The 58,780-nt window shown below is 58.6% G+C and overlaps 1 protein-coding gene and 1 long non-coding RNA gene across 4 annotated transcripts; both read right to left on the reverse strand.

Moving 5' to 3' along the window:
* Nucleotides 1-11,352: 11,352 nt before the first annotated feature.
* HS3ST2 (heparan sulfate-glucosamine 3-sulfotransferase 2) lies at nt 11,353-26,146 on the reverse strand. 3 transcript variants are annotated; one of them, XM_080556917.1, is made up of 2 exons: nt 25,622-26,146; nt 11,353-14,258 (listed from the first exon to the last, which is right to left on the reverse strand). In XM_080556917.1, exons 1-2 carry the CDS (start codon nt 26,092-26,094, stop codon nt 13,640-13,642), a joined length of 1,092 nt encoding a protein of 363 aa, XP_080413043.1. In that variant the 5' UTR covers nt 26,095-26,146; the 3' UTR covers nt 11,353-13,639. The 3 variants fall into 3 exon arrangements, with proteins under 3 accessions (XP_080413043.1, XP_080413044.1, XP_080413045.1); XM_080556918.1 differs by lacking the exon at nt 25,622-26,146 and adding an exon at nt 25,006-25,467 and having other exon boundaries at nt 11,355-24,536; XM_080556919.1 differs by lacking the exon at nt 25,622-26,146 and adding an exon at nt 24,350-24,992 and having other exon boundaries at nt 11,355-24,041.
* Nucleotides 26,147-26,613: 467 nt separating this feature from the next.
* LOC308178377 lies at nt 26,614-38,366 on the reverse strand. Its single transcript, XR_013939713.1, has 3 exons — nt 34,264-38,366; nt 32,464-33,860; nt 26,614-30,493 (listed from the first exon to the last, which is right to left on the reverse strand). It is a non-coding gene; the product is annotated as an uncharacterized lncRNA (long non-coding RNA).
* Between the last annotated feature and the right edge of the window lie 20,414 nt (nt 38,367-58,780).

The raw sequence follows: 58,780 nt of genomic DNA on the forward strand, positions 1-58,780 counted from the left end.
CTTGCACTGTCCTGGGCTCCTACATCTGGAGACAATGGATCCCCTGGTGATTGCTCCTGGTGCTTTTGGGAGGCTGCAGCAGAGCAGAGCAGACGGTGTGCGTGCTGCTGCAGGATGCTGTCTGCTGGCACAGGGCCACAAGGTGCAGAGTGGTGGGGGGCCGGTGCGTGCCATGGGGCTGTAGTCAGGTCCTGTGCAGTGGCCTGGGGCAGCGATGGGCTGGGGCTGGGGCAGCGGTGCCCACAGGCCTCCCGTGGCAGCACAGGATGGTGCAGGGAGCCCGGAGCGGTGCTCAGGCATGCAGTGAATAATGGCCCGATTGCTCTTTCCCTAGGATGGCTTAAATAAAGTGCAATGAAGCAGCACAGAGTGTGCCTTTTACTAACTCCATCTAGGCAGTATTAAGATGTGAAGATAAAGAACATGTAATTCAGTGTACCAATGTTATCTATGTAGAGGAGGTGGTTAAGTGAGGCGTGAAGTCTTCCTGGCCCAGCCCTGACCGAAGCAGGGGCTGGCCGGGCCCGCACTGCCTGGGGCTGCCTGGGGCACCCGGCCCCGTCCGTGCTGGGGAGCTGCTGCTGGGCAGGGCAGGGTGCCGGGGGGGCAGCGCGGACAGGGGATGTTTTTCCCTTTGTCATCACTTGGCCTGGTAATGAGGTCACTTTTTCCCTTCCTGTTGTTTCTGTGCCCTCCACTAAGGACAGGCTATTTTCCTAAAGGCACTGCATTAGGATTGCAGTGAATTCACTCGCAGCACGCAGGCGGGCTGCACAGCGCAGCGCGGTGCCTGCTGCACAGGATCCAGCTCCGCTCCCTCCGCCCGCGTCCTGCGGCTGCAGCCCCGTGGCCCTGGGGTCCCCCCGTGACGCTGGGGTCCTGCCCTCCCCGCCCGGCAGCCTGGCCAGGAGGACCCTCGAGGCGCCTGGCTGCCCATCGGCATGCGTGGGCACAGCCGTACAGAAACGTGCTTCCCGTGCTGCCAGCGGCTTGGCAGGGCTCGGGGAGCCGCGAGCCCCCCTGCCGTGCGCTGCCTGTGCCGGCCGGGGCTGCCCGACCTCGGCAGCCATGGGACGGGAGGTGGCGGGCACCGGGCTGGGGGCTGCCTGCCCAGAAGGAGCCTCCTGGCTCCAGCACCGCCACCAACGCTTCCAATTTCCCCCTGGAAACTGTTTCTGTCAATATTTTAATTTCATTTGGGCTGCGCAGGCGGAGGCGGAGGCAGTGCATCCCAAGCAGATCGTTTGTCACCCGCCCCGGATCTCGGTGGAGGCCCGGCGCAGAGGTGATGTCCGTGGCAGGGGCGCGGGGCAGCGCGGTGGGGCACCCCACAAAGCCCCGGGCAGTGAGATATCTCCCCTGGCTCCGTGCAGCAGCCTCACTGCACCTGCCGAGGATCAGCCGGGTGAGGTGCGGGGCCGGGAAAGGCCCTGGCTGTCTCTCCCACTTTTTCACGTTTCCTGCAGATGCCATTTCTGTCAATGAGGTACGTTTAACTGGGGGAAAGAAATGAAGTCTTAACCAGATGGCAGGGCTAATAAATTGCTCAGGAAAAGCAAGCTAGTACTTGCAGCATGCACCTCCTCTGCGTATCTATTGCAAAGTGCCAAAAGAAATCTGTCTCAGGAATTATTTCAGAGAGGGTAATTTCTGTTTCCCAGTTGCTTTCATACATTAGAAATATCTGAAATGCCTCCAGTTGGTTACCAGCGGTGAGGAGCAGCCAGGGGCTGCCATGTCTGAGAAGCACTAAAAGAAAATAAATTAGCCTATTGCACTCAGCCCTTCCTTAGCTGCTGAACCACAAGTGACGAGCGGCTGTTGCTTAAGTAACGACCAGAATAATGAGGAGCAGAAGATCCGCAAGGGAATATTAACGCGGAGAAGCAGCGCTTTCTCCTCCTTTTGAAGTCTGCTCCTGGCAGCCCCAGCCCTGCTGCGGCCGGGCCCCTTGTCCCTCGCTGCCCCTCAGCGCCGGGTGCCGATGGGTCCCTTCCCTTCCCTTCTTCTGCCCGATCCCATTGGGTCCTGCTCCTCCTGGCTCACCCCGGTGTAAATCCCTGTGTGTCCCCTGTCCTGCCAGCACAGCCACCCGCAGCCCGACCCAGCTGTGTTGTAAACGGCCTGATTTCATGGACAAACTACTGGGAGCCCCGGCTGGAGCCGCCTGGAGCTCGGTACCGGCTGTGTCCGGGACCCTGCTTCCTGGCGGAGAGGAGAGGGGAGCCCTCCCTGCTAACAAGCGGTGAGAGCAGGAGCTGCAGCCTCACAGACCGGCCTGCTGCTGGCTGCGGTGGCTTTCCAGGAACCGTAAATAAGTTAACAAACCAACCGGCTGCTTGTGGGCACCTTGAAGGAAAAAAAGAAATGAGAAAAGGATTTGTCAGGAACAAATCGCATCACTTCAATCTAATTTCTGTGTATGACAGGGCGAGAGGCCGTGTAGGTAGGGGACAATACTGGCTCGAATCAGGCTGCCGAGGCTGTCTCCCACGCCGTGCTCACAAGCGAGCATCTGGGTACGGACCAGCCCCAGCCTGCCCAGAGGCAGCCACCGGCTGGCTCCAGGTGGAGCAGAACCAAGCCAGACCAAGCCGCCGGCAGCGCTGCAGGGGTGGGCCCGGCGTCCAGGCAGGGCGCCCTCCCCGCTCCATTTCCCATACACTGGGGAGCCCTTGCTCCCCGGTGGGCTGGGGGCTGCCCCGCAGCGTGTGTTGGGCCTGCGCCGGCACCGAGAGCCGCAGCAGTGCCAGCACCGAGAGCCGCAGCAGTGCCAGCACCGAGAGCCGCAGCAGTGCCAGCACCGGCACCAACAGGCACAGCAGCACCGGCATCGGCAGCGCCTCCGCGCCCCGGCCGCAGGGCGCCGTGCACGCACCCGTGTGGTGCGGAGCCGTGAAATGCCTTAATCACAGGCTCAGTAGCGCACGATCCGAGCACTGGCAAGCTGTCCCCTCTTATTTCTCCGTGTGCAGCTCATGTTGCTCTAACTGCCGGTTTGACTAATTCCGCTGAATGAGCGGCTGCGAGGCGCCCGTCGTGGCTCGGAGCCGAGCGATTGCAGACAGCAGCGGGGCTGGGGCGGCGCTAAGCAGCAGGCGGCAGAGCAGGGATGTTCCCACTGTTTCCATCCTGTTTTATTCACAAGAAAGAGCGCTCAGGTGCTGCGGGGCCCTTACAAAGAGCCGTATTGTTCTGCCCAGCACCTCAGGCCCCTGGGGAGCCCTACCTGCGCAGTCCTGTCCCACACTGCTTGCCCAGACCATCCGGTGACACCTGCCCCGGCCTTCTCGGGGCTCCACTCGGGCTTTCTAAGCTCTGCCTCTGCAGAGTGCTCTCTGAAATGAGGTCCCTTGGAAAGTGCTCAAAGCCGAGAACTCGTAGCTGCTAATGGCTCTTGAAACACGGGCATGCTGTGCCAGCTGGCTGGGGAATAACCTGACTCTGCTCACTTGTTGTCATCGCCTCATTATAAATAACAATAATTATCATGTGAGACATTCTGCTCTCAGTTTCACTAAGCGTCTGAACTGTGATGGCTGGAAATGCTCTCGAGCGCCTGGGCCCAGAGCGAGCCAGCCGCAAGGAGCCTCCCGATGGGCTCTGATTTCCCCGGGCGCTGCAGCCGCTACCTGCAGCCCGCGGGGCTCTGCCGGTGGTGCAGGACGCAGCGTCCTGCGGGATGCTCCGCCAGCATCGCCCCACGCGGCTCGTCTCCGTGTCTGTTTTAAGCTGCGGAAGGGGACTGGAGGCCTGCAGGGAGCAAGGAAGGCTCTGGCCAGCTGCAGCTGGCGCGGCCGCGGGGCTGCATCGTGTGCGTGGCTTTCCCAAGCGGCGCGGACATTTCCCTCCCTGTGGCTGCACCGTGCCACTGCCTCCTGGCACCGGGCTCCTGCAGCAGGAGGCGAGGGGCTGCCCCGGGCGCTGCACCGAGCGTTGGAGGCACCTGGCCAGGGGCAGCCGGTGCTGTGTATTGCACAGCGCCAGGCGGGTGCTCTTGTCAGTTCATGAAATGAACGAGCTGGTTGTGAGCCCTGCGCGTGTTCTAATGAGCATCTTAAGGAAGTTTGTCCCTATGACAATGTAAAACAGAAGCACTCACGATGTTCAATTCCTTTATTTCCTCTCTGATTCCTTTATCTCTTCTGGCTGTCTGAGTCATCTGGGGAACATTACCCTGACTTACTGCTGGTTGTTTGGATCCACTAACAATTATATGGGGGGGCAATTTTGAGAACTACCTCATTTCACAGTGCCTGATTAATGATAGAAGTGTTCTTTCCCATTTAGCAGTTTGTTAGGTACCTGTTGCAGCTGCAGCTATCCTCAGGAGGATGTGTGTTCACTTAATGTGTCATCTCAGGGAAAACAAGGCATTCTTCTGCTAAAAAAGGCAACCAAGAAAACCTAAATGGGGCCATAACTTTTCTTAGCGTTATTTCTCTCCAGCACCCTTTTCTATCCATTCCAATGTGTGAGCAATGGGCAAGAAGTCATTTCACTGTGTGCTCTCCCCAAGGAAATACCAGGCTATCTTCCTCTTAAACATTCCCGTGCCGGTAATTAACCCTTTTGGCACTCGGTGTTGTCTGGGCTGCTGCCTGCCCCGCAGTGCTGTGAACGCCGCAGCTCGTATGGCAGCACTAGCCTTGGCTTTCGGGTACAGTAGGTGTCTCTTTGCAGCAGTTGTTTTTAGCACCTACAAAACTCAAAAGGCACAGTGATACCCAACAAGCCTAGCCCCGACCCTGTGATGTCTGCACCCTGTGCAGCGAGCCAGGCCCGTGCCCTGCCGGGACGACAGGCTGCAGCCGCTCGCCGCTCAGTGCCGGCCTTGTCCTGAGCTCGGCTTGAACCCAGGGCTGAAACCGCCAGGGTCAGCTCCCTGGAGCTGGAGGAGGGAGGGCCTGCTCGCAGCCCCTTCGCAGCTGCGGCTCGGCTCTGAGCCGTGCCCGTGGAAGGGGAGAGGAGCGGCTGCTGCCCAGGCAGAGGAGCGAGGCCATCACGCTGCCGGAGAGCTGGGCTCTTGGCCTCCGTGATGGCCATCGCGGGGGCTCTTGGCCCTGGGCTTTTCGGGGCTTGGCAGGAGGGATGCAAGCCACTGAGAGCTGCACGGACGTGCCCCCCGGCTGTTGCCCGCCAAGCTGCAGCAAGGTGTGTGGCACATGCATAATGCGAACGTGCTGGGGAGCTGTGGGCAGCGTGGGCACCGGCTGCACGGCGGGCACCGGCTGCTCCTGGGGCACGACACGGGCTGCAGCACCGGAGTGAGAGCTTGGAAGCGCCTGTGCTGCTCTGGCAGAGGCAGCTCTGGGACAGCAAGGCAGTATTTTGCTGGGGAAAAGGAAAATGACAATAGTCTCTATCAAAATTATTGTAACACTGTTCCTTAGAGTCAACAGCCCAGAGCTATAAGGGAGGTTTTCTTCCTTTTTTATTATTTTTTTTTATTATTTTTTCTAACAAGGAGTTTTAATGCCACTTAGCGCAGCTCTGGCCACAAGGCACCTAAGCGCCGAGCTATCTAGCATGCAGGCAGTTCGTGCTAATTGCACCACAGTACATGTCAGTTCCAAAATTACATTAGCAGACTGGGGGATGGGGGATGGCACTGGCATTAAGAACCCTCTGTGCTCTGATTATTTCTACAGAGATACACATTTGAACGAGCTTGTCAAGTGAAATTTTCTGTCTGGTTAGAAATGGATTTTTGAGCTTCTTGCTCACATGTAAACATTTTTAGTGGTCCCCAGATAAAGCAGGAACAGCGAAAGCAAACATCAGACTGAGCAAACCCGATCCCTTTAGGGAAATCATCGGCCACAGAAGGAAACAAAATGCATGATGGCTTCAAAAGACATCCATTAAACTGTGTGCTGAAGTGATTCATAGTGCTGGTAGTTAGAGTTTAATTAGATCTTAATCACGTAATTTTATCTTTGTTTTAGAAATTAGAGCTTAATGACCATATTGCTCTCACAACAGTGCCGTAACTAAACACAGGGATATCACATGGCAGCGCTGCAGTGCGCGGAGATGGGACAGAGTTTATCTGCTGGTCTCAGATCATTATTCCTTAAATAAAGAACTATATTTACAATATTCAAATCCAGCAGGACCTGCCGGTCAGGGAAGGTGGGAGAAGCTGAGAGCTGCCTAAAGACGAGGGGCAGGTGCCAACGGCCCCGTCCCAAGCTGCAGCGATGCCCAGTGCCCCTGGCTCTGGGGACGTGGCTCTCACCACCGGGCTGGCCACAGCAAGGCCTTACACCGCTCACCTGCCCGGCTGCCGAGAGCACGGTGTGCCAGCGAGGGGAAAATGAGATGTGTGATAAGGAGAGATGGATCGCGGGTGCTCACTTCAGCTGGCAGGTCAGATCCTTCACAGGATTAGCATCAGAGTGATTAATCTCCGTCACTCCTGGGCACTTTTTCTGTTGTGTTGCCACTTAGGGCATCACCATGCTTGTAGACTTTCCCACCCTGCGGCCCCGTGGTGTGCGTGGCTGGACAGGCTCTAAATGGCAATAGCAGCGCGGACTGTGCACCTTGCAAGCACACACAGACCCCGGACACCTCTCCCAGAGGGGAGTTTTCTCCCTTGCTATGCTTTGGGATGAGTCAATACCTGCAGCAGCAGGATAATGAGCTCAGCCTCACGGCCTGCTGTTTAATTATTTTATTTTGCCTGAGTCAGATGAAGTCAATTCAAGTTTGTGGAGCGAGTCTGTATGGTGGGCAGGACTGGGCTGCCGCACCTCCGCCCGGCTTCACAGAGGCACGGAGCGCTGCCAGAGCCTGGGTGCCCTGCGGGAGCTGCGGTGCTCCGTCCTGCAGCGCGTCCCATGCACAACACCAGTGCCGGAAAGCACTGCTTTCACCCACATCTCAGCTTCTTTTTTCCTTTCTGAGCTCAGCCAGTCCTCCCTGCATCACGCCCAACGCTCACCTTCGATGCGCTGTTGGCGAGGCAGAGCAGGAGCCCTGTGTCCCACCGCCGCGGTGCTGCAGCAGCGGTCTCAGGCTGGTGACTCTGCTGTCCTTGAGCCCTGCCCTGCCCCTGCTGCGGATGGCAGCGGTACCCTTCCCACCTTCCCTTTCCTGTTTATTATGCCACTTGAGCCACTTGAACTCATTACTGTGGCAGATTATAGGTCCCCAGGTAATAACGCATATTCAGATAATTACTAACAGATCCTCTAATAGGAATGAACTCAGCTGAATCCATTCAATCTCTAGGTAAATATTTATACCGAAGCCATCCTTATTGCCAGCCAGCGGAGCGTGCACGAGCCGTTGCTGTCCTCACTGCCGTGATTGCCTCAAGAGCAGGCTGCAGCAAGGGAGCTGTCGGCACCCGACGTGCCGCTGCCTGGACCTGCCCCACCGCCATGGCTCAGGACCGGCCGGGGACCCAGCACCGCCCAGTGCCGGCCCCACACTGGTGTCCCTGTGCCCCCAGGGCCAGCGCCGTGGGCCGGGGACTGACCAGCGGCCAAGCGCTGCGGGCTGGGCCCTGGTGAAGGTCCCTGCCCCGCGCCACCACTGCCTCTGGGGCTGCTGCTGGAGCTGGTTTTCTCGCAGGGGTGTGAGCAGCAGCATCCCTCAGTCAGTGCTGAAATGCTCTTGGGAGGAGCACTTGCAGCCACCCCCGCGCACGGTGCCCGCTTCCGTCTGTTGGCAGCAGCTTCGTGTCGCAGCTGACATCCTCGCCGGGCCCCGCGAGCCCCCGGCGGCCCCCTGCCTGTGGGAAGCACCAGGCCCCCGCTCCCTCCATGCCCTGAGCGCTGGCTGCAGAGGAGTCACCCTAATTGGACCAGCTGGTTAATTAGCTGTCAGGTAATGAATTATGCAGTGATGCCTGGACTTCAGTGCAGTATCGATACCATCAGATATCCTTTTCACACGTTCTTGTTCTCTGGAGCGCTGAACAGAGCTTGTGGAAGAACTTGGAAAACTTTCAAAGCAAATTGAACATATTAATCAGTTGTGTAGGATGCGAGTTGTTGGGAAAGCAGGCGGGCAGGCTGACACCGAGCCAAGCTGACGCCCTCGTGGACAGCCCTCAGTTTCTCCTCATCATTGCCCATTCCCCCCAGGCAGTGGGGCCAGAGCAGGGCCAGCCTCGGGGCACTCAGCACCCACCCTGCACGGGGGGCTGCGGAGCAGAATGGGACCCCCGAGGGGGCCTGAGGCTGGGCAGGAGAGCACCCCGAGTGCGCCAACTGATTGCCCATGGCCATCGCAGGGGGCAGCAGCCAAAGGCCTCAGAGAAGGGGCTGTGGGGCTGGGTGGGCTTGGTTTCCTAAGTGAATGAAGCCCTACAGAAGATCTGAGCTTCAGAGGAGTTTGATTAATTTATACACTGTGCCTTAGCGGCTCACATAAAAGAGAAATTAGATTTACTTTTGCAAAAGGAGCCTGGGTTCTGGGGAGGGGGCTTGGGGCCTGCCAGCTGCAGTGGGGCTCCCGGGGGGGTGGGAGGCAGGGAGCTGGGGGTCTGTCCGGGGGTCTGTCCCCCAGTCCAGGAGCAGCAGCCTGTGGGCACAGCGCACTGAGGTGCCAGGACGGGGCTGGGGCTCCCCCAACACAGAGCCGTCCACAGCCCCCGGCTCCAAGGGCCGCGCTTGGTTCCTGGTCCCCGCTGTGGGCAATAAGCGTGGAGCCAGCAGCAAAAGTGAATTATATTAATTAAGAAGAAGTTAATCAAATTTTCTCAGCGCTTACGGCACTGTGATCCCACCTCAGTTCGAGAGATGAATGATGCTTCTCGTGCAACTGAAAATACTTGGCCTTAATTTAACGTGCAGTCCAGAGCCACAGCCGGAGCCGTGGAGCCAGGGGCTTGCCGTGGGAAGGCAAATGGCAGACAGAGATGCTCAGGGGAAGTTAGCACCTGGCGGGGTTCCTGGGCACCCACCGAGGGACGTTGGGGCTGTCTGGGGATGGGAGGTGGCAGCCGGGCAGGAGCAGCGCCGCGGCTCCCAGGGACGCGCTGGCAGCTCCGCTCTGTGCGGGCAGGGCAGAGCACTTGCCAGCGACGTAGATTCGGGCCCAGAAAGGTTTCCTTTGACCCAGCATGTCTCAAGAGCTCTTCAGCGTAAACAGGATCAGGGACCACTTAAGTCGCATTCATTATGTTTAAGTATTTATGAGCTGATAAATATTAAACAGCTGCTCTCGGGGGTTCAAGCCTGAGCGAGCCGATCACAACACGCCGCACGCGACGGCTGTGGAGCGGCCGCACCAGGGAGCTCCGCACGCAGCGCCCCGTGCCCCTGCAGCTGGGCAGGCCCATGGCCAGCATCCCCACAGCTCTGGCCCTCGGGGGGCCCCTCTGCGTTCTTGGCGTGGATCCTGCTGCAGCCTGGGTGTCGAGCAGGTTCTCTTATCGCCCTGCACCCTGAGGCTGCAGCTCCCCCGCATCCCTCACCTCTGCAAATGGAGCAAGGAGCACGCCAGGGGCTTGCAAGGAGCGTGCCAGGGCCTCCCGTGGGGTGCGTGTGCCGCAGGCAGGGTCTGGGCTGGTTCTGCAGCACCTCTTCCTGGCCAGAGCCGTGTGCAGGATTGCTGAAGGTTCACATAATTCACGGCCAGCTCCGTCCCGCCATCTCACGGCGTCCCGGGGCTGGGGAGCCTGGCTGGCCGGAGCTGCAGCCGCAGGGGCAGCGCTATTTCACCACGGGCTGAACTTTAGTGCTGACATCTAGGGCTGCAATCGAATCCCTCCTCGACGGGCAAGCTGGATTCAGCACTTTGAACTTGGCACGCACATTAATCAAGTCAACAAAAGGTCTGCCTTGTCGGCCTGTCTTTGGACATTTTCATCAAGTCTTCGGAGGACTCTGGTGAGGCTCTCTGTCACCCTTAGCTGAGAAATAGTGCCTTAAATTGCACACCTTCCAGCCCAGTAAAAATTATACAGTGGTTGTTACAATTTACATGCTTGCTTATAAAGTTCACTCTTAAAGCGTTTTCCTCCCAACTATTACAGCCGTTTAATGGCACGGAGGCTGCTCAGGACCGCACCTACACGGCACAGCAAATACTTTTTACAAAGCCAATTGCCTTTGGTTGCCCAGCAGGTCTCCCTCCCGCACAGGGGGGCTCCGAGGGCTCTGTGAGCGGATGCCATTGGCACCAGCCGCACGCCAGGAGTGCCCACGGTGCACCCCTGCAGTCCCCACTTTTCCTGTGGGGGTATGTGGGCGCAGCCTGCACCGGGCCCCCTCTGCTCCCCGCAGGAGAGGGCGGCAATTCCGGCACACAGCGCAGCCGAAGCGGCTGGGGTCCTGCTCGGGGTGTCCCCCACCAGCGTGCCAGAGCTGTGGTGGATGTGGTGACTGTCCCCCGACACTCACCCCTGGCAGCCCCCGGCACTGCCAGGCGCTGTGGCAAGGCGCTGCCCAGGCAGAGCCTCGCTCCCCAGCTGCCTGGAGACCGTCCCTGGGTCAGCCATTGCCAAGCACATCACGGCTGGACCGGGAGCCAGCACCAGCCGTAACTTCAGCGCTTCTCCTTCCTGACTGTGACCCTGCATGCGTTTGCAGGAGCTCACAGAGCTTGCTAAGCCAGAGCTTTGAGCTGATTTAGGCACTGGGAGGGGATTAGTCCCTCTAATCCGGTCTGCTCGAAATCTCACTGCTGCGCCCGGATGGCTCTGCGCCGTGCCGGCAGGACCCGCCGACGTGCTGGGCTCCTGGGGGAAGGACGGCCGGGGACTCACGGTGCCGGCACAGCCAGAGCTCCGCGCTGGCTCGTGTGTCCCGAGCGGAGGCTCTGGCACCCATGTCCCTGGACGGGCACGTTCAGAGGGCAGTGGGGAGGACATCAGCCCGACCGAGGGGGCAGCTGCCCTTTGGCAGCCCCTCTGCTCAGTGCCGGCATCTCCAAACCAGCGTTGCTCGACGTTAGTGAACCCTCCCATCCTGCTGCTGCTGAATGCAGATTGCCTCCTTGAGAGCTTTTTAAGCCACGTTTTAAGAGCTCCTAATGTGATCAGCATTTTCAGTACAGCCCTTCCTGAGCCCTCATTTGCTTACCCTTTGTAAATCTAATACTTGATTTAAGCCCTTTTCTGCTCCCTCCATTTGTAAGGACAAATGTAAAGTAATTGTTTGATATTGCAGCGGTTTCTTCAGCCTCCAGCTCTAATTTCCCACTAATACAGTATTGTCAGGGGGATCAATCTAGCCCAGCACCTTCTGCCTCCTTGGACTGGATTGGAAATGGCTTTTATACTGCGAGTCTGGGATTTGTGAATCTTGCTGTGACTATGTTTGTCCTTTAAAGGAAAAATCATATAAGAAAATATCCCATCTTCCTGTAGGCAGCTGTTAATCCCCTGCTTGGCCGCCGCCTGCCTGCAGCTGTCTCTGGGACCCTCGCTGCTGGCCTCTCAGTGCTCCTGCAGCTCCTGCAGCTGCTGCTGGTTGATAGAGGAAGGGGAGGCAGGGTGGGTTCTGTGAGATGTCTGTTAATTACCTCCAAGTTTTTCCTATTAGAGCTCTCGGACAGGCCCCACTTCAGGAAGGTCCCTTGGACTGAGCGTGGTTGTGCTGCTCCCTGCCTGTCCGCCTCTGTGCTGTGCACAGCTCCACACTGCAGCAGGCACACTGGGCCTGGGAAGATTTTTTTTTAATTTTTGTCCCTGCCCTGCTGCACACCGGGGGCTAATGGCCGGCACCCCGAGCAGCAGCCCTGCTGCAGCACCCGCGCTGCTCTGCCCAGCGGGGGGGCGATGCTCGGCGTGCCCCAGGGAGAGCCGTCTGCAGCGTGGCACGCAGGGCTGCTCGCGCAGGCAGCCAGGAGAGGCTGAAGGCTCAGGCTCTCGCTGAGATTTAGATGCTAGTGGTAAATTGCAACCTTTGACAGAAATGCCTGAGATTTACTACAAAAATCAATAGATGATTCAAACAGTCCAGCACTCGGAAAGGCAAATAACACCACTCCGACACGAGCAGTTATTGATATTCATGAGCGGAGGTGCTCATTACAGCGCCTGCTAACAGGATGGTGAAATGGATTGCTGCAGGATGGGACGGGGCCGTGCGTGTGCGACCCCGGCGTGGGCTCTGCCGTGGCAGGATGGGACCCCACACTGCCCAGCCGTGCTGGCACGGTGCTCAGTGCAGCCTGAACCAGGGTGCTGGTGGCTGATCCCCCCGGCTGAGCCCTGTGGGAGCAGTTTGGACCCCCAGCTCCCCCAGGGTGCTGAGCTGGGCGTGCTGCAGAGTGCCCGTCTCCACCACCCGAGGATGCGGCCCATCACGCTGCTCTGGGCAGGACCCAAGGGGCCCGGCTGCGCTCAGGACAGCTGGGCTGGGTGCTGCTCTGTGGCCGCAGGCGCAGGGCTGGGCGCCGCGGGGAGGCTCCGCTCGCACACACTCAGCACCACGGCTCCGCGCCTGGGTGAAACGCGTGGTGATGCGCCCGAGTCCCTGGCCGTGGGGGCTGCTGCTGCCGGGGGGCTGCCCGGGGGGCTGCCGGGGCTGCGTGTGGCCGGTGGCAGAGCCTGGCCACGGGGCTGCACCTCCCGCTGGCCGGCTGCAGCTGGCGGGGAGACAGAGGGGGACGGCAGCCAGGGAAAGTGGAGGTGAGCTCAGCCCGGGGGCCATCTCGCAAGGCTGCACTTGACATTTAGGTGTAACTGTGGGCTCCTACAGAACAGCCCAGTAAGTTCCACCGTAAATTACTGCCTCTTGCATGTAACACAGCCCTCTCCCAAAGCCTGCCAGGAGGAGGTACTGATGCTGGGGTGTCTCTGGTGCTCCTGAGCGATGTGGTCGGGCCCCCTCCTCGCCGTGCAGGGCTGAGCCTCCCTCCCTCCCTCTGGTCCTGTCCACGGGGTCACCGCCCCGCGCCGCTGCCCACTTCTCCACCAGCCCCAGCGGCACAGCAAGGGGAGCGGGGCAGCATGGGGCTGCCCCAGCCCACGGATGGGCTTGCCCTAAGAAAAGCCCATGCATAAGGACCGGTGGTAGCCGCTTTTATTTACACAAGAGCTCACATGCTGAACAAGGATGCTAGTGCCACTAAAGTACCCGTAACAGCAGGATTCTGTGCTTTATTCACAGGACAAAATATCGGTACAACATTTTTCAAAGACAGTTTTTCTTCAAGCAGATACATCTCCCCACCCTCGTGGCTGCAGGCCGTGCTGCAGTGACGGCAGGCGAAGCAGAGCGGCCGGAGCCCTGCCTGCCCTGACCCCACAGACAGCGACGCCGCCTCCACTCCCCCGGCCTGGGACTACCCGGGGGCCCTGGTTCACTTTGGGGTGCCAAGGAGGGGTGTGCCCTGGGGGAGCCTGTGCACGGGCTGCAAGGTGGGGCCATTGCCGTGGCCCAGGACCACAGGGCTGTACAAGTGAGCAGGACCCCACAGCACAAGCCACCACACCGCCGACCTGCTGGGATGGGCAACGCCTGCTGGCACCCATCCTGCAGTGGCCGCAGCAGGACTCTGCGTCTCCCCCAGCCCCGCTCACCCTGCAGCATCCCGGCATGCTGCCCCACCTGTGCCTGGGGTTTCCAGGAGGGACAGGCTGGCTGCAGGGCCTGGCTCCGGCCCCGGCCCCCACAGGCCACCCCCGTGGAAGACTGCAGCGTCACGTCACCACAGCGCTGCTCCCGGGTGCTTATTCCCACCTGAAGTCCTGCCCGACTGTTTCATAGAACTTGATATTGTAAGGTCTGTAAAAGTCCCGGAGCTGCTCTATCACCTCGGGGTCTATCTGCACGTGAGTCCTCCCTTTGGACTTGCCCAGGCAGCGTGGCGAGCTGCTGCTCTCAGTTTTTTTCAGGCAAGGAAAGCCTTTCGTCTTGTTGAAGTAGAAGTGCTTGTCTGTGATAACCCGTTTGATGCCCAGGAAGTCCTGGACTTTGCCCATCTCCCCAGCCGGGTCTGTGATCAGCTTCTCCCCGCTGACGAAGTGGATCTGGGAGAGGGGGAAGTACTGGAGCCAGCTCTCCAGGTGCACGGCGTACATCCCGATGCGGATGGCATTCCAGGAGGTGTCCACCAGCCCCAGGCTGCGGTTGCGGAAGGACAGCCCCTCAAAGGTGGGGATGTCTGGCTTCTTGGAGAGCGTCTGCGTGTAGTCCGAGATGGCGCGGGTGACCGGGTTCCTCACCACCACGATCAGCTTCGTGTCCCGCGACATGTTGAAGATCCGCCGCGGCGCCTCCTTGGTGACAAAGTAGCTGGGGGTCTTCTCCACCGTGATCTGGCTGTCGAGCGTTCGTGGCATCAGGCTCCTGCAAGCAAAGAAGAAGATTACGGTGAGGAAGGAGCTGGGCCGCTCGCAGTGGCTGCCCACGCTGCACTGGGCGGTGTGCGCGGCACGAGGCTGGCAGGGTGTCTGGTCCCGGCAGGGCAGGAGGACACAGCTCCCTCCCGCGGCACTGCAGGGTCTGCCCCGGCCATGCCCCCCCATGTCCCGCCTGAGTGCCCCGGGAGAGGGCAGGGGTGTGCACCAGTGCCTCCACGTGCTCCAGCCAGAGGAGACGTGCAGCTCCTGGGGGGCTGGAGCCAGGCAGGATGGCGCGGAAGGGCACTGCTGAGCTGCCAGGGAGCTGGTGCTGTGCAGCAGCCAGGGCTGCTCCATCTCCACCAGTGGTAGATTCATCATCAGTTTAAGGGAAGTGTGTGAATTCATTCCGCAGCCATGAAGCCAAGCGGTCCTGCCATCCACCCTGATCGCTGCCATGGGCGCATTAACCAGGAGACAGCCTCTGCCAGCCTTCGCTCAGTCTTTTATCACGTATTACTACACTGGTTGCCATTTGCACAAGAAATTACAGTGGCTCCTTCCGGAATTACTGCAATTACCTGGCTTCTCCCCTCCCTGATCGCATTAAAGTGCAGCCAGGCTCCCGCGCTCCCTGAGCCGTGGGCACCACAGGCAAGCACCAGGTGCCAGCCAGAGCTGCGCTGGCTCCAGACCCGTGGGGACACAGCCACCCCTTATCTGTCCCCTCAGCCTGGCAATCAGCACTGTCTGCATGCGGCCCTTGTGCCCCAGAGCTGTGTGCGACAGCGGAGCTGCAGGGCCAGGCAGCGGGCGTGTGCGGGGCGGGCGGCAGCACCGCCGCGAGGAGTGCTGGGGGCAGCCCGCGGGTGCTGCGCCACGAGGGGCTGGGGCCCAGCTTAGTGCTAATTAAATCACTTGCTTCGACAAGTGAACATCCAAATCAAATAAAAACTAATGGGATGGAAAGATTTATAAATTGGCCTTGTATTACTAGAGAAAACTCTCAGATCCATCGCAGCCAGATGTGGGGCACAGCAGGAAGCACAGGGTGCCTGCACCAGGATGGCAACAGCACCCCGGGGCCTTGCTGCCCCGACGCCAGCAGTGGGCATGCGGGGGCCTTGCCATCCCACGCACTGCCTGGGAGTGAGGAGCGGCTTCACCTGGCGTCCAGGTGCTCCGCCTGCCTCAGGGCTCCCCAGCCCTGCAAACCGTGCTGCCAGCCATACCCTGCCCCATGTCTGCTGCCCTGCCCGAACACCCACAGCCTGCTCCTGTGCCAGCTCAGTCTGCCAGCTCAGGAAATGCCGCAGAGCATCTCTAAGGCGTCCTCAGTGGGGCCAGGAGCAGGGGCATCACCGCTCTCCTCCCCGTCTGCAGGGCTTTGGAAGGAGCCAGGGGACAACCGTGCCAAACGCAGGTGGCTGCGGCACTGACCATCACCCTGGGCACATGCAGGGGAGCGTGTGCCATAGGCACCCACAGGGTCTCCTGTACTCGCAGGCACCTTATATTTCAACTGTGTTTATTGCTCAAAAGCATCTGCTACTATTTCCACTTTGCAGTACAAGTTAGTGGCTCAGTGACTGCAATTTAATTGTGCAGCAGAACACAAGCTATAAGGCACAAGCAGGCACTGCCTGGGGAGAGTTTTATGGCGAGCTGAGAAATGTGCCTCCAGGAAGGGTTTATTTGGAACAGTCCCTACGTTCAACACTCTGCATCCGCGTGTGCCCTGCTCGGAGCGTCCCGCCGGCTGCCCGAGGCCCCGAGCGCAGCCCCTGCCCGTGAGCCCTGGGTGCAGCCAGTGACCCCCACTGCAACCGCTGGTGTGCAGGGGGCTTGGGCCCCCCCGGCTCTTCCGAGAGGTCAGGCAGAGCTCATGTGAGCGCAGGGGAACGCCTGCAGCCTGGCAGGTCTGTGTCCCCTCCACGAGGGAACCCGGGGAGCGAGGCAGAGGAAGGGCTGGTACACCAGTCATCTTAACAGACTTGGATCTATTGATGTCTGGGCTGGCCCAGTGCAGCCTCAGGACAGAAGCAGTCATGGAAAGCAAACATCAGCAACCCTGTCTGCAGCAACTCAGCCGGGCGGGAGCGAGGCACTGATTTATTCATGGGATAACCCCGCACAGACTCCAGGCCTTCCCGGCCTGCTGCAGCACAGCTGCAGAACACCGCAGCCGCCTGGTGACCCCAACCAGAGACCGCCAGGGAAGCGTCCTTCGGCCCTCTGGAAATCCACGTGGTCCCTGCAGGGTCCCTAGAACAAGGTCCACAGCCACCGCCTTTGGGCTTGGTCTGCAGAAAGAACCCTGATGGAAAACCGAGCTGGGAGGAGACGCAGCAGTGGCAGCGGGGGGCAGCACCCGCCTGGTCCCAGTCCTGCTGGCCTCGCAGCCCTCGCTTGCTCTTGACCAGTTTTCTCATTTGAAAGGGAGCTAATTAGCTAGCATAAATTAATAGGGATGTTTTACATAGGTACCTGAGCACAGCCGTGGCTTAATTGGCCTTTCCCACTGCTCTGCTCCAAACCCCATAAATCCAGATTATGATTCCCATTGTTTAATGACTGTCAGGAAATGCTAATTTAGTGCCAGGCACCACTGCTGGTATCTCCATATCACAAACAAGTTTCATCATAAATCAGTGCAGGACAGCTTTATAAGCGAATCACTATTACAATATATTGGTGGAGAATCATAAAACTGCTGTTTCATTAATGGCTCATCTTCAGGCTTGTTAGACTTTCATTACGTGAGCTATTAGGTCCATGTATTTAAAAAATGAAATTACAGGTTCTAATCAATTATGAAAAACAAAAAAATCTCTGCAGAGTAAATTACAGAAATGAGACAAGAGTTGTTTTTTGTTTAAATGGACTCCCAGTGTTTGCTGCTCCTGAACAACAGAGACTGCTGAGACAACAAAACACAGCCCAAATAGATAAATAAATCACCAGTGAAACCATGCAAGGGGGAGAAATGTCATCCACACATTCATCTTTATGTTAACGGCGGGATCCCCAGAGCTGCAAGAGCTGGGAAATGCATTGCAAACTTAATTACAGTTGACTTTAAAATGATATTTTTGGACTTCTGCATTCACAAAGTTATTTGCATACAAATAGCATGTCACATAGTTTTAAGCCTCCGGCTCGTGTGTTCAGGTTTGAAGGCTCCCAGCACCTGGCCCGCGGCGCTGCGCACCCCGGCGCAGCAGGAACAGCTCCGCGGTGCTGGGGCCCCTCCGGGCCGCGCCGCCCCGGGCGCCCCGCGCTGCCTGGACGGGCCGTGCCCCGCTGGTTTTGGGGTTGCTGCTGCCTCTCCTGCACGGTGCCAACCAGGGCCGAGGACGGTGCCCCCGGGGAGGGGAGGTGCAGCGCCCGTCACAGCCCCGCCAGGTAACGGTCTCGCATGCAGGCGGACAGACGCAGACCTTCGCCACCGCTGCCTGCGGGCCGCAGCGCCAGCCCGCTGCTGAAACAACAAAACGGGCTCTGCTTGCCCCTGGGCCACAGCAAAGCCCCAGCGCTGTGCTGCCGGGCTGGCAGCCCCGGCCAGAGACGCGCCAGTCCCACCGACACCTTGGGAGCAAGGCGCCCTTGTGTCGGTGCAGAATCTGCCCTGGGACGGACGGGCGGTGGTTTTGGTGCCGCCTTCCCCTGCCTCAGGCCTCCCCGCCAAGGGGCTCAGCTCCCGCTGCTGTGGCACAGCACCGCTCACGCTCCTGTCACACCAGGCCCTCCCTGCGCTCATCCGATCGGCACTGCCCGGCTGGAGAAAACACACGGGAGCTTTCTCCATCTGGCAGCGCGCACAAGCCGTCCGCACTTTGTCCTGGTGAGGGGAATCTGCAACGCAGCAGAAATGGAGGAGGTTAAAAAAGCTGATGCTGAGTGAGCAGCAGGGCAGCTCTGCACGGAAATCATCAGGGAGGTGGTGGAGCGAACTCCGCTCCGGCCTCGCAGAAGCAGCGTGGGCTGCAGGAACGCCTCTCCCCTGGCCTGCACAGGGACCAGCCCAGGGACCAGAGACCCCTCCTGGGGCCCGTGGGGCAGCTGCTGGGGTCCCCTCCGAGGAGCAGGCGTCAGAGGCACTTCCCAGCAGCAGCGCTGGGGTGCAGCTCCCTCGTCACTCCCAGCACACGCTTTTCAGCAGCTACAGGCTTTCCCCTTCATTTGCTTTTCACTGTGCTTGCCAAGAAGGCTAGCCCTCTGGCCACCAGAGGGATTTAATTATCAGGGGCATCGCAGCTCTCCCCGCCTGCCAGTCGTGGGCTGCAGACACATCTGCTCGCGGTGCCCATGCACGCACCTCCCACCCGGCTCCCCCCAGCCCTCCCCAGCGTTCCCTCCCTCCAGCCACGCTCTGCTCGGCCCACGAAGCGGGCAGGCCGACAGCCCCTTCCCCTTCCCCCTCCCTGAGGAGGTCGGCCTGGCTGCTGTTGTGCTGGGGAGAGGGCAGGTGCCTCCGGCCCACCGTGCCCCCATCCCTCTGTGCCCCCAGCCCACCCCACAGAGCGGCTGCCCTGGCCCCGCTGCCATTCTGCGAGCCCAGGATGCGCCCCGGGGACATGCAGCAATCCCTCTGGGCTTCCCAGCACCAGCCAAATCCCCTGCTCAATGCACTAATCTGGTTGGAGATACAGCACTAATTCCTCTTGAATTAGAGATTATTTTTATTGTAGTTACTAAATTCTTAAAGCCCTTTAGTGACATTTTATGTGAGTGCTAATGCTCGCTTCCAACCCGCAGATTCGGGGTTCTGTTTGCCCGCGTTACTGGGGCAAGGGGACGGGCGCGCCCAGGCGGGATGGCAGGAGCCGCAGGAGGATGCTTCCCAGGCGCCAGGCAGCAGCACAGCACCAGGGCAGAAGCCGCTGCCCGTCCCTGCGCCGCCGAGCTGGCGGCCGTCCCCTGCAGCGCCAGAAGCCAGCACATCCCCTGCCACGGACAGCCCGGCCCTGCTTCTGTGGCTGCCCCGGCTGCGCTGCTGCGAAGGCAGCGCCTGCCCTGAAGGAGTTAACTTCTCGCCAGCACCTTTCCCAGGCCTGAATGATTAATTTTCTCATAATCTGCCTTTGGGCACCCTGCGGCCCCTACAACGCTCCCACATTAAAGAAACATACGCTCCCTTGCTGCCTACGTTGCTTTGATGTTGAACATGCGTGAGACACTCTCCCAGGGATAAATTTGTACAAAAATTCATCAGATGATTGAGATATTGCAGATAAGCATGCGTGGGGGAGCGCGCACTCAATAATCCCGTTACGGCACGGGTCTGCATCCAGCCCGTGCAGCGCGCAGCAGAGCTGGCAGCTCCTGGGTAAATATTTGCCTGTTGCCGCTCGCTGTGTGCAGAGGATTTGGCGAGCACATCCAGGGCTCTCCTCAGAGGCCGCCGACTGAAGTGTGTGTAATCCTGGACTTCATCCACTCATCGACATAAAAACAAACTGTTTAATTTGGCAAAAAAAATCCCAAGTGCTGGCTCTTGTGATGAGGGCCGAGCGCTTTCCCTCAGCCACCCGACGTCATGGGCTCAGCGCCTGCGGCTGGGACACGCTGCCTGGGCACGGGGAGAGGTGAGCCTGGGTGGGCAGCGAAATCCTGCAGCACCCGCAGCACCCGCTGGGCTCCCCTCAGACCCGCTCCCGTGCAGCCGGCCCGGCTGGGGCGCACAGGGTGCCTGGGCAGGCACCGGCGACGCGGGGACCCAAAGCGCGGCTGCTGATCTGAGCCGGCCCGTCCCCGGCTGGCCCCGAGCCGTGTGCCTGCTGCAGAGGGGTTGTGCCGTGCCGTGCCGTGCTATGATATGCCGTGCTGTGCCGTGCTGTGCTGTGCCGTGCTGTGCCGTAGGTGCATGTGGGGCCAGTGCTGGGCTCGGCAGGACTTCAGACGCTGTCAGTAGAGGAAAGCTCAAGCAAAGCTCCACAAAGGTTTAAGCAAAACTGGGTCAAGCATGCGAGAAACTGAGGTGTGAGGAAGATAAAATAGCTCTTCTGGTGGAGTGACATTGCAGCAGACTTTTAGGACACGGCAATACAGCAGCCGATACCCAACAGCTGGCGGTCATGCAGTTACAGAGCACCGTGAGGAGTCCACAGGGCACAGAGCACCAGCCCCGGTGCCCGGGTCCCCCAGGCCTCCCCACGGCAGCGTTCCCTGCTGAGGACAGCCACGCTACGAGGGCCGGGGGTGCTGGCCCCGGGAGCAGGGCTCTCAGCCGAGCAGGATGGACTCGGCTGCATCCCCTAAAGCCTGCACAATTCAGGGATCACACCGTCACCCGCACTGGGAAAATGATGACCTGAGGGATGACCCAGGGAAAGCCCGTCCCAGCCCCGTGTCCCTCCTGCCGCACTGTGAGAACACCTGGGCCCTGCGCCAAGGCAGTCCGGAGTTTTAATGATGGATCAGCTCCCTTTAATAAATGTTTATGTTCAAAGATTTTACACCAGCGCTCACAGACAGATAATGAGGGACATTTCAATGCATAAAAGCAGTGTGAACACAGTAATTAACTTTGTTGCTGATTCATTTTTAATCATTCAAATGCTCCAGAGATTTGCTGTGTCCTTTAAGTCAACAAAATCTTTTCCAAAGGGCACACTGCCGATGCCCTTCATGCACGCAAGCCCACGTGTAGCTCCCATCTCTGTAAACAGCCACCCACCACTGACTCCCAGCACCCAGCAGCCACAGGGCCAGGCGGGGAACAACCCGCAGGTGAGCACACCCCAGCCCTGTGCAAACCAGCCTCCAGGGGCGGCCGCAGCGCACGGAGAAGGGCTGGGGTTGCCCCCTTTGCCATTCCCACACCAACTGTTTTCAGAGGTGAAACTTCCAAAATGAACACTCAATAAAAATCACATAATGTGCCACGGCTGCTGCAATGATTCCCTAACTGAAAACTCAAGTCAGAGGCGCATTGCCCACTTGGTGCTTGTGAGCATGCAAAGGAACAGGGCAGCGTGCTGGCACCGAGCACAAACACAGCAGTGGCCCCTTGCACGCCTGCAGCCACCCCTCACACACCGCTGCTACGGCCCCCAGGCCAGCTGGGCTGTGCCACCAGCCGCTGTTTGCCAGGTCCTCGGGTGCTGCCAGCCCCAGGGCCCGCTCTCTCCCGTGGGGCTGGGGTCCCCGCAGCCAGCCCTGCGGCGGACACCCGAGGTTGCCACGGAGCAGCACCCTTCGCTTGTCAGCTCCATGGAGCATCCATGCCCACGGCCACGCCAGGTTCTGAGAGGGATCTCATGCTACTGAAGCGAAGGTTAGAACAAATTGCAGTGTTTACAAACAAGGTCATGGAAGACAGAATGAGAGCACGCATCATTAATATTGAAGAGTTGGTGCCCCACGAGGATTTACCTCCCTGCGTTCTCCCAGGCTCCGGCTGCCCCTGGGCTCTCTGCTGCCCCAGGCCCTCCCCAGGACCACGGCAGTGGCCAGGGCAGGCGCTGCCTGCAGGGCAGCTCCTCAGGCACACCAGCCTCTGCCGGAGCTTCGCACCCATTCCTCTGAGCCAGGGCGCTCTCTGAAGTCAAGGAAACTTCAAAGCATCCTTGAAGCTTGCTGCCTTCCTCTCTTCTTGCTAATTAACTTTAGCAAAATGCACTGTCAGTCAAGCCCACAAAACAGTCAGTGTCGTCGGGCAAACCCTAATGGGCTCCCATTTGTGTGTGAGCCAACCTGGCCATTAGCAGAGAGCAATTAGCGAGGCGGAGTGCGGGAGCCAGGGCTTGCACGCTCCCTCCGCCGGCGTGGGGGATGCAGCATTTTCCTCCTCACCCAGGGTCTGTTCCCTGGGGCAGCCACGAGCCTGGCAGGGGAGGCTGGCAGTGCTCGGTGTGGAGCACCCCGCAGCACCCCGCAGCACCCCGCAGCCGTCCCGGCCCAGCCGCAGGGCTCTCGCAGTGCGGGGGAAAGCCGGGATTCAGCCAGGCGGGGAAGGGGCTGACGTCGGCTCTGGTCTGGTGCTGACCCCGGGACAGGATTCACGCAGCTGCATCCCAGCTGGAGCCGCCCAGCGCTGCCCATGGCGCCAACGCCTTTCAGCTCAGCTCCCTGAGGACAGCGATGCGGCAGGAGCAGCCCCACCTGCTAGGAGAAACCCCTCTCTATGAAAACAACGCTGGAGCATCTCATGGAGTTACTCGGGAATCTTGGAGAGGAAAACTGCACCCATGGTTGCTGCTCAAAGTTAACTGCAAATTAAACGACACTGTCTTCCCTGTGTTCTGGAAAATACTGAAGGTTATTGGCACACTACCTGCAGCAGGAAAAGCTCTGTATTGAACATTTAGTCCAGGATTGGTGATGAATCGATATTCCCCAGTAGCTGGCTGTTTGGTTTCAGTTGTCTTAAAACAGATCTTGCTAAAAATACCTTTCCTGTAGTGTATCTCTAGCTAATGAGGTGGATTAGAGAGGCTGATGGGAATTGGGAACGGCATGGGTGTTTCTGGCCTGCTGTCATTAAGCAGGCAGCTCCTGAGCTGCGTGGTCTCGCGTGGGGGAGAGCAGAGGGGTCCAGCTCAGGGCCCACTTGAGGCGTGCAGTCTCCAAGAGGAAAGAGCCAAGGCTGCCCCAAGAGAAGACAGGAGGTGCTACAGGAGCCACCACGGAAACAGCAGCTGTGAGTAAGCACGACATCTGGAGCCAGCGAGGACAGCGGCACATCTCCCCTGTCACTGGTTCTGCCACCTCCACATCGGCCCAACTCAGGGTCAGGGGAAAACACAGGAAAACAGAAGCTAATGTTTTTGGAACATCACGGGGAGTCAGCCCTCTCGCTGCTCTCACCTGCACCAAAGACCTGCTTGCTCCCTCCATTCGGCTCCCCACTGGAGCACAAGTTGGGAAGGATGGAGCTGCACCGCTGCTTGGCCACCACAGGGGCCAGGGACTCCTGAAGCTGATGTCTCTGCTCACAAGAGGGGAGCCTTTGCCCTTCCACGCAGCCCATGCTCTGCCTGCAGAGACCCCAGCACGGCGCTTCCCCTCTCCCGGGCAGCAGGAACAGCCGGCCCCTTGCAGCCGGGTGCCAGCGGTGTCAGCTCTGCCCTTCCCCGGGACACAGCCGCTGCCAGGACCCTGCTCCTGCCTCCTTGGTCTCTTGGCAGAGCGACATGAGCTCATCGTGCTGTGGGTTAGACCTGCTCCACATTTAATTGCTCCACTTGCAAGAAGTAAAATCAATTCCACACTTTATATGTTAGCAGCCTCTGCGCTTATGTTTTGGCACATTTGTGAGGTTAAAAAAAAAGTAATAAAAGCAGGGAAGTGTCATTTAATTGTTTTATCTGAAGTAATTTGGAAGCTCCGCTGCTTCGCTGCGATCTATTGATCTAGACACAAAGCCAGGCCCCGGCAGCCACGCTCCCATCACTGCCACCACTCCTGGAGCAGTGTCGCGAGGTTCGGTCCCGCACTGCCGGCGAGGCTCCCAGCCCCAGGCTCCCCACACCCCACTGCAGCGACCACACGTGGGGAAGTGCCAGAGCCCAGAGAACCTGCAGGGCCCCGGACTGTGAGCAGGACCTGAACACAGGACGAAGAGGCCATTTCCCAGCCAGGTGCTGAGCACACGCAGCTCCCCTCTGAGCGAGGCACTCGGCAGGACCTGTGTCCTGCTGCATTGCCCATCCTGCTGCTTCGGTGCCCTTCAGACAAACCACTGCTGCTCCTGTCCTCGTCTGCCTGTACTGCAGAATCGCTCCTGATTGCTTTCAGGCAATGCAGGACAGGTGACAGCATCTGACATCTGGATGGGGGGACAAACCTGCTGAGGGGCAACAGCAGGTGAAAGGCAGGAGGAACTGGGCTTGCTGCAGTTGCCTTAGGATGGAAACGGCTTCAGAGCGCTCCACCCGCACATGTGCTGGCTCTTCAGTCACCTGCCAGCGGTACCACAGCAAAAGGAACGGAACATATCCCTCTGCAGGGTCTGCCATGACCCAAGTACAACTCAGCAGTGGATCTGCTGGCAGCCCTCCCCGAGCAGTGCCTGAGCTGCCTCCCCAGCACAGACCCCGGTGCCGGTGCCCATGGCTGGAGCACGACCCCTGCGATACACAGAGCAGTTCTGACCTGCTCACAGTCAGAAACCAGCGTCCTGACGCCACAGGCATGACTCATGTCTGGCCAGCAAGGAGACAAACACAGGGATCCCAGAAGAGCTAGGAGTGAGCATCGCATCACGGTGCCTCGCAACCCATTTGGCAGCCAAGGAGTACTGCTCTGCCCAGGGACAGGGCACATCTCTGCTGGAAAACCACTGCTGAGACAGAGGAGTAAGTGCATGAGAAGGGAGCAGAGATGGGGCTGTGCACCCATGGGCTGCCTCCCACAACCAGCTCCGATTCTCCGCCTGTGCTGGGCATCCTTCCCCTGCTGCAAGCTCACAGGCACGTGGGGGCTAACAAAGCCTCCCCTGCTTCCCGGTGCCCCTGCAAGCACCCAGCCCTGCCTGAGAGCAGCCCAAAGCTCCTGCAGCACTTGTCACGACACACAGCAAACACACACCAGCACGCTGGGCTGGACACGGCAGGCAGAGGCCAGCACACTGCCCACAGCACGGAGTGTGGGCCACAGACGGGGATGAGCCCGCGCATGGCGCTCGCTGCCTCTCTGAGCACTGCTGAACTGCCCTCAAAAGCCTTTACTCAAATTAAAATCTTACCATCTCCTGCTGGAGATGCACTCCCTGTTCTCTGCAAAGTATGAGAGATCGCAGACACACTCACTTGTCTGAGTTGAGACGAGATGGAGGAGGACAAGGGCTCTGAGGTGCCCTGAGCGGGGCTGCAGCACCAGGGACAGTAACTGTGCCATCCCGCAGGCTTGTGACTCTCACGTTTCGGAGGCCCCTTCTCACTGGCGGGTGTTTCTTCCGACGGGTGGGAAGCCTGTTTTACCAGCTCCAGCGCCAGGGGCCCGCAGGGCCGGGGCGTTTGCCCAGGCAGGGCGGATGCGGGTCCGGGGGCTCCAGAAGCCTCGCGGCAGGGAGCCGCGCGGGGCTGGGGCACGGGCTGCCCTGCCGGGGAGCGGCCTCCCCCCCGCCCCGCTCGGCCCTTCAGGAGGGGGACGGGGAGGACGAGGAGGAGGGAACCTCCCAGCGCAAAGCATCGCCCGTGCGCAGCGCCCGCGGGCGCTCCGGGGACGCGCCGGTGCCGAAGGGCTCGCGACCCGCGGCGGGAGCAGCCTCGGGCCCCGTCCCCGCCCGCGGTCACCGGGCACCGGGCACCGCCACCGGGCACCGGGCAGCGCCGCGGCGATGCGGCCCCGCGGGCCGGGCGGGGTGCCCGGGGCCGGGCGCTCGGCGGGGCCGGGGCCGGGGCCGTTCCGCGGCGCCGCCCTCACCTGTACCACTCGAGCCCGCGGTCGTAGTTCCTGTCGAAGAAGTGGGGCTCGGTGCCCAGGGCGCGCACGTCGGGGTGCGCGCGGATGAACTCCAGCACGGCGCGGGTGCCGCCCTTCTTGACGCCCACCACGATGGCCTGCGGCAGCCGCTTGGCGCCCGGGCGGCCCGGCCCCGGGGCGCTGCCGGCCGGCGGCGCGGGGGGCTCCCGGGGGCGGCGGGCGGGCGCGGCGCTGCCCGGGGGCTCGGCGGGGGGCCGCCCGCACGGCCGCGACTTCTGCAGAAGTTTCTTGGCGGCGGCGGCGCTGCGGGCGGGCGCGCAGCGGGCGCGGGGCGCGGCGGGGCCGCCGCAGCAGCAGAGCAGGCTGTAGCACAGGTAGGAGCAGGACAGCGACAGCGTCAGCAGGAAGAGCAGCCTCCGCGCCAGCCGCCGGGACGGAGCCAGGGCCCGCCCGCCCTGCGCCCTACGCGCCATGGCTCCATGGGGCCGGCCCGGCGGGCATGGCGCGGCCCGGCCCGGCGCGGCTCGGCGCGGCGGCGGCGGCGGCGGGGCGCGGCGCTGCCCCCGGGGCCCCGCGGCGCGGCCGCTCCGGCATGTCCCGGGGCTACGCGGCGGCGCGGCCGGGCCGCCCCGGGGGGCTGCGCCCGCCGCCCCGGCCCCCGCGCGCCCGCGGCCCCGGCGGCGCGGCTCCCATCCCCGGCGGGCGCGGCGCTCCGGACGGCGGCGGCGGCGGCTCTCGGCTCCGCGGGAAGTGCCGGGGCAGAGGCGGCGGCGCTGCTATTTAAGGGGCCGCCTGACGTCAGCGCCGCCCGGAGCCCCCGCGATCGCTCGGCGGGGCCGGGGCCGGGGCCGGGGCCGGGGCCGGGGCCGGGGCCGGGGCCGGGGCCGGGGCCGGGGCCGGGGCCGGCCTCGCTCTCCCGCCTCGCTCTCCCGCCGCGCCGGGACCCGGAGCGGCGCCGGGGGCTGCCCGCGGCCGTCCCGCCCCGCCGGCTCTGCCCTGCCCTGCCCTGCCCGGGCGCGGAGCGGCCGCGGTCCCGGTGCGAGCCGCCGGACCCCGGCAGCGGGGGGGCCCTCAGCGCCGCGCCCCCCTTCCAGCCCCGTCCTCCCGCCTGCGGCGAGCCCTGAACTGCCCGCGGGCGGGGGGCACCGGGCACCGCGCCTCGGTGGCTGGAGCCCGGCCCGGGGCACGGCCGGCCGCACGCGGCTGCCGCCCGCCCCGCACAGGCGCCCGGGCCGGGAGCACGGCTCGGCGCTGGGTCGCGGTGGGCCCGGAGCGAGGAGCCGCCGGCTCGGGAGCCGGGAGGGCAGGGCTCGAAGCCGCGGGAGCACAAGGCGCGGGCTGGGTGAAGCGTCGGCGGCGAGGCGAGGCGTCCTTCCAGCTCCCGGGGATCCTCCTTCCCGGGCGCCGGAGCAGCCCCGAGCCCCGGCAGGGGCTGCGAGGGAGGGGACAGGAGCGAGGAGGGGCGGCCCCGCACGGCAGCGGTGATTTCTGGCCTCAGCAAGGGCAGAAGGAGCAGCCGGCAGCTGGAAGAAGACGACGCCAGAGTTACATTTCTCTGCCAGTTTGGGGATGTTTAGTCTACAAACCGTGATGGCCTAAAAGCAGGGTGACCCAGGAGAACCGCGCGGTTGTTGCGGGATATGGCTGCAGCCTGTTGCTTCGTCCCCGGCCCTCTGGCTCCCTCCACTTGACACGCTTCCTTCCCTCTCGCGCCCTGGCAGCCCAGGCTTCTGCTTGGTTGCTCATGCTCAAGCCAAAAGACTGTGTGCAGCACCACTTAAACATTAGGAGTCACTGCCCTTGCTTTCTCGGCGTAGAAAGCTTGTTCAGCTGCAGAAAACTACTTGTCTTGTTACTTGGGAAGAAGGGCGATAACAGAATGAGACAGGCAAAAAGTGGCAGCCCAGCAGAAACAGGGATACTGTGAGCTCCTTGGCAGCAGGGCGGGGATGAGATTCCTCTTGTGCAGCACCCAGGAACTCAGTACAGATGTAAAGAAAGATGGAGAAGGCTGCTGAAAAGCAGTGCTCTCTGCAGCCTCTTTTGCCTGTGCTTGTGTGGGAGCAACAAAATTGGACCTTGCTGGGAGTGTAAAAATAGTTACTTACGGAACAAAGTGTCTGATGGATCAGGAGAGCTCTGGAACGGTAGGAGGGGGTAGGTCCCTTGTGGGACCGACCTCATCATCCTGGCAGGGTGAAGTGACCCACAGGAACTCTGCGTTTGGGGCACTGGGTGCCGCGTTTGGTGCTCTGTGCAACAGCAGCTTCTGCCAGGGAGAAGGGGCCAGAGCAGAGGCTCGGACACCAGCAGCGCCGTGCAGATCTCAGTGGAAAACAGCAGCGTACATCCCATGTCAGCCTGAAGGAGTCAACAGACGTTGGGTTATTCCTGGCTGGTGTAAACCCACCCACGTCTGGTACTTCTCTGGGCTGGGCACCTTCCGCCTGAGCTGATGCTGTGCTGAGCGAGGAGGGAGAGCCGCTGGAGCCCCTGCTCTGGCTTCAGCACCTCGGCCCGGGACGTTGCCTGGCCCGGGCAGGAGCACGGAGCAGGGGAACCGAGGGGCTGGGCGCTGGTGGGCTCCCTTTCCAGGGCCAGAAGGCATCAATCACTCAGCTCCGCTCCATGACAAACTGCCACAGGAAATCTGTGGAAAAGTTGCTTTTTCCATTTTTAGCCGTTTTATTGCCTCCACGTGGTGATCCAGCCTCGGCAGCAAACACACTGCCTAGGCATGAACATTAGAGGCGCCTGGATAAATAAAGCTGGTGTGGATGCCTAGACACCTCCAGGTTTCTCTGCTTTGCAAGGGAGGAATGTTTTGTAAAGCTGACAATTTTGCTTTCAGTCTCTGTATCTTTGCAGGGCATGTTTTTTCCATGACATGCTTGCTGTTTACACCCAGCTCCACATAAACAACAGCTCCCTGGTGTTCTCAGCACACCCTCGCCCTGCCACCTGTGCCAGTGGGAGCCCCGGGGGTCAGCCCTGATCCTGCTCTCCCTGGTGGGGCTGGAGCCCTGACCCTGCGCTGCGGAGCTGCCCTGGTGGGCAGGGAGACGGAGCCCTGACAACTGCAGGAGATTCCCTGCTGCCCGCCCGCTGCCTCGCAGCTTGGCGCTGGAGGGACGAGCACCACGAGCACCAGAGCGGGTCCTGCCTCCCAGCCCTTCTTCCCCACCTTTACGCCTTTCTGAATTGAGCTGGCACTTGCTGTTGGCTGCCAGCCTCGCGCCTTTCACCTTTGTCTTCTTTTCCCCATCTGTTTGCCCCTTTTCATGGCTCGCTCTCTGCCTTACCTCTCCTTTGTTCCTGGCTGTCTTTCCAAGATGATCTCTCTCATCTTTCCTCCTTCACTTCTCCCAGGCTCTCTGATCTCCCTTGTTGTGGTGGGATTTACCAAAGCAGCTCAAGACCGCTCTGCCTTGCCCTGCATTAAGTCTTCTCATACCAAGTCCCGTCCCTCCCAGGTCTCTCCCATGCTGGTTGTCCTTCACTGCATGGTCCTGGGTGTCAGGCTGCCCCAGGAGAGTTCCTTGCGTGCCTCCCCTCCCCTGCTGTCCCCTTGCACAGAGCAGCACCGGCTCATGGCATCGTGGGGGCAGTACTCATGGGGCATTTCAAACCCCACTGGAAGGATGCGGAGCCCAGCCTCAGCCCTCAGCCCCTTTTCCTTGCCATCCTCCCCTAGCAGAAGAGGCCACAAACTGACAGCGGGTAAGGAGGAGCCCTGTTTAAGGGCTCATCCCAAGCACAGGTCGCTGACGGGCAAGCCAAAAGAGAAGGCTGCAGCAATGTAGAGATCGTAGAAGGTTATTACAGAAATACACAAAGAAAGTGTGCTGGGAGCACATAAAACCTATAGGAAGAGGGGGAAGCAATAAAATGCATACTGGAAATAGCAAATAAGATTAAAGGTGATATTCTACCCTTGATGTCTTCAGGTTGTAGGCAGAATAGATCAAGGTTAGAATTTATTTCCAGAGCCAAAAAAAGCCCTCAGGGCCAAAGTGTCATTGTTAATCCAGTTTTCTGTGTCTAATACGTATGTCATTAACAACCTTTTGATTCCAGGCTGACAAACTGCCACCTTTTCTTGTGCTGTGAGTTGATGGCTGAGCAGTACATCTACCTGGACAGGGGTTGTTCGGTGCCACAGGGCAGACAGGGCTGAGCTGCTCCAGCCTCACGGTGCTGGCAGTGTCCTTGAATGCCTGCATCCACCACGTGGTCTGCTGCTCCCAAGCATCTCCCCGTTCTCCCTGTCTGGATGGGAAACTTGGAGCTGGAACGGGATATTGCAGGGTTTTGCAGCCCAGAGGCAGAGGAGAGAGGAACGCCGCTGAGCCAAGCCCATGGGCAGCAGCCCCAGTGGGATTCAGGGCCTCGGCGGCACAGAGGATGGGGATGGCAGCAGGTCCCCCAGGCTAATTCCGTTTTGGCTGTCCTGGCCTCAGCGCGGCTTCCAAAGGCCCGCCCTGGCTCCTGCGGGCTCCCTTCTGGTCCAGCACTACCGACAAACTCACCACATGCAGGCAGCTTTCCAGGCTCTGAAGTGCGGGGTCTCACCAAGGACAGGAGAGTCCAAAAGGCTGTGCCAAGCAGCATGACTGAGTCTGAAACTGCTGTAAGCCTCATTAATCACTTGTAAATGCACTGTACTCCAAATAAGGTCAGAAACAATAAATTTAATTTTGACTCTGACTCGAGCTACTTTGGTCCTAATTCTCAGCCTCTCACCCAGCCAGAGCAGCCAGCCGTGGCCCCGCTGCACAAACTCATTTGATTCTGAATGTATTTTTAAGCAGGCTGGAGGGGTGCTTAAAAGCTAAATGCCTTCCCCAGGCTGTAATCACTGCTGGCGGAGTCCTGGAATGAAAGGGATAAAAACGGGAGGGGGGCGGGGAGAGGTTTTAATCTCGCTGAGTAGATTACAGAGATTACTTCAATTTAATCCTTACGTATCTGTCACTGACGCTGCAAAGAACATAACTGGACGTGGGCAGGGCCGAGCTCTCCCAGCCCCATGCCTGGCAGCGCAGTGGCCGAGGCTCCGTCCCCAGCCCGCACCCACCCAGCAGGGTCAGGGGGCCGGAGGGCGAGGGTGACCCTCACGTCCTGGCACTCGCTGGCAGCTGGCTCCCCCTCGCCCCACCGGCACCCTTCAAGCCCTTTGGAAGGAGCCCGAGACCCCTCGCAGGTTGCAGAGGGCTCTGGGCAGCCCTGCTGGGGCTGCGCGCGCTCTGTGCCCCGGGCAGGCTGTACGAACAGCACTGCACAAAATAAAGCAGTCGGCAGAGTTCATCTGCACGCTGCAGCAGACGGGGACCCTGCAACCGTCCGCTGCCCCTCGTCACTGCATCACCGTGCATGAAGTTCTCCTAGGCGCTCCGCGGTGGCTGCTTCGGTTAAATCTCATTATTGTTCCTTGGGGACCACAGGGACAGGAGCTAGTTCTCCAGAAATAGAAATATCTCGTTGGCTCACAGACCTTCACAATCACATTTAACTCCAGATGAGGAATCTGTAGTCAAACACGGGCCAGTAATTTTTTCTTAAAGCTTTTTTCTAGTGTTGCCTCATCTTCACCCTAGCTCATCTATAACTTTATAACCCTATCCTTGCCTTAGAGCAAGTATGCTTTAGAGCAGAAAATAAAAAGAAAACTGCCCCGTCCACACCGAGGGTAGAGGATCGGGTAATGGACACTCAGTCCTGACACTGTTGAGCCCTCTGGCACTGGTGCTGGCTGGAGCAAGGCTTGCCCTCCTCTTCCTCACTGCATCAGGAAGCAGAACCTCTCCAGGTGCCCATCCGACTCCGCTCCCCAAGCACAAGGAGAGACCAGAAAGGTCTGTGCTGGCCTGAGACGCCCCTGCTGCAGGCGTTAACTCCCAGCCCAGCCCATGGGAGCTCAGGGGCAGTAGATGTGTCTGAACGAGAGGCTCTGCTCGCTGTGGGATGAGGCAGCCAATTACGCCAGCCCCGTGAGGTCCCAGGGACACAAGCAGGGTTGCACCCCTGCGTGGGAAGCACGTTGTCCACAGGAGCTGAGCACCGATTAATTCCCTCTGCTGGGACAGTGCTGGTGGAGCCGCAGCCCCGAGGCTGTGCCGGTGCCACGAGGCTGTGCCGGCGCTGCGGGTGCTGCAGCAGCTCCAGGCAGCGCCGCAGCGCGAGGGGCAGGAGGGCGCTGGGTGGCCGGGTGCCGGGGGCTTTGCCTGCCTGCACAGCCCCTTTCCCTGCAGAAGCGCACGTCCTGCGGATCAGAAGAGCTCTCCATCAGGAGCACTTTGAAACACCCTGCCTTCTATTTTTAATGGGATTGAAAAGAGAACAAAACCATTTAAGAACTTGAGGAATCAAAGCAAGTGTCCCCACATCACACCCAGCGCTCACAGCTATATCCTGATTAATGACAAGCAAGAGAGGGGAAACAATATTTAATCACACCCTGTTTATACTGGAGCCAAAAATCAAAGCACTGCATTTCTCTTTCATGAGAAAAACGAGGTGGGCATTTACCCTCTGGTGATTAAGTTTCCCACTATGAGCACATCAATTTCCGTGACTTGGCATGGGGTCCTCTATCACACCACAAACGAGGACTTCCTTAGCAACAAAATATTACAAACACCGAGCCAGATCCATACACAAGACACCGATATACATCTATCATTTTGTCTGGATTATCTCAATATGCTTCTCCTTGGGGAGCTGGAGATAAAACAGTCGCAGCCAAACCACCGTTAACGATTGGCATGGCTACAGCAGACCTCAGCCGAGGACACCACGGTGCTCCCGCCACCGGCCCTGTGCCCCCAGGCGTGCGCTCTCACCTGGGTACCGCTGCCCACGCGTGCACGGCCGTGCTCAAGCAGTGCTGGGGACATGGTGCAGTGCAGGGCACGGGGGCTTTGGTGGGCTGAGCTGCAATGCTGGCAGTGCCGCTGCGGTGCTGTCCCGGGCTGCACCCACGGCAGGGACCAGGCAGGACAGGCAGGGCTCAGCCGTGGCAGTGCCGGCGCGAGGGAGCGGTGACGCAGCCCCACAAAGTGGGTCAGGCAGCGCGTGGCCTCCGCGACACCCCCCGCCCTCCTCGGCTTCCCTCCTGCCCGCATTGATTTGCTCTGGATTCCTTGATTAATTAATCTGAGAGAAATGCAAGGTCTGTTAATTACCCCTGATTAATTAGGGTGAACTTTTAATTGTATCCCTAAGCTGAGACGTGCCGTTCAATAGGCTCCGTAATTAGTGACCCAGCAATCTCTTTTAAACCAATTAGCCCTGTGTAACGAGTGAACCGGGCTGGGAGCTGCCTGGCAGGTGGGGATGTTCCCAGGGTGCTCTGCCACGGCACGGCACGGCACGGCACGGCACGGCACGGCACAGCTGTGCTGCGGGGCTGTCCCCATGCCTGGGACAGGCTGCACCGGCAGCACTGCGCCACCAGCTGCCATGGGGCCCGGTGAGCCCTGTGAGCTAGCGCTGCCCTGCAGAGCCGTGCCTGTCCTGCACCCCCCACGTCCCACGTCCCAAGGGACGCAGCAGCCAGTCACAGTGGCACTGGGGTGCTGCGATGGCTGGGGGCTGTGGCAAGGGGCAGCCTCAGGCACTGCTGCTGGCTGGGATCGCCTCCCCTGCCCCCTCACAGCTTTTCTGCCCGTCGGGAGCTCTTCTGCGAGCTGTGATGTACGCGGTTAAAAATACAACCCAGCATAGACCCAGAGACAGAGAGAGGCAGAGATTGATCTGGTTTAAAGAGTTCTTTCAGCTTTTTGATCGACTGACATCTCCCCAGACTCCCAGCCACTGCGGGAATGCCCTCCCTGCTGGCGCCCAGCACACAGGCGGGTCGATGGCCGCGCTGTCAGCCCGGGGCCTGACGGATGTCCCCAGCGCTGCGCCGGCAGCTCCAGCCCTGGCGTGGGTGCCCCAGTGAGGGGGCTCTGGCCGGACATCTGCGCTTCCAGCGTGGGCTGGAGCATGGGGACATGGCACCTGCAGCCCTGAGCCCTGCTCGCTCCACCACGATGCCCTTCTGTCCTTCTGTCCTTCTGTCCTTCTGTCCTTCTGTCCTTCTGTCCTTCTGTCCTGTCCTTCTGCCTGGCACTTGCACTGCCCAAGCAAAAGGCTCTGGCAAGCCAAGAAAACTTTCTTCCCATTGACATATTTTCATCATCTGCTGCAATTTAATATCCAGGTCAGGAAGCAGATGGAAACCAGCCCGGTTGTCCTGGATAATGGGGACAGTAACAGTTGTTTATGAGCTCTTGTTTACCGAATCAATTAACTGTGCAAACCAAACCAGCCGCCTGCCCCCTCTCGCTCCTGCTCCTGCATCTCCTGGTGGAGCTGAGCACATCATTACAGCGTGGAGCACAGTGGCGTGCACGAGGACAGCAGCAGGCACCTGAGCTGCACATTGCCCCATGGGGCAGAATCCCACGGGGATCTGGAGCAGCACGGCCAGGGCAGGGAGGGCAGCACGTGCAACGGGAGGAACAGTGGGGTCTGCCTGCAGCAAGCCCCCTGCCTCAAGCCCCCTCTGTGTCGGGGGAGTCTCACGGCTCAGATACACCCGTGGAAACTCAGCAGCTTGTGCTAACCAGGAGCCAGAGGTGAGGGTCTGCACTTACAGGTTCCCCCCAGACCCAGCTTTGTCTCAGCAGTCCGAGGCCAGCCTCCACCCGCAGCTGGCTGCAACGCACCAGCAGCACAGGTACCACCGGGTCCCCTCGTCCGGCCCCACAGCTGCCCCACTGCCAGCAGCGCGTGCGCCCCTGCCCGTGCCCCCGCCAGGGCTGGGCACAGCTCACTGCCTGCCCCGGAGACTCATGGCAAAACCTCCCGGGGAAGTCATTAGTAATTAATTTGGTTTCTAATCCTCTAATCCAGCTGCTCCTTGATTTGATAAGCGAAAAATCTGCTCCGGCCACATGGTCCTTGTTCCATCTGCTATTTGCAGTTGGAGGCACTGGCCAGGACGAGTGCCACCCTGTGCTCTTTTCATCGTATCCCCAGGTGTGAGGGCCAGCCTGCTGCACTGCTTTTCCCAAGGCCAGAGCACCCTGGGGTCCTGCCTAGCCGTGCCATGCCGTGCCATGCCATGCCGTGCCGTGCCGTGCTGTTCCATGCCTGGCTGCTGGCCTGGCACACTCACAGGACTGAGAGGCTCCGATCTCCATCCCAGGCACAGTGAGGGGGCTGACAGGACCACGTCCCCCCTGCATGTGCTGCTCACTGGACCTGCAGCCCAGCAGGACAATCCCCACCCCAATTTTGGGTCAGAGCTCGGGACCCACCACACCCCTCGTGCCGGGCTGAGGACAGGTTCTTCCCATGCCGGTCCCACTGCGGGGCGAGCAGAGGCACCGACCGGCCGCGCTGCGGAGGTAGCAGCAGTGAAGCCATCCCTGCCTGCAGCACGGCCACGTACCACGCCAGGGGCTGTGCCCCGATGTCCAGCTCACCCATCACCCCGAGCTCTTTCTCCTCTGAAGCAGCGCGGTGACACGGGGGCTGTGTCCCTGGCCTGGTCCCCAGCGCTCGTGGGCACGGGGCCACGCACCGCCCACAGGGCTGGAGGCTGCGATCGAGTGGGGCTGTGGCACACTGCGGGATGAGGGAACATCACAGATGAGAGGCCAAATCCTTCATTAAATCCCACATTAATCTCTAAGAACAGTGATGTCAAAAATCTTAGCAGCAAAATTAAATTTTGTAGCTATATTTCAGCTGCACAAAATCAATATTAATTACAGCGAGAGAGACATTGCTGAGAGAGGGCCTGACCCAGTATTTACCCGCTGCAGTAAAAATCCAGCTTGGTAACTTGTTTATATAAAATTACTGCACATGTTTTTGTGGCGCACAGCTTCCAACCTGACAGGTTGTTGGGGCTGAATACAAATGTAAGCTGGGAAATGAACACCCCTCCCGCAGAGGGGATGCACCCTGGTGGCAGCAAGCAGCCAGGGCCCGGGCAGACAGCTGGGTTTGGGGTCAGAGAGGGGAGAAAGCGGCCGCAGAGCCCCGGGGAGGGGTGTCCGGGGTGTGTGGGGGCTCTGCTCCCCATGCCCCGTACCCCCAAGCCTTGCTCCCAGCCCTGCCGTGCCGTGCCTGCAGCCCGTGCCCTCACGCGGCCGGGAGGTGCCTGCTGCCAGGCCCTGCTCCATGGGGCCTGATTTCAGCCAGAATAAAGCTCAAGTCAGAGGGTTAAGTCCTGCGTTTAAGTGTATTTTCCTTTCACTTACATTAGAAATGAGTTCCAAAGTGCCAAGAAAACCCATGTGGGACCTTTAGCAGGTCAGTCCCGCGGGCAGGCTGTTGCCTGCCCTGGAAACGCTGCTTTACGCATCCCCCTGGGCGGGCAGCAGCAGAGCGAAGCGGGCTGCACGCAGAGCCCGGCCGGCTGCGAGTTGGCTGCTCCCCGCGCCTGGGTTTTGGGAATTGCTTTGCCCTGGGGCACACCTGGCTGGTGTGGGGGACCCAGGTGGCCTCTGCATGGGGTGACCCACGTGGGAGCAGGGGTGAGCAGCGAGGGGGTCCCCACACACCCCGACCCCACGGCACGGGGTCTGGGTGCTCAGGCAGGGTGCTCCAAGGTCCGGTGCAGGCGTGGGGCATCCCCTGCTGCCTGTCACAGGCGGTTAGTGTCGCATTAGGAGATGATCCAGAACAGGCAGTTCGGGGGCAAAGGAATTAAAATGGGAGGGAGAGTTTTAATTAGAGAAAGAAGTCAGAGCCCATAATCAGCCGGGTGAGTGACTGCCCGCTGTGGGGAATTCTCCGTATGTCAACTGGCATCAATCAAAATAAAAATAAAATAAAGCTGCCTCTGTGCGGGAGGAGAGGCCGCCCTGTCCCTGCGCCCAGGGCTGCCCCGCACCTCGGGCAGCGCCCTCCCCGGCCACCACACTCGTGCCAGCGGGCACCTCGCGGCCAGCCTGCCCCCTGCCCGGCACAGAGGTGGCACTGGCAGCGCTCGCCAGGCTCCTGCAGCCAGGTCGAGGTTGGTGGCTGTGGCATGGGGGGGGGGGGGGGGTCCCACTGGAACCCCCAGCCCTGCTCTGGGGTCAAGGCAGAGGATGGCTTCGATGGGGCCACCTCATGCGCCTGTCCCCAGGCCCATCTCAGGCAGCAGGAACTGCTGCAAACCTGTGCGGTTGGCAGAGGACTCGCAGGGAATCCCGGGGTTTCTTTGGCTGATGAGTCCCTGCAAAGGGAGGCAGGCGCAGGACGAGGAGAGCGCTTGTTGTGTGCAATAAAGCTATGAAATGAACGTGGCCTTGGGGAACGCCGAGCCCCAGGGAGCAGCAGTCACTTTACAAGTGGTTACAGAGCAGCACAACCCTGGCCCCTGGGGCTGGGCAGTGCCCAGGCCGCGGGACGGCCTCGTGCTTGCCGCAAGCCCAGCTGGAGCTGCCGTGCCCCCAGCGCCCGCGGGGCCAGGCCGTGCAGGCGGGCAGCCCGGCTGCGCTCCTGCTGGGGCACGGCACGGGAGCCTCTCACACGGCCTCACCTGCAGCTGGCAGTGGCCGCGGGCAGCGGGGCGCAGCGTGCAGCTGGCAGTGCCGCTCCTCTGCTGTGCTGGCCAAGGGGCTCGGTCATAGGGGTGTGTGAGTCCAGGAGGGCTCTGCTGCTGCTGCTGCTGCTGCTGCTGCTGCTGCTGCTGCTGCCGCCTGGGGCTGCCTGCCCTGCGTGCCTGTGCGCAAGGTGCTCGCACCGTGCCAGCAGCTGAGCTAAACATTTTTGACTCTATTTATTACTTAAAAATTATGCAACTGGGTCGTGTTCTTGCTATTTTTTATGCATGAGCCAAGCATCAAATCCCATTATTTAAAAAAACTGTTTTAGCTAGTGATGCACTAGACCACGCAAGTAAATGCCCAAAATAATTCCAGCTGACACCTTTATGAAGGCAGAGTGAAGTTGAAAGTCTACACAAGCCTTTCATTTGTAATCTAACACCCCTCCTAACTTGGTGCTGGGAGCTGCATTTTCCTCTGGCTCTCTGATCCCTCCTGCTGTGGGTGCCTGTGCCCTGACGGTGCAGTGCAAAGCTCCGCTCCGGGGGTCCCGGCGCTGGGAGGCCGGCTCTGCCCCAGCACCAGAGGCCTGGCTGGCAGTATTTGCAAACAGCTGGGAAGAGCTGGGAACGTTTCCCTGCAGCACGCTGGACAGAGACACAAAGCAGGAAGGTCTTTAAGGGCAAAAATCTTCCTTTGCTGACGCACAGAAACAGGGAGAGCGGAGCCCTGCAGGAGCCTGCGGGAGGCCTCCGGGAGGTGCCTGGAGCCCCGGGCACCCTCGCCCCCTGCCTGGGGCCGCCCTCCTGCTCCACCAGCCCCAAGGGAAGGGAGCCGGGCCGCGGAGATGCTGCCGAGCATGGCACCGGGCCAGGGTGAGAGGTGAAACGCAGGTGCTTCCTCTTGTTATTGCTCATCACAGTCTTCGTGTTTATTTACTGTATTTTCTTTACAGACACCCTTGTCAGCGGCTGGTGGCCAACGCTTTGTCTTTTTGAAGGCTGGCTTCACCCATGTCTTCCTCTGAGAGGCAGCAAGGCCATCGTTAATCACACCAACCTGATTATTTCCAGCTAAATTCCACCCTTCAGCATGACCTTGCTACTTTAACGAACAAGGTGCTGAGATTTTTCTTATCATAAAAAATTTTGGTTGACCCCAAAAGTAAAAGATGACAAACAAACTGTGATATAAATAATCTTGCTACTAGAAAAAAGCATTAAAGGTAACTTATCAATTAGCCTTTTTCTCACCAATAAATCACCATACTGTGGCATCTGACCCTGGCTAGGCTGACATTTCTATAACCCATTTGCCACTGTTCACGTATTAAATGGCTTCCAGTCACCCTAAATTTGGAGATTTTAATCTCCTATATTAAGTCAGTGGTTCTTATTAATTCATTGAATCTATTTTTATTGGCTTTGTAAATCAGAGTTATCCATGTCAGTGACCGTGGTCAGGGAGAGAAGCGTTTGTCTGTGAAATTGGGTTGACACAGACCATTGACTGCAATGATAACAAGTGATTTGCAGGGCTGGGTGGACAAGCCATTTGCACTAAGCAGATTATAATGTAACAATAAAAAGTTTCATTACTGGAAAAACAGTAAAAGCCGCTGCGCACCTTGATGAGAGGGTCAGAGGAGTCAGCGTGGGGAAGAGGGGGTCATCCCCCTGCGAGCCCCAGGGACGCTGGGGAGGGGGACGCTTGTCAGAGCCATAGGGACGCTGGTGGCAGAGGCTGGTGCCGTGCTCAGGGCCTGTCCAGGCAGCAGGGGCCGGCGCGCTGCCGCGGGGGACACCGGGGCTCCAGGCAGGGCTGCAGGGGCGGCTGCCCGGAGAGCAGGGGCGCGGGAGGTGGCGCGGCAGGACACGGGGCAGGCGCTGCCAGGGATGGGTGCTGCGGGGTGTCTTGGCCACCCTCGCTCTTGCCGAGCCCCTGGGACAGGGGGCAGAGTCCTTCAGGAACATGGCCTGGGATCCGGGGCGGGGGGGGGGCTGGATGAGAAATAATGCCTTTGACATCGGTGTGTGTGAAATGCAGCCTGTGTCAGTGCCCTGCCTGGAGGGAAATCTCTGCAGAGCTGCTCCTGCTGCAGGACTCGCCTGTACCCAGTGGCTGCTGAAAGTGCCCTGACTTGGAATAACATGGGCCCACAAGAGTGGCAGGGGCCATTTTAAGAGCTGTTCAGCTGGCTTCAGACTAAACATTGATTGTTGCAGGGAAATGGGCACCCCCGTGAAAACAAGCTGTAACAGTATGTTCGCTGCCCCATGCCTGCTCCACCCTCGGACACGCTCTGGCTGAAGCTGGGCTCAGCGAGCAGCCGCGAGCTGTGTCAGCCTCCTCCCTGCTGCAAGGCGAGTGGCACCCGAGCTCCGGGGCTTTCCCCACGCTCTGCCGGGACTGCCCGGGTGCGGTGCTGTCCCCGTGGCTCAGTCCTGTCCCCATGCAGGGCGCAGAGGGTGTGGGGGCACGGCCCGAAGGGCTGGCACCTGGGGCTGCGAGTGCAAGGCCGGGGTGAGCAGAGGCTGCGCAGCAGCTGGGCTCAGGCACCTGGGGCCACCCTCCCGGCACCGCCGTGCGTCTCGGCGGGCGTGCTGGCTGGGGAGAGGCAGGAGAGCGATGATTTACTGAGCACACTGAAGGCACGGCAGTCACAGCATCCCGCGCTCTGCTGGCAGCACTCATCGAGGGCTGTCGTTAGCTGAGATTTACACACAGGGCTGCTGGTAGCTATCTAGCTCCTCGCACTTCTGCTGTGTGCTCCCAAGGGTGCTGTGGGTCGGGGTGGATGGAGCCGTGGGCAGCTCAGCCCCCCAGCCCGCTGAGCCGCACCAGGACAAGGGCTCAGCCAGCCCCTGCACGGGGCTGCGGTGCCAGCCCAGGACAGGCACGGCTGGGGCCTCGTGGCAGCTGCTTCAGGTTCGCTGGCACCCAGCGGAGACTCGCGGCCCTTCTGGGGACTTGTGCCATGCTGGGAATGGGCCCAGAGCCCTCCGGGCTCTCGCCTGCCCCAGGCAGCACCCTACGAGGCAAAGAGCTCTCAGGAAGCCACCTCTCCCCGCCGCATGCCAAGCCACCTGACTTCGCTGTGTGGGACCTGAGCTGCTGAGCCCTGCAACCAGCTGCAGCGAACAGGGATCAGACCCACAGGTCACTTACTGACCCTGCGTAAGGCACTGTGCACTTGCCTGTGATGGCAAGCACAGTTCAGGCTGTCCATTAGTTAGCAGTCCTCCCCAGGAAGGGGAATGAGTGTGTCAGAGGCGGTTTCTGGCTGTGGCACCTCGTTCTGCAGACCCAGGCACAAGCCTGGTCTGAAGCACGCACTTACCCTGTAAAAGTGCTCAGGATGCCCCAGCGCCGCTGCTCAGTCAGTGGTGGGGGCACCTCGTCCCTGCTGGCGAGGCACATCCGTGGGTACTTAGCAGTCCTATTTCCCTGGCAGAGCTGATGAATAATGCCGTCAGCTGTTGAACACGTGTCAGATGACCTTTCCCTGCACTCTCTACAAAATCCCATTAATCAGGAGAGCAGAGCAGAGCTAAGAACTCTTAAACAAAATTATTGTAATCTCCGGGTTTCTCATTCATCACGCAGCAACTCACAAGCCTCCACGCTCCCTGTGGGTGTTACAGGATCCCCCGGTCTTTCCTTTGAAACACCCTTCCCTTTTCTTCTACCGTCCTTCATTTACACATGCTCGTGGTTCCTTTTCCCACTGGAGCCTCCCAACTTCCCCACTCGCCAACGTGGGCGCGTTACGGCACCTCCCCGAGCCCCTGGCAGGGTGGCAGGAGGGGCAGGCGTTAGTTGAGGTGGTGGGAGCTGCCGGGTGGGGCGATGCTGCCGTGCCTCAGGGGAACGAGGGCAGCAGAGGCACTGCAGAGCCCCTGGCTGTTGCTGGAGAACCCTCCCGCAGCCAGCACCCGCTCGTGTGCAGACGGGTGTGCAGGGCCCTCCTCGGCTCCAGCACAGCCCCGGCAGGGCCCTGCTCGGTCCGTGGGGGGGACGCGGTGCCGCGGCCGCTGCTGGATGGGGGCAGCCTGGTGCTTGCTCCTGGGCAGCTGTGCTGCTCCCACCGAGACGCTTCGTGCCGCCGGTGATCAGCCGTCACTGTGGTGGGGGTGCTGAGCCGAGGGTGAGTGGAGTGAGCTGGGGCCTGTGATACAGAGACGGCTCTGAATACCCACACTTAAATCGGGCCGGCCTCTGGGGAAGGGGGCTGTCAAAGTTGGTACTTCTGCTGCCAGATGAAAGAAAGAATATGTAAATGAGAGGCAGAGAGAGAGAGATGGAGCACGATCACAGCTTCTGCTGCCTGGCATGGAGACTCCCGGCAAGGCTGGAGCGCTCAGACAAGGGGCAGCGAACAGCCGGGGCCGCGGGGCCCACAGGCACCCTGCACTCCTCGCAAGGGGGTTCGAGGCTGGACGAGTCCCTTTCTCCAGCGAGTCACGAGAGCTCACCCCAGCCCCCCCTGCTGCAGATCCCCTGTGTGCTCGTTTGGCATGCAGGGAACTGGTGACAGCGCCGAACCCCTCAGAAGTGCTGCACAGATTGCTGCACAGATCCCACGCCTTTGATTTTAGGAGTCTGAGCTTGTCCTGGTGTTTCTAATGAGGGTGCGCTGCAGAGAAATGGGTCTGGATTGCTGGCTGATGGTGTGTTGCCCAACTAACAAGAAAAGGAGATCAGTCGAGGTAACTATTTTCCTTTTCAAAGCTTTGCATGCAACAAAACACAGGTTGAATGCAGACAGGGATATTTCAGGCCAGAGCTGCCTTATTGCCCATACGGGAGTGCAGGGGCTGCTCTGCCCAGGGCCCTGTGGTGCCCGGTTGTGTCGGTGTGGGTGTGGGTACAGGGCAGGCAGGGTCCTGCTGTGCTGCAGAGCTGGAGATCCCCATCCCATCCCATCCCATCCCACCCCATCCCACCCCACCCCACCCCATCCCATCCCATCCCATCCCACCCCATCCCATCCCATCCCATCCCATCCCATCCCATCCCATCCCCCAAGGATGTCCCCAGGGACCACCACTGGGCTGCACCGGTGCCATCGGGAGCCACCGGCACTGCACGGATCCTGCTCCGCAACCTGAGGAAACCAGATTCCCCTTCCTGGGTGAAAATCTTCCTGGGTGGTTTGAAATCCCCAAATCAGGACAGAGTCAAAGTTTCAAGCATCTCGCGGACTGGAAAGTTGAGAAGAAAGTGAGTTCAGAAACTGTGGAAGGACCTCACTGAAACATTTCAGCTTGATGACATGAAAGTGATGGTTTCTCACGGAAGAGAAAGTACTATAGGAAACCTGGAACAAAACAGAGAGGGAGAACTGTAATGAAGTATGGCATTTACACTTCAAATCATCTCAAGTTTTCCCACTGAGAGTTTCATCAGCGCTGACACTTTCCTTCAAAACCTCTCAGTGTCAGGGCAGGGTTTTCCAGCGGGAGGCGTTCTCTCGAGAGGGGCGAGACCGGCTCCAGCAGCAGCACCCACCAACACCGCCTGGTGTGCTCCCACCAGGGGACCGAGCGGTGCCGTGCCCTGCTCCTGCCCTCCTCCGGGGCCAGCCTGGCCTTGTACCCGCAGCACGTCTGAGTTCAGCGTGTGCAGGGCTATGGAGAGGGGCTTTGGCTTTGGTTCTGCCCAGCTCCTGTCTCGCGCATTTGTTCATCCCCTGCACTGCAGCCACAAGACGCCGGTGTCCTTCCTATTTCCCTGTTGCCTGGCCAGCCAGGAGAGAGCAGCTTTTGCAGGCAGGTCTTCACCCCAGGAGTAGCTGCTCCTGCCTGTGGTTGCCACGGCAGGACCCCAAAGCTGCTAATTACACCAGTCTGCCTGTGCCTTTTAATCCACGTAACATCTCGAAGAATTAATTTCCAGCTGTACTAGCATTCAGAAACACCCCCCTGGCATCTTCATTTCCAGTAAGTCCCAGCTCGCAAGGTCTGTGCTTAATTAGTGAATGAAATACTCCAGAGTTCAGACTGCCTTGTTGTAACTCAAGTCCTCTCATGTTCCAGCTTCCCTGCGCACACACCACGAGTGCGGGGACGGCTCGCTCCCTGCCTCAGGCATGGCGGTGGTGGGCTGCGTGGGATCACGGCCGCTGCTCCCCTCCCGCCCCACACCTGGTCCTCGAGCAAAGGAGAGCAGCCCGCAGGTGCACAAGGTGCCCAAGTAATGGGTGCTTCTAGGATCCAGAGCAAGAAACCGGCTAAAACTGCAGGGACGGCCGCTGCGACTCCAAGCCTGAGACCCTCCCAGGGCACCAAGCCCTGCTCCGAGGGAGAGCGCAGGGCGGCAGCACGGGGCTGGGCACGGCGTCTGCAGCGCCCAGCGAGTGAAAAACTGGGACGTGAAAATAATAACACACAGAGTAACTCCTGTGACCCATGGAATGAAACACTGATGACTCAAATCAAGCAATTTTAAAAAGCATATATCACAACAGACCAGTCTGAACTCTGGCCCTCAGTAAAGGCCACTTCTTCATGAGTAATCACTGGGTATAAGTATAGCACATTAATAATGCACCTATTGATTGCCTCCAATGCTGGTCCACATATGTGCATGAATCAATAATCCTGTTTAAGTACGTGCACCACAAAACTTTCAAGAAATACCACCCCTACACTTTAGCAAAACACTGCCTTTTCACCTGATAAATTTATTACTTGACAACACTCTATTCTGGGACATCTGTAGAAGGACATCTTTATCTGCGGAAATTACTTTAACACAAACATGATCGGTCTCTGTTAGGGTTAAGAAAGCTATGCTGTGAAGGTATGTGCCTTTCTTACACCTTATAACCACCGTATGCTGATGAGGTGGGCAGTCGAGAGCTGCAATGTCCTGAGCTCATCGTTTCTGCTTGTATCTGACGGGGCGGGTCGGCAGTACGTGTCTGCTTCCACCTTGCACGGCGTTCGCAAGGAGCTTTTGTGTCTCTGGGACCCCTCGCAATAAATGCGGGTCAAAGGAAGTGCCTCATTTCTAACCAAAAGCTGTTTGTTTGCTTGAAAGGCAGTGGGAGGCAGCGTGCTGGTCGCAGACACGGAGCCCTGGACAGGTGAGAGAAACAGGAGGGGGGCTCGGGGACACGTCTGCAGGTGCAAAGCGCGTGTCACGCTCAACCACGGGTGCAGATACCTGTGCAGTGAGGAAAAGTGGTTGAGATTCGCTCTGTGGACCACACAGTTCAACGGTTTATTTCAGGGCTGTTAAACGCTGTTTTACATATTTATTAAACTGAAGGCAGTTTTTTCCTAGGAAAGTGTATCAACAATTATTCTGCCTGACAAGCAGCCACCGTCAGCTGGAAGCTGTGTCTGTCTTGCAGCACTTGCCCATCCTGCATTGTATTGCAAGGATGTTGCTTCAGCTGCTCACAGCAGAAGTCAGGAGAGCTTAGAAGCAGAAGCTGAAGGAAAGATTTAAGGAAAAAAAAAAAAAAAAGAGAGAGATCAAGATGATCCTGGCACCAGGGTGCTGTGTTCTGCATGCCCGACATGGCACCTCTGATTGATGAGTCCCGCGCTTCGGTCCAATCTGTTCAGAGTTAGGCAATGGCAATCATTTTTTTCAAGCCTTGTCATATATAAAAGCAATTGAGTCAGCAGGCACCAGTTGTCTGGCACAAGAAGAGATTATATTTTTACAAGGTTTTGCAGAAGGTCTATAAAAGTTTGTTCTTTCTTTAAAAAAATAAATACAGATATGTCAACACCTCTTGGAAAAAAAAAAAAATCAAACTTGTAAATTGAAACATTATGTCTGCAAAAGATGTGCCTAAAGAGCCTTTTTATTGCTTGTATTAAATGACGAGGATTTCACATTTAAATTGTGTTTCAGGGCAATTCCTCTGGAAAGCTGGGATTTTCCTGGTAGTTCTGGCTTCAGACCGTGGGAGCAATGCTGTTGCGGTATGCTCGCCCCGTGGAGCAGCGCAGATGGGCCCTTCCCCTGCCCCGGGGGCTCCAGAGCAGGTGCGGGGGCTCCCTCGCCCCGCTGGGGTCTCTCACACGAGGGTCCCCAGCAGCAGGATCAGCTCTGCTCCTTTCTGTGCTCGTCCCACGGGATTCAGGGGCTGCAGAGCTGGCAGCTCGGCTCTCCTGGCCCCAAGGAAAAATTGTATCAAAATCCTTTCTTACGTATGAAAGGCTCAGTGCAACTGATGCTTTTGGTTGGTGTCCTTATGAAAGCAGGGCTGGAGCGCTGGCGGCTGTCTGTCTGTCTGTCTGCTCTGTCTCCCATGAGCTGCACGGCCCAGAGGGCTCCGGCCAGCAGCAGCAGGGCTGGAGGAGCTACGGAGCTGCCGGTGCCCCCCGGCGTGGTGGCAGTGGTCAGGGACAGCTGCCCGGAGGCAGTGCTGGAGCTGGTGCCACGGGGCCCGAATCCGTGGGGAGCTCTTTCGGCCCCCACAGAGGGAGCGGAGGGGGTGTCCCGCTGGGGTCACAGCATCCGCAGCTCCAGCTCCAGCTCCAGCTCCAGCACCAGCTCCAGCACCACCACCAGCACCAGCACCAGCACCAGCACCAGCACCAGCCCGGTCCTGCAGCGAGGCCCCAGCTCCTGCCCTGCAGCGCAGGTCCCAGAGGGCTCTGCCGTGCTGGTCCCATGGGTGCCAGGTGGGTTCATTATCCCTGGTCGCTCAAAGGCTGTCAGAGCTGTAGGAAACACCGACACGAATCTGCAGCTATGGATTTTTATTTTTGACAGAAGCTGACCCCTCGGGATTGCTGTTTATTACATGTTAGAGAAGGAGCTACTGTCGTTATAGCAAATCTTTTTATAATGATCTTTCGTTGTGGATGTAGAGTATTAATTATCAGAAGGTATTAAAAAAAGCATTAGCCCTCTGACCCCTGGAGATTCATGTGGGCTTTCCAAGTGTCTCCCGCAGATGTACTGGGGCTGTGGGCCGTACATCAAGGCGCGCACGGGTGCCGCAGGTAACGGGCACTGACGCTGCTCACTGGTGGAGCTGAGCCCACGCACGGGCAGCCCAGTCCCGCGGGCAGCCCCTCGCGCTGCGCCCCACTGGCTTGTCCCAGGAGAAAACACCTCGGGTATGGGGAACCCCAGGAGCTGGGCACAGGAGGCAGCGATGCCCCCCGCGCTCCTGGCAGTCCCGTCGGGGCAGCCCACGACAGCCCCGGGACGGCCCTGCCTGCCCTGGGGAGGAGGTGACGGGCACCGTGGGGCTGGGACGGCTCCGGCCCCGGCAGCAAGCCCCGCTGGCAGCCCCACACACCTCCCAGCTCGACACGCTCATGCCGTGCTCCAAACGCACGTTAAAAATTTGTCTTCACCTTCATTAATGCCAGAGTTTATTGCAGAAGGGAGAATTTCTTTATTTTAAAAAACCTATAGGTGGAACACAAGCAAACTGCTGGCTTTTACTAGCATATAAACTGAGAAAAACCTTTGAGATACATCTACATTACACTAAACTGCATCCATAATTCATACCTAAAGGAGAAATTTTTAGCTTCCTTGGAGGTTTGCTGGTATCTATTATTGATAGGGCCGTGTTAGGCAACAATAGGCTACTTCTTATTCACACGCCATTTACTGTTTTAGTCAATTCCAGAGGAGGCTGCAGCACCTTTATTCAGCAGAACAAGCTCTCAATTAGATTTTTGCAAGGATTTGGAAGGGATTTAGTTAAGAAGCTGAAGTGATGCGGACTGAGTTGGGAGAGTACTTCTAGAGGGATTCCTGCTCCCGCAGTTAATCAATAGATCAAGAACGTGAAAGACACTCCAAACAATTAGTTTCTATTCCGATCTCTGAGAGCAACATTCACACAGCAAAGCTCTGGAGACGCCAGCATCTCCGGAGCTGGGGATGCCGTAAGCCGTTAATCGCAGGGACCGGAGGTTGCTGGCCTGTAGCGAGCAGGGACTCGGCGCAATCGCCGAGCATTTAACTGCGCATAATGCACGCCTGTTTCAGCCGCCTGCCTGGCAAGTAATTACCAATGTGATCGCACAATTTGCAGCCCTTTCGAAGCGAGCTGGATGAAATCCGAGCGCTGCAGGGAGCGATGGTGCGCTGTGTCCTGGGGCGCGGGGCGCTGGCAGTGGCCGGCCGCAGGCACGTCCCCTGGGCAGCCGGGAGGTGCTGAGCGCCTGGCCGGGACGCACTCGGCGCTGGGGAGGGACGGCGAGGATTCGGCCGGGAGAACTCCCACAGCCAGCCCCGACCCCTGCCCTCTCCCTTCTCTCCCAAATGTGAAGTTTGGCCAAGACATTACGACAGCAGCTCTGCAACTGGCAGCAAGCAGGAAGGACGGATGGTGAAAACGCCTGCAAAATTTACTTCTCTTTCGGAAATTTTTGAGATTCTCTTTTGAAGTCAGATGAAACAGTCAAGCAGACAGTGGCGTATGGAGAGCGGAGGCAGCCGCACGGCGCCCACCCCAGGCTGCGTGCGGTCAGGAGGGCACCCGGCCCCTCCGAGCCGCGGCTCTCAGCTGGGGCGGCCTCGCTCTCGGGCACCAGAAGTCGTCGCCTCTGTGCTTGGGTGAAAGGAAACGTGTGGAGGGAGGAGAGGATCTGAGAGCAGTTCTCCTCATCAGTATAAATTAAGACAATGTGTCTAGCACACGCATGTGTTTACGGAGCACGTAGCAGTTAGTTTAAATCTAAGATAAAGGTTGCCGTTAACATAAAATTCCCATCCTTCCAAAACCATCAATTCTGAACTGAATTAGATCCAGGAACCACAATGCAAATCAGAGGGCTACAAATCTCTCTGACAATATGTTTTGCTCCACAAACAGATGCAAAGCCAACTATAAAACCACACAACAATCCTTATCTGACAGATTTCCCTTTGATTAGCTTTTAATTGCTCATTAAGATTTGGGTGGTTTACGTCTGGGCTCCGTGGCAGGGACGCAGCATGGCTTCAGGCCCCTGTGATGCCGAGCCCCAGGTGCCTGCTGCCCTGGAGAGCAGCTCCTACGGTCGCCCCGAGGCTGCCGGCACAGCTCCCGGCCGTGCAGCCCCTCTGGATGCTTTTCTCCACATTTCCCCTCCCTGGTTTCCTTCAGTGTTGGTTAGGGATATTCCGTGTTGACAGAAACAAATGATTTCTGAAGGAGCTGCAAAACAATATATTTCTGGAACAAAACACATCAATCATGGCTCAGAGCCAAGTTAGTTATTGCAGAATTTCTCCAGCATTACCCGGATCTGAGATTATTATTTCCTTCCATTTGTTGCCTCAGCTGGAGAGGTGAGTGCGGCGATGTGGCGGAGCAGACGTCACCGCCGCAGTCGGCAGAGGTTTCCTGCAGTCGTGGTGCTCCCCTCGGCCCTCAGCCTGCCTGGGGGGACGCTGCTGGTGTCCTGCCGTGCCCCTGCTCGTCGCACTGGTTAAGGCCAGGGGGTTACAACACCCAAGGGGCAGTTTCGCACTTGTACTATGGGACCTGTGGCACCGGGCATCCTTACCCTGGTAGGAACGGCTGAGAGCTGACCCGCTGCGGCGCAGCAGCGCCCAGCACCGTGTGAGCAGCAGCAGGGATGGCTGGATGAGGGGACGGCCTGTCCCTGGCCAGCAGCTTCCAGGGTCTGGCCTCGCTGGCGCTTCCCGAGCAGCATCCCCCTTGCCCCTTTGCCCAGCCAGGCTGCCGCAGGCAAGCTGCGAGGTGGGGCAGCCCCAGCCCGCCGTCCCCACCTGCACCATGCGAGGGGACGGAAGGGGCGCGCAGCCGCACTCCATACTCTGGCCAGGGTTTTCTGCGTGCTCAGGAGCCCCGGCAGCAAACCGGGCTCTTGGGACAGAGAGCAGGGTGAGCCTCGCAGCGCCCTCCTCGCGGGCTGCGGAGGGACGGGCAGCTTGGCTCCCCCTTGCTCCTGAGCTCGCACCAGGATTAGCAGGGAAAGAGCATGTCGGGGGTTCTCCTGTTATTGTTTATGAGAGGTTTGCATGAAATTTTGGGATTTACAAAGTAGTCATATCATTTAATCCTCTTTAATGAGGTTTGGGGATTTATGGGCCAGACATTTTCATTTTCAGCTTTTACAATTAACCTTGGTTAACCTATAAAGAAAACTTCAGGATAAGTCTGCTTTCTTCAATTATTAAAGCCAAGGATTTGAAGAGTGGCACGCAGCCCGCAGTGCCCCTGGCTTGCTCACTCTGTTACGTGTCATCCGCAAAGAAGCCAACAGCACCCTCCACGCTAGGAACGGGTCCTGCCTCCCAGCTGCGTACGTGCCTATCTACACTTGTTCATGGAAACTTTATCCAGGGATTAAGAGTCTGGTGCTGAGCTGTGGGCAGAGCTGGACAGCCTCACACAGGCTTTGCCTGTAAAGGGTGCACCCCTGCAGGGAGATCTTCAGCGGGGCCATTAGCAACAGCTCTTTGCCTCCCAAAAACACAACACAAGTGCCCCTGCCTGGTGGGGAACATTTTCACGGAGCCTCAGAGGGTCCGGGGCCGCTCCACCTCCAGCCTGCCAGCGACGCCCATGCTGGCGGCAGCATTTGGCAGCGCAGCCCCTTCTCTGCTGACAGCCAGCTCCTCGGCGAGGACAATCCAACCCGCGGCACACCACGGACAGCCAGGCGTGGGGGGAGCGTGCAGCGGAGTGCTCGGCTCCAGGGCAACATCTGGGCAGTGTCTCCAGCCCGCAGGAACATCTGGGCGCTGCTGCCACCCTTTTAAAGTTCTCATAATTCCACAATAAATCAGTATGATAATTTCTCACTGCAATAAAGCCCCTATTCCCATTGCAAGCTCTCATAACCAGCACCTCGATCTTTCTGTGCTCTTTGCTCTTTATTACCTTTCAATGACTTAAGCCCCTGAACTGAATAACTTCATCAAGGTGTCAACCTAAACAGATTTTTCCCTATAATGGCCCAACTCTCACAGGTTCTTAATGAAAAATATTGATTCCGAAGGATTAGTTGCAGATTTATGTGGTGGATGCTGATCCTTCTGTCACCTGATACCTTATCAGTGGATGAAGGAACTGATCCTCCCTGCATGGTTTTAAAAAAGCAATCACAGACTGTGTCAAGCAGGAGCTTATTCCCAGAGAAATGCACACGATGCTGCGTCTGGATCAGATACGGTACTTACAGACAGCAAGTGGTGAGGGCTGCGGGGTCGCCACCATGGCCAGGCCAGGTTGTGGCCAGCTGCCGGGTGCGCAGGGCAGAGCCGGCTCTTGCTGGGGGCAGGTCCCGGCCCCCGGCTCCCAGAGCCCCCGTCAGCCCCCCAGGTCTGCCCCCACTGCCCCGGTCGCTGGCGTGGGAGGCAAGGGCTGGGGGAGCGGGTGCGGAGCCCTGCGGGCAGGGGGCTCACCCACCCGGGGCTGCCATTCTGCGAGTGTCCTCCTCGAGTGGATCCAAAGCCACTCACAGACACAAAAAAACGTGTTACATACACGGCAGCAATTCCCGGCTGATTATTTCCTCTAGAGACCGTTATGAGCTTCAATCTGCGAGACGGCAGATTATACACATCAGAGACAAAGTGCTGGTAAGCGAGCCCCGTGCCAGCAAACCCTGCGCTGCATTGCACTGCGCTGACGCACAAACAAGCGCGGGGGCCTGCCCCCCTCCTCTCTCGTGGTGGCTGCGAGCCCCACGAGTGTCCACAGGCATGAGCAGAGCCCCCAGGAGCAGCCTCGTGCACCCGGAGCCCCCGCAGGGCTCGCAGGGCCCCTGGCAGCAGCGCAGTCCCACGGGCGCCTCGGCCCCGCCGGTGGTCCCGGGTGGGCGGCTGCCAGCCCCCGGAGCGGTGGCAGTGCCCGTGGGGCGGCCGGGCTTGCTGCAGGGGACACCGGCAGCAGCAGCAGTGTTTAGTGGCAGGCACACATACGATTATTAATCTTCTTTTTTCCCCTCCCTTCAGAAACTTGCAGACGAAATTAATACATAAATTACAGCCTGGAGTGAGCTGTTATAAATAATAGCGCATGGGCTTTGATTATTTACATTTTTATGGAATCTGAACTGATCAAATATATAGAAGTCACCAGGCACATGGGAGAATTATGTCGTGTTCAAACATGATTTAAAGGCCATGCAAGAGGGACCCTTCCCAGGGAAGTGATCAGGCAGGGCTGGTAACTCTTGACCAGATGAGCGATGTGCAAACAGCACAGAATAAACCTCAGCCCTCTGAAACTTCAGGAAGAGCAGGAGAAAGCAATAACTACACGTGCAATCAACCCTTCAAACACCCCTTTGTCTCCCTCTCAGTTTGTTGTGAGCAGGGGTGAGGTAATGAATGTTTTGGCAACAGCCTTACTCAAAACCTAATAAAATTATTCAGGATTCTGTGAGGAGCCTTGGAAATAGAGGCTGTCCTACAGCAGCAGCAGCGTGCGACAACAGCAGCCGAGCTCTGCATTTTGGGGTTGATTTAAAACCTCATTCGTTTTTCATTAGCTCAGAATTGCTGCAGACGAAGGTTCATTTTTACTACGTGCACAGAACGCGAACGAAAATCTGGATTTTGTTTCTTCCATTTGCTCGGCGTACGAAGCCACCCGATTTAGGGATGAAAGGCGGTATTTACTTCCCATCACCCGAACGTGACGGAGAGCAGGAGCTTCTCCTTGCCCTCCACACCGCCCTTCCCAGGGCCGGGTCCCGGCTGGGGGCTGCCCCCGGACCCCCTGCCCCCGGGGAGAGCAGCCGGCTGGCTGTGCTGCTCCCCTCCCGACGCTGCCATTTACAGAATAATCACACTCCATTCACATTTCCAATTACTTTACAGTTCAGGCTCAAAAAAAAAAATACTCTGCTGATTAAAACTGCAATAATTAAAATTGAGGCTTTGTGCTGCTTCTGCCTTTTAAACATTTTACAAACTCTCGCCCAAATTTCCAATTTCAAAGCTCCTCTCAGGGTCCCAATTTCATGGCTAATTTGTGGAGCCACTGCCTGTGTAATCGCGGGCGCTGCAGGCGGTGGGCAGGGTGCGTTCAGCGGGCCGGCAGCACCAGCAGCCAGGTACACCGAACGGCCGGCGTCACGCAGCCCCGGAGCCGTTTCTTCACCTTCTGCCTTCTTTTTCCACAGGAACCAGGCGCTCGCTGCCATGCGCCGCGGGATGGGTGTGCGAAGGGGCTGCTCACCGCCTGCCCAGCCCCGCTTTGGCTGCACGGGGCAGCCAAGGCTCAGCCTGCCCCTCTTGTGCCCCAGCCCCCCGGCCTGGGCCAGCTCCTTCCCGTCGTTTCGGGGCGCCTGGGGCCCACACATGCCCTCTGCTCCGAATGGGAGAGGGCTGGGGTAGCAGCGTGTATGTTGTGCGCAAGAATAAATGAGAATGGATTTTAATTATTTCTAATTGAGTCTCTAGAATTCAGACAACTTCCAAATTAACACCAATTAACATAGTATACTTGATATCCCATAACATTTAATTAAACCTCTTAAAATAAAATCTGCAAAGCTCCCCTTCAAGCTTCACAGAGATGATCCCATCAAATGCTGCACCTTAAAGGTATTTAAATAAAATCCCATACAAGCTGCAGATCCAAAGCCTACAGCAGGGAAGCACAGCAAAGAGTCGATCAAGGTACTGCTGTTAATGAACGGTGCTGATTAGTCAAGGCAAACAAGCGGGGCACGAATCCGCCCGGGGCTTGCAGCGGTCCATCAGGAGCTGCGCTGAGTGCCTCCCGCCTCCCTCGCCGGAGCCAGCGGGTGCTGGATGCGTGGTGCTGGGGGGGGGGGGGGGGTGCCCTGTGTGTGCTCCGCCACCGCCTCACAGCTACCCGGAGTGTCCCCTGGTACCAAAAAGTGATGAATGGGCCCCATTTAGCTTGATCCCATGGCATCCGTGCACGGGTCTGCCCACAGCACGCGCACGTTGCTGGAGGCTGCAGCTCGCATCTGCCCATGGCGTGTGCGTGCTGAGGTGGGCGCCAGGCGTGCTGCCCACGCACAGGTACGCGTCCCCTTCAGCTCCTCGTTTGTTACATGGCATCGCCTCAACACCGTCCGTCCTCGTAGCGTAAGACAACTATGTGTGACCAACAAACGAGATGCAGCTTTGGAAATAAATATCTGGTTGGGAACCAGCTGAATATCTGCTAAAAACTGGTATTTTTCTGCTCGTCGCCATCACAGATCACAGCCCTTGTAATTTGCTACACACAAATCTCTGCTGGATGTACATTTCTCGTCCCTAACCTGCATCTAAGGCAGAATCCAGCTGTGCAAAATCATATTTCACTTTATTTAGTGTCATGGAAACCTTTGCCTAGACAACAAGAGGCACAATGCCTGCCTGCTGCAGGGGAAGCTGCCACGAGCCGCCGCGAGGCAGCGCACGTGTCCCTGCGGCCGCCCCCGCCTCGCCCCATGGCCCCCCAGCCTGGGCTCGTGCCCTGGGACGCTCACGGTGCTTGCGCTGCCCTGCCCTTGGCCTCAGCGGCGGGGCTGGGAGGCCTGGGGGGGGTCTGGACCCCCCCGAGGTAGGGACCATCCGGGAAGCTGCAGAGGGAGGGAAAGAGAAGCCGATAAATACCAGGTAATGGAGACAGCCGGGGTTGCTGGGAAAGGCCTGGTGTAGCGTCATCAACAAATAAATTATAAAAACCTGACGAACTAACACCCAGCCTCCCCTCCGCTTTGACAGGCTGCTGACCTCCAGCTCTCAGCTGCGGCTAGGGCTAGGAGATGAAAATAGCAAAAAACACCAATTAAATATTAAAACTCAGAAACGTAATGCAGACCAAGAGAGGGGAAGGGAGCAACCATCAGCCTGAAAGGGAGGGCTGAGCGCTAGAACCAGGATGAACAGGTTTTCACCATCCGCAAGTAATAAGGACGATTCGTATCGGAGATTAAAGAAGAACTTCCAAGCTCATTTATAATGAAAACATTCAATGCTAATGACAGTATAAAGGGTGCGATTGAAATCCATTTACCTTTGGGGGGCTTCTTGATCACTTATTTGACATTTGTGTGCCTTTCAGTTCCTCTGAGCCTGAGTTTGCCCCGTTTACATGGCACGGCCTCGCCTGCCTGGTGGAGCAGAGAGCCAGCGCCGCTGGGCCGCCAGCACCGCAGACCCGCCGGAGGAAAGTCAGCAGCAAACAACTCAAAGGTTCCTCGTGGAAATCAGGCTTTTAATTAGGCGAAGGAGAATCAACCTCCTCAAAGACAGAAAGGAAATCAGGGTCTTTAAAAAAGGGATTTAGCCAGGACATGTTCTTATTGAACGCGGAGATCAAATCTGCTTTGAAGCACGAGCAGGCGAGGAAGTTCCGCCCCCCCAGGCACGCAGAGCTGGACCCATGCCGAGGCCCGCGAAGTCGTCCCCGGAGGCGATGCCAACGCCAGGCCGGTGGCTGCCGTGCCAGTGCCGCGAGGTGGGCGCCATCCCGCAGCGGGGCCTGCAGGGCCGGGGCCGCCCCTCTCCATGTGCCAGCCCTGGATCCCCCAGGGACCCCACGGCCCCCCGGGGTGCTGGGCCTCCCACGGGCGCAGGGGGCATCTCGCGGCGGGGCAGCCCACGCTGCCACCGCTGCACGGCGCAGAAGGGACGGCCGAGCCCTGCACGCTGGGATGTCTTCGTCTGTCCAGGGGGCTCAGCCTGCCCCTAGCTCCATGCCCCCCGGAACCGCCGCCGAGCGTGTAAAGGAGAGGCAGGGGCTGCGAAACGTTGCACCGAGCCAACGCACTGGGGGACCCTCGCGAGACGCTCGCCAGCATTTAATGCATAGACAAAGTGCTGAAGTACAATAAATCAATGATGCTCTCCGCTCTGTTTACAGCTTTCACAGCACTATGCACAGTTCTGCTCCCCAAAGCTGTTGCTTGACCAGACTTCAATGGATGCTTTTCAAAGTGATTTAAAAGGTGATTTTTAAAAATCACATGACAACAAGAAAAGTACTTACGAACAAAGCCCACAGCAGGGATGTGACAGAGTGCAATGAAACAGCTTTCCTCCAGCCGCTCTCCATCCCTGCTTGACTGGAGAAGTCTGTAGGGACATTTACAAACTTCACTGTAAATAAGCTGTAAATTAGAGAAGACCTCAGCTGCTTCGTGTTTCCGCTGGATCGGCGCTCCCCTGCAGACCCGGGCAGCCTGTGTCAGTGGGACGTGCTGGGAGCCCAGGCTGCACGCCTGAGGCACCGCACGCAGACCTGGGGCACCGGCAGGGACCCCGGCCCTGCAGCACAGCATCCCCGGCAGTGCCACCACGAGCAGGGGGAGCTGCCGTCCCCTGCTCTGTGGGGCCGGGCTGGGCAAAGACAGGCCCCGCATCCCACTGCCGCTGAGAATGGGCTGAAAAAGTGTGAGCTACGAGACGGGTGATTTGGGAACGTCATCTGCACGGTTTTCCGCACTGTCAGGCTGACTGACAATTTCAGAGAGATGTGGGGAAATACCTGGCACAGGGCTTTCAAAACCTTGCAGACAGCTGCCTTGAACCTGTCGGCCTGCAGGACAGAAGCGAGAGCTCCCCGTGCGCGCACACCGACTGCCCTGGTGCTGTGCCCAGCGGCCCCGGCCCCGCAGGAGCGCCGCTGGGCTGGCGGCAGGAGCTGCACGACGCTGCCCAGGCCACTGCTCATGCAGTGCAACCACAGGCAGATCGGTACTGCATGGCCTTTAAAGTGTTATCACACCTCAGAAATAAGCATAAAGGTCAAAATCATTAGTGTTGGAGTTCTGAATTAAATCCACTGCAATTAGCCTTGAAAAGATAACTGGAGATTCTGTTAAGATAACAGAGCAGGTATCTTCTATAATTGATAATTACTAGGTGTACAGACATGTGCACTTGCTTTGAAAATCATAATTGTTTCTCATTTGAAGAGATTGCTTTATTTTAATGGTCTGCAATTATTTTTATTTTAGATGTACTGGTGCCAACATCTGCAGCCTCAAACCATCCCGTTTCTACACAGCATCACTGCAATTTGCTGCTTTTTTCTCCTTATCTACTAGAGGATCTTATTGATGTTGTTGTAAGAGAAAAAACTGGGGCTATTTCCTAAACTGTGCAAGCAATTCATACATCAAAAGCACATTTGTGGATATTTTATTTTTGATCCAATTTTGCGTAAGCTTCAGGTATGCCCAGAATATTTGCAACAGTGTTTATTTGCTGCTTCCCTCATTTGCTGAATGCCAGCTGGAAGCCAAAAGCCCACAAGCCAGATGAGGCATTTCAGGACAAAGTGGGAAGGGAGAAGCGTGCCCAGCCCCTGGTCCTGCTCCATGTGAGCAAGGCTGCGTGTGGCAGAGGGGCGCAACAGCCGCACACAAGCCTCTGGATGCTGCATCAGTCCCAGCACATCCCAGGGGTCTGCATTAAAACCTCACCACCTTTTTGTAACTGAGGGCAAGAGACAAACACAACTCCCCCGTCACAGGGAGACTTCAGAGCATCCTGAAGTCCAAATGGAGAATCCCCATATGCTTTGAGGCAGAAAACCTTCTTTCAATACCTTCTGAGTGACTCCTGCTTCTCCTGCAGGCCAGCAGCTTGCACCAGGCTGCCGGCGCAGCAGGGATCTCTTCTGTCCCCTAGCTTCGCCCAGGGCTTCAGGCAGGAAGGAGCGCGACACCACGTACCTGGACTGTCATGAAATGCAGCGGCACGTCCACCTGCGCAACGCAGGCTTAAGAATTATTTCATCACTGCTGAACAGGACGACTTTTGTTATCTCTGCTTTGCGCTGTGATTGCCAGAGACACTGGGTCTCTGGGCAATTGCCACTTTGGCTGATAGCATCCTGATATTATGGCCTTAAACAATCAATGAGCATCGATCGTGTCATTAGTGCACAGCCTGATCAGAAAAGAGACAGGACCTGGGAAGTCTCTGCATTTCCTACAGCACAGAGCTTATCTCCTTCCACGAGGACAGATCACACGCCACTTGCACCAGTGAATAAAGCATTCCCCTTTCTTCCAGGTCTGTACAGCGGCACTGGGAGCAGCAGCAGGAGCAGGGCTGCCTGTTAGACCAGCCTCTGGCTCCCATCTGCCCGGCTGTGCTCAGTGCCCCCGGCTCCAGGGGCTGTGCCCCTTGGCCACCGCCTCGCCGCACCCCCGGCAGCAGGAGCGGGGACAGCCCCGCGCTGCCCTCGGGCAGCTCCCCTGGGCTGCGCGCTCCCTGGAGAGAGGCTGAGCTGTCATTAACCAGGAAAACGGCGATTTGCTTAAAGTGGGCATGCTTCATCAACGCTGAGAGAAGCCCGTTATAATTTCATAATCTTTAATGCTGCCTGATGACAGCAATACATCTTTGTTCATTACTGCAGATAAATCGGGTGTCACAGGCCAGGTGTGTTGCACTCAGAGAGGCAGCGAGAAGAGGGACAAAGGGGCTAAAATCAGCAGCCAGCTGCTCCTGACCCCCAAGACCTCCTGCAGAAGGAGCCCAGGCGCTGCCAGGCAGCAGGGACATGGCCACGACCATCTGCTGCGGGCTCGGGAATGAACTGGCCAAGACTTCTTCACCCTGCTCCAACCTTACTAAGAGTTAAACTTGCTGCCAGATACTAAAATTAGTTCTCTCTCTCTCTCTGCAAGCTGTATGCAAAGCTTAAAAAACAGCCAAAAGGTGATCACGGACTTGAAATTGAGGTGTTCAGGGAGATGAAGCTGAGCTGTGGCTTTGTAGTTACTGACCAGAAGATTGTTCTTCCATTTACTCCACAGCAAAACTTTGCCAGAGGTGCTGTTGTGCGCAGAACTACCCCGTCTGTTTGCAATGCGCAGCAGTCAGGTTTTATTTAAATATTTGCTCTGCTTATGCCAAATAGTTGTTCAAAATCTTTGGGGACATTAATATTTATGCATGAGTTTTGAGTAAATCTGTTATGATCGAAAGGTCTCGCCTAATTGCGGCTCACAGCCGCTGTCCAGGACCCCTCAGAGCCCACACAAAGTGGCAGGATGGAGCCGTGCCACAGCCAGCCCAGCGCTGACCTTTGCGAGAGCACACGCGGGGCCGCCCTCCGCACCCGCAGGCGACGAAGCCGCCAGCCGCTGTCACTGCACCACGGCCGGAGCCGTGCCCACAGCGCTCCCGGCCTGCCCTGCCCCTGGCGTGGCGCCCCGCCAGCAAACACCAGCAAAAGCCCTGGGCTGGCGGGGGCTGGCGTTTCGTCTTTTCTGGTCCCTGTACGCTGCAGCCCAGCTCAGGGACCTGGTGCCCGGGTGCGAGACAGGCAGCTCGTCCTGCCAGCCCGGCACATGCTGCGGCCACGCAGCCCCCAGCCCCCCCCAGCCGCATCCCTGAGCCCGGCCGTGCTGCGGCCAGCCAAGGTGCAGGGGTGGGCACTGGGTGAATCCTTCACACTAATTGCGGCACCGCACAAATAACTCAGGCTGCGCCGAAGCCCTCCTCTCCCTGCCGGTGACGGGGAGCCGTGCTCTTTCGCCCAGGGTAGGCTGTGATTAAAGAATGATTCATGTTTCACACGGAGGGTCCCTTCAGCAATCCGTCTCTTGAATTAGTTTCTCCTGTGAAGAGGTAACTAAATCACGGCGGCTGGCAGCGCGCCTGGCCGGACAGTGTCACACGGAGGCCTCCTACCAACAGCAGGTGATTAAACGCTATAATCACCGCTGCTGAGGGGTGCCTTTTTTCA

The sequence above is a fragment of the Anser brachyrhynchus genome (genome assembly GCF_964034855.1).
Source record: "Anser brachyrhynchus genome assembly, chromosome: 15".
Taxonomy (NCBI): Eukaryota; Metazoa; Chordata; class Aves; order Anseriformes; family Anatidae; genus Anser; species Anser brachyrhynchus.

Excerpts from the sequence above, each read along its gene's own strand:
- HS3ST2 (XM_080556917.1), bottom strand. The coding sequence starts at position 26,094 with ATGGCGCGTAGGGCGCAGGGCGGGCGGGCCCTGGCTCCGTCCCGGCGG. Across the intron at positions 14,259-25,621 it reads CGCGGGCTCGAGTGGTACAG|GAGCCTGATGCCACGAACGC; the intron begins GTGAGGGCGGCG and ends CTTTGCTTGCAG.